Source organism: Lutra lutra, chromosome 1 (genome assembly GCF_902655055.1).
Source record: "Lutra lutra chromosome 1, mLutLut1.2, whole genome shotgun sequence".
Taxonomy (NCBI): Eukaryota; Metazoa; Chordata; class Mammalia; order Carnivora; family Mustelidae; genus Lutra; species Lutra lutra.
The window spans coordinates 56268333-56340421 of record NC_062278.1 but is presented as its reverse complement, the minus strand read 5'-3'; the positions used below and the strand labels follow the sequence as shown (position 1 = coordinate 56340421).

At 39.5% G+C, this 72089-nt stretch overlaps 1 protein-coding gene across 8 annotated transcripts; it reads left to right on the top strand.

Annotated features, from left to right (window-relative positions):
- Positions 1 to 22590: 22590 nt before the first annotated feature.
- CD47 (CD47 molecule) lies at positions 22591 to 68538 on the top strand. Of its 8 annotated transcripts, XR_007126400.1 has the most exons (12): positions 22591 to 22803; positions 34554 to 34901; positions 43942 to 44031; positions 54674 to 54781; positions 56151 to 56243; positions 57283 to 57375; positions 58392 to 58484; positions 60853 to 60899; positions 64332 to 64363; positions 65737 to 65761; positions 66376 to 66408; positions 68288 to 68538. XR_007126400.1 is itself a non-coding variant. In XM_047723724.1 (11 exons), the coding sequence occupies exons 1-11, from the start codon at positions 22761 to 22763 to the stop codon at positions 68290 to 68292; spliced, it is 963 nt and encodes a 320-aa protein (XP_047579680.1). In that variant the 5' UTR covers positions 22591 to 22760; the 3' UTR covers positions 68293 to 68538. The 8 variants fall into 8 exon arrangements, 5 of the variants coding, with proteins under 5 accessions (XP_047579680.1, XP_047579686.1, XP_047579703.1 ...); XR_007126398.1 differs by lacking the exon at positions 66376 to 66408; XM_047723724.1 differs by lacking the exon at positions 60853 to 60899.
- The last annotated feature ends 3551 nt before the right edge of the window (positions 68539 to 72089 follow it).

Here is a 72089-nt window from a genome sequence, read left to right as displayed (position 1 = left end):
GCCTCAGTAGGGACAGCCACGGATCTGCCCTGGCCTGCTGAGGGAGGGCCCTTGGCCTTGATAGCTTGCGATCAATCAGATGATGACCTCCCGGAGAAGGGGTCATGACCGTGATGTGGCAGCTGTGAACCTCCTCTCAGGTGTCCTCCCACAGATCCAAGTGCTGGGATCTGAAATCCAGCCCTGTGTTTATGTCTCTAGGGATGCTATGTCCCTTCCTCAGAGGTTGGGGATGGATCTGAGAGCTGATCTCATCTGCAGACACCCCCTCTCCCCCACAGCCTTGCTGAACCTTCTTTAGATTTTGTGGCCATCTAGGATGCTTCCACGCAGGCTTCTGTTTCTTTCACTTTTACTTAGGATCAGATTCCTTAATATTTGAGGTGAACACCGTGATGTGCTCTAACTTCCCTTCAGGAACAAATTTTAAAGTTTGCTTTTCCAATCTGCTTTATTTTATTTTTTGAATATGTAAAACTTTATGTGATTCAGAAGCCAAAACTCAAAATAGTAAACAAACACACAAAAATATTAAGAATATTCGGAGAAATCAGATGGCCACCCTGAAAGTCAAATACAGGATAGAGGACTTGTTCTAGGCTAAAAAAACTAAAAAAAACATAGTGACCTATGCAAAATATGGTTCAGGGGGAAAAAAATCTTATCAGCTATAGCTTGTTACAAAAAACCCAATATGCTAACAATTGTTGATCTGGATAAAGAACGCTGTACTATTCTTTGAGTCTTTCTGTGGATTTTAGAAGTTTTCAAAAATATAAGTTCTGGGGAAAGGAAGAAATCTCTCCTTGTTGAAATGTCTATTCCTTGGGTACTTATTTATTTGCAAACACATTAAAACAGAAAAGACAATCTACATGGCCTGAAAGGGAGCAAATAAGTCAGACACTAAACTATGCCCTAGTTTCTTATAAGTCAAGCAGGATTTATAAATAGAGGGAGATCTCTGGGTTTTAATACAAAACACTCTTTAATTCTCAATGAAATTCTGGAGAGAAATCCATAATCTGTGCGCACTCAGAAAGGAAAGCAATGATCACTAGAAGACAACATATGTTCATGAAGAATAGGTCATGCATAATACACGTTTCCTAGTGGGGAACATCAAAAGATATAATTTAATTACAACAAAATATTCAAAAAAGCCCATCAGACTGGCTGTGTGATTAAAATGGAGAAATGTAAGCTGGGTTGTTACCTGAGCTTTCCTTCCCATCCATCATTCCTTCACCCCTTCCCTCACTCATTTAGTATCAATCATGTGTCCAGCACTGGGCTAGACAACCACCCTATTGAAATTAACGAACAGATTACTGTCAACTTAGACTCAAAGGACATTTCTAAAAATGCTTCTAAAGTTGACCTGGGACCAAATTCATCAGGAGCACATGGGGTGCCCATTAGAAATGCACATTCCTGGAGTCTCATCCCACACTTACTAAATCAAAATTTCTGGAAATGAGACTTGGGAATCTGCATGTTACATAAATGTCCCAGATAATTCTCTTGTATACTAAAGTTTGAGAACCACACTACAGTTCTCTACCCTCTGTTCTGAAATCTTAAACATATTAATCAGCGAATTAGGTGAACTCCGATATAAATTTTGCCTATCTAATTTGTAGATGACACATAGTTGAGGGAAAATCTGATAGACCACATTAAATAATCAAACTTGAAAAAGACCTTGACAAAGGAGAAGGATGGGATGAAATTAACAATATACAACTTAATAGGGTTAAATGTTAAGTTGTGCATCTAAGTTCAAAGAATCAACTACTTAAATACAAGGTAGGAAAGCTCTGGACTGACAGCAATTCACTTGAAAAAGATTTAAAGTTCAATGAGAGTCAAAAATGTGATATTATTTTTAAAAACTTGTACAAATTTTAGGGTGCATTAATAGAAACTGAAATTAAGGAATGGAGAGGCAAGGTTGCACCCATCATATTTTGCATTAGTAGAGCACATCTATTTTTAAAGTATTTAAATTTTTAAAAAGACATTGTCAAACTACAGTGTGTCCAAGGGACGGTAACTAAAAGGTAGTCTAAAGAGAAGGTAGTAAATTGTTTTCGACTCATGTCCTGTGAAGAATTAAGAACAGGATATGTTTCACATAGTAAAATGAACATTCACAAGTCATGAGAGCTGACTTTATGAGACTGAAAAGCTACTGAGTTGTTGAGGAAGGAACTGATCATTCTGTGCAGTTCCCCAGGACTGACCTGAGAACACTGGGACAAAGTTATAGGAAAGTTCTTTTTAGTTTAATGCAAGAAAAAATTAATCTAAATATGGTATGGGCTGTTCCTTTTAGAGATGAATTCCAACAGTAAGTTAAAAGAGAGGATTCCAATTACTAAATCAATCAAGGGAGGTCTAGCATGGACCAGTGGTGCGGGTGGGCTAGGAAGTAAGGAGTATGTTTAACTCAACCCTCTGTAATTGAAATAAAAAAAAAGATTAAGTTAAAGGAAAGTAAATAAGAAAGGATACTTGCCTTACACAGGTGGCCCTTTCAAAGATTCCATTCTTTAAATTTCTATATAAGTTTGATTGTTTTGGAAAAGGCAGGAGTCAGAACGGCCATGTCACACTTCCACAGTCCCACAGAGAAAACCCAACCATGGTGAATCCTTAGGCTGACAAAATTTCACTCCTTAGACTGTGTCATTCCACTGACACAACAACAGCCAGCCTCGCCAGAAGTAGAAACTGAACTCCAGGGAAAACAACACGGAGGTTGGCTGGTGTTCTGGGAGGCAGCTTGTCCCAAAAATCTATGTCAAAATAGACATCATGGTCATTAATTGAAGGGATTGTATTCCCTCTCTGGGGGAGTTTTATATTTAATACACAAACCAGTTTGGGCATTTGGAAGATGGAGCAGAGGCAAACGATACACAGAATGTAAGCCGTATAGGCTATGAAAGACCACCGGATAGACCTAAATTATTAGTAGGCAAAAGCCATGAGGAAGTAGAAACCAAAAGATATGGCAAGGAAGGAGGAGCACAGTTGGCTGGTGGGAGTCGGAACTGCCGAAACAGACATACTGACCCTTTGCCAGAGTGATACCTAAGAGCAGAAGTGGAAGCATTCAGTTGTTGGGGTAGGTCAAGGTCATTCATTTGCCAGAGCTGTCTGGGATGTTTTCAGCTAACTCTATTCTTTGAACAACATTCCAATCTCGAACAACAACCATTGTGCAGCTCTTACTATTGCTCTTATTTCTATGTAAATCCTACACAATACCTCTCTGACTTTTCCATATAACAAAGAAACAGAAAAGAAAAGAATGTACTACTAGCAGTCTGGGACCCAGCCCAAGCAGTTTATCATCAGTTCAACATTCCTTTGCCGTCCCATGGTATTTTTATCTTTTAAAATTTCATGAGAAATTTGCATTCTCCTCCTTTAGAGATCTGTACTAGTTCCTACAGCAAAATAAAGTTTAACCCATTGGTTTAAATTAACAACTTAGGGAGATACACCACTTCTTATTTTCTCCGTTCCTTCCCATAACTCCTGGCCAATAACTCACATCATCCTCTGAGGTAGGACTACCTCAGTTTGAGAAACATGGTCTTATCATAGACTTATATTAGCTGAGGTTATCTGAATGTTCCCTGAGAGTCTAACTAATGCAGCAGTTTCAGGAGATATAAGTGTGTGTACACGCGCGCATATGTGTGTGTGTCCCATTCCAGAATCTCTACTTTAAAAAAAAAATCTTTATTTTTTTATTTAAATTCAATTGCCCATGATATCATACATCATTAGTTTTTTGATATAATGGTCAACGATTCATCAGTTGTATGTAAGACCCAGTGTTCATCACATCACGTGCCCTCCTTAATGCCCATTACCAAGTTACCTCTTCCCCCACCCACCTCCCCCTTCACAACCCTCAGTTTGTTTCTGGGGGTCAAGAGTCTCTCATGGTTTATCTCCCTCTCTGCTTGCTTCCCATTCAGTTTTCCCTCCCAACCCCTATGATCCTCTATGCTATTCCTTAGTCCACATGAGTGAAACCATATGATAATTGTCTTTTTCTGATTGACTTATTTCATTTAGCATAATACCCTCCAGAACCCCTTCTTAATCACAAAAGCTAGAACAGACAGCATTCTAGATGCTTTAAACATTGGTTAATTTATAATAAATGCATGCTACACAGAAATGGAATTTCATATTCAAACCCAAATATGTTTATTTGTAGATATTTTATATCTTTTTGTGTATTAAAAGTAACCATATTTTGCCTCTTTTCCTGAAGTCAATGATGATTTCCCTTGCCTTACTGTAGACCTTAAGAAAGTCCACCTTCTTTCATAGAAACCTCACTGAAGAAATAACAGGAAGAAAAAGAAGAAAATCTGAGGATATGAGCAGGACAAAGAAAATCAAGGATAAAGAATAGACCTAAAACCTGATGAAGGTGTAGAGTTGTAGGTAGAGTAATTTTTCCACCTCAGTTTATTTATAGATTTATTATGTTAAAAAGTGCTCTTACATGAAGTGCCATTGGTAGATACTAAATGCTATTATTTATTTAAAAACTCTAATAAAAATTAGATTTTATATTAAATATTGGATCCCAATAAACTAAATTCAAATTAAGCCTAATCTTTTTGAAGTTTATTTATTTATTTTTATAGTAATCTCTACACCCAATATGGGGCTTAAATTCAGGGACCCCAGATCAAGAGTGGCACACTCTTCCGACTGGACCAGCCAGGTACCCCTAAATAATTAAACCTAATGTTAATGGTGAGAGATTACAGGAGAGGAATAAGACCATTGGGAAACCCACTTTTCATAAAAACTTTTATACATAAATAATCTGTTAAGAGATTGTGATTTTCCGAGTCACCTTTTTGCCCATTGCTAGTGTCTACTTTCTTTAGAAACTGGTTTGTACTTCCCAGGTACTATAACCATCCCATAAAATTTACTGAGAACCCACTAATAACTATACATACCACTTCAGTTCAAAAGCCCTTCCTGGACTTGAGCAATGGGCACCACACAGAGAGGAGAGTGCTAAGATACAGGTCTGTCCTTCAGGAGTGCACAGCCTGCAGAGAGGGAGGGACGTATATACACATGATTGTAGTGCCACATGACACACGCACGAGGGGAAGTGTGTATGGGTCAACCAGTCAGGAGGCTCCGAAGAGTCTTCACAGATACAATGGGTAGAATTTTGACAGAAAACCAGGGAAGTCTTTGACAGCTAAGTATCCAAAAGGAAGGTTCCAAGCGGTACTACTCAGTGTGTGCAGAAGGGTGGTAGAGGGACAGCTGTTACTTCAGTGGGACTGGGAGAGGTTAAAGGAAATGAACTATAGCATGAATGAGAAAAGAAATGGGGGCATCAAGGCTAGATTTGTCATTTCTTCTCTCTGGGTGACCTTGGGCAAATTACTGGACCTCTATATGCTTCAGTTTTCCCATTTATAAAATTTCTTCCTAGGATTACTGTGAAAACAGAATGAGACAAATTGAAGACTGTACTCAAGGATGGGCCCCCAGTGCTCAATGAAAACTAGCTGTTCATAATGTTTACGGAGTTTGACACAATTAAATACAAGATGCCAGGCCCACGACCTCACAGGACCTCCTCAGACTCACTGCCATGCCAGTAAATATGAACTGTGGGGGGAGGGGATATATTAATCCTGGGAAGCAGGAAATTTATTCCACCTGTGTCTACTTCTCTCTGACACCCAGATGATTATAATATTTAAGTCACTTTCCATAATAAAATAAATATGTTCAAACTGCCCCCTTTCTTCTCATCCTGGTTTGGACAACCATGGAGCTTAGAGATATTGCCCAAGTTTCTTGTCTACCTCGCTCAGAAATCCACTGGAGTATGGCAAATGAGCATAGCTGTCCAACTTAGGGTGAAATACAATCCACTGTTTTCCAAACCATTTTATTGTGGTGTGACGGACACACAAAGAGGTGTCCATAATTAATGTGTACTTCATGATGACTTTGGAGATATGTATATATATCCATGAAACCATCTATGCCATAAACATACCCATTACCTCCAAAAGTTTTCTCCTGCCCTCTTATTATTATCTTTCTTTGTGATAAGAACAGTTAAGAGCTACCCTTTCAGCAAATTTTTAAATATACAATTCAGTATCATTGACAATAAGCCCTTGGCTGTTTTGTATTTCTCCAGGACTTAGTCATCTTGCATAACCAAAACTTTATGTCCCTTAACATTACCTCTCTGTTTCAGCCTCTCCCCAGCTGGCAACTAACATTCTGCTCTCTGTTTTATGAGTTTGACTCTATCAGATTCCTCATATAAATGGTATCATGGATTATTTGTCTTCCATATCTGGCTTACTTGGCTTGGTAAAATGCCCTCCAGGTTCATCCATGCTGTCGAAATGAAAGCATTCCTTCTTTTTTTTTTTTTTTTTTTTTTAATTTATTTGACAGACAGATCACAAGTAGGCAGAGAGGCAGGCAGAGAGAGAGACAGGAGGAGGAGGCAGGCTCCCTACTGAGCAGAGAGCCCTATGCGGGACTTGATCCCAGGACCCTGAGATCATGACCTGAGCCGAAGGCAGAGGCTTTAACCACTGAGCCACCCAGGCGCCCCAACATTCCTTCTTTTTTAAGGCTGAAAAATATTCTATTGTCTGTTTATACCACATTTTTTACAATGTAGTCATCCGTCAATGGACACTTAGTTTGCATCATGCCTTGACTATTGCAAATAATGCTGCAATGAGCATGACAGTGCTGACATCTCTTTGAGCTCCTTATCTTAGTTTCTTTGAGATTATACTCAGAAGTGTGATGCTGGATCATATGGTAGTTCTATTTTCAATTTTTTGTGGAAACTCCAAACTGTTTTCCACAGTGGCTGCACAAATTTACATTCCCTCAAACAGTACACAAGGATTCTCTTTTAGCCACAACAAAATACACTCTTAAAAAAAGTTCTCACGTCAAAGTCCAGTTGGCCATCTTTCTGTTTTTTAATAGGATAGGCACCCTCATTTCATTTATCCAAAAGCCAATTTCCCTTAATCTTGGTCCTACACTTGCATTGCCTCCTTTGCTCCCTGTGCTGGTCCATGGCATTCCATATCCAGCGTTCAGGCCAGGAACTTGCAAGTCTTCCTTGATCCCCCTGCTCCTTCGCTACCCACACTCAGCTACTAAGGCCCAGTAGACCTAACTCCAAAGAGCAAGCCCGTCTTCCTCCTTCCACTTCTCCCGTGGCTTCTTCAGTTCAGGTCCTCATTATTTCTATGTTCAGGCAACATAATTGCAAAAGCCTCCTCACGGACTCCCTGCAGCCAGCAGGGCCATCCCACATGGTGCCAGAGAGCTCTAACATTATGTACCTCTACTTACACTCCTTTCAAGGTGCTCTTTCATCTACAAAATGAAGTATGAACAGGATGGATAAGGTCTTAACTACTCTGACTGCCTTCCTCTCTAACCTCATCTCCTACCACATGACACTTTGCACTCTGTGCTTGACGATATCAAGTTACTGGTTGTTTCCCAGAAGAGCTCTTCCAAGGCTCCATACTGTTGTACCTACAAATCCCTGTGTTTAGAACTTTGTTACTCAAAGTGTGGTCCGTGGACCAACAACATCAGCATCACCTGGGAGCTTGTTAGACATGCAGGTTCTCAGGCTTCACCCAGACCTACTGACGCAGAATCCGCATTTTAACAAGATAGCAGATGATTCTTGTACACACTAAAGTTTTAGAGTACTGCATAGAAGCCTCTTTCTGCCTACTTTGTTCATCTCACTGGTTCTTGGGCTTAGAGACCCAATGCCCCCATTTTTTTTTTTAAAGATTTTATTTATTTGACAGAGAGAGATCACAAGTAAGCAGAGAGGCAGGCAGAGAGAGAGAGGAGGAAGCAGGCTCCCTGCTGAGCAGAAAGCCCGATGTGGGGCTCGAACCCAGGACCTGGGATCATGACCTGAGCCGAAGGCAGCGGCTTAACCCACTGAGCCACCCAGGCGCCCCTCCAATGCCCCCATTTTATGTATTGAAAAAAGTAACCTGCCCTTTTTAAATGTTGTGATAATGTATCTATGCTAATAATTTTAAAAATCCAATATAATACTTTAACAATAATGTAAAAAAAAAGACAAGTAATATGGAATAAAACATATAGTTTTGTATGTTAATGGTGGGGCACAATTATACTCAAAGACATAACAAAGTAAAGAAATGTTTGCCTAGAATCACTGGGGACTGACCCATATAAATGAAGACCAATTCAGGTGTATTGTGTTGGTATCACAAATACCATGAACAATGAGACAGTCAGTGATGTGACTTTTCAGGACGGCGAACAACTCTTGGCAAAGTTCCAAAGAGCCCAATCTTCCTTTGATGTACAAGGGAGTCATGTTTTTGGAAAATTCAGTTTTTATTAAAACCGTGTAAAACATACTTTGTGTTCACACATGACAAGAGTTAGGTTTTAGGCTTAGATAATTATAACCAGATTTTCATCTACATGACTGTCTGGTGGGACATTCAAATGTGATGTTGGATGCAGGCCAATTCTTTGTCATACAGGACTAACCCATGCACAGCAGGACATAGAGCATCTGTGGCCTCTATCCACTAGGCCCTCCTCCTATCAGTAACCATCAGTAACCCCCCCACCCCCACCCCTGAGATTTCCAAAGTTCCCGAGGGGACAACACCTCTCCTGCTGAGAGCTGCTGGTCTGCCAGATCCACTCCAAGCCTTCCTTCAAACCTCAGTTTACTCAGTCTTCCTCTCCATCACTGGCATTACCCTGGCTCTATCCTTAAACAGTGCTCTCTCAGCTCCCCTGAACATAGTTCTGGTCCAGTCCTTTGAAGTGCAGGAGGGCAGGTGTGTAGGGCAGAAATGTCTCTTAATCACCTTTTATGTCCTCCAGGGAATCACCCAATCTGAAACTGAGTAAATGCTCTGTAAAAGTTGTTAAATAAATAACAAAAAACAAAATTAAAAAATGGCTCTGGGAGCAGCAAGATTCGAGACACTCCCATCCATAATAACTGAATGTTTTCTAATATACCTATCTCACCCTGTAGACAATAGGATAAAAATGGACATTTGGTAATCTTTCTTTTTTCTTCTTTATAACTGCAACTATTTCTATAGTCTTTATTCTTTCATTCGATGTATTCAGTTCCAATTGTATGTCAGGCATTAAGCTGCACGTTCCTTTGAGTAATCTACGATGCGTCATGAGAAAGAGCTAAGTACAGAACTTGGTATATTTAAATGCGACATTATATCTCCCTGGTGGCACCAAAGGAAGGGGTGATTAATTCTTACCAGGTGATCTGGGACCCACATCTTCCATATATCATAGGGCAACAATGCACATTTTGGGACTCTCGTGTAAAGGCAATATGAAGAAATGTATGATTCATTCATTGATGACGCTTCTCAAAATCTCTCAAAAGAAACAAAACAAAACCCCACAAACCAAAAACTGAAGACTGGCATTTCCTCAAAGTTTCACTCTTAAGAGTATGCCTATCTGCCCCCTGTTGGGTTACTTGGGGCCCTTCTACAGCCTACTTGACATCCCCCATTAAAATTGGCCTCTCCAAATGGGCTGACTTCATCATGGTACTCTGCTCAAACGGGCGATTTGGAATTAATGTGATTTTTTTCTCCACTCACGTGCTGAATTTGGTACTTAGGCCCTGAGGAAATTTACCACTAAAAAATATACTTTTCCAGTACAAATAGTTAATAGAACAGGTCTTGCATATATTTGTATCTTTAAGGGTTGGTTGTAGGAATGGTGGTAAAAAATTAAGACTAAAATACTTTTGACAGTTCTAATAGTTAAGAATTACAACATATATATCTTCCTGGTTCTCCTCCGTCCCAGAATATTCCACGGCTCCTGGCATGTCTGAGGCATGTGACAAATGTTTGTAAAATGAATTAATCCATGTGAACATAAATGAATGGTCTCTCTTTCCATTTATTCTGAGCTTCAGAATTTTTTTTATTAAAATTACTCAGCTTTAGGGAAGTAACAAATGTCAGGGAAAGCAACTGCAAAGGTTTTTCCTTCCTATTCCAGACTGAATGCAGTCTTTGAGGCCCTGAAGATTCCTGGTCAGGGAAAGCCCTAACCTCTCAGCCCTAGCTCAAAGGTGGCCTTTCTTTGTTTTCCTCCTTCTCTTTGCTGGTTTCACGAGCTGGTGCCAGCTGAGTCTAGGAGGCACGCGCTTTACACTTGAATGAAACACTCCCTGCCCTCAGTTCTGGGAGCTCCACTCTGCTGCCTCCATCTGCTGCTTCTGATAAATGCTCATATTCTAAATATATTACTATCAGCTCACTCCCAAAGTGGTTTGCCGGCTCTCCACGCAGCAAACAACCCCACTGGCACAGAGCCACTTCTTGGGTAGAAAGAATTTGGGCAGACAGAAGACATATCTCCCAGTGAGGAGAGATGAGAAAGAAGAGGGAGGAAATGGCCCGGAGAAGCCAATAACAAAGACCTTGTCTGTGTCCTGCAGGTCTCCGGGGGACCCTCCAGAACGGGCCTGCACCGCCAGCTGGGGCTATCTAAACGTAGGGGGGCAATGAGCAGGTCTGAAGTGTAGTCATTCCGAGACAGCAGCAGAGGTGAAGTTGAAGACGATCCTTTGCTTTTTTTCCTGAAAATGAGCTGAACATTCTTAGCCTGGTGGGCTGACAACCCTCCATTATGAATAACCTCCAGGAAACTAAGATTCACAGGCATTTGCCTCCAGCCCTTTAACGCCTCCTCGGGCACATACACCATTTAAGCTGCTCTTCCAAGTCTCCCTGCTGGTTTCAGCTGCCAGTTGCCTCCCTTTCAGTGTTTCGTCCTTCCAGCAACTGATCTCTAGCCAGCATAATCACCAATTGCATTTGGGAAAGATGGAGTAATGCAGCGTGGAAGGTCTCCCTGAAGACCACGTTCACAGCAGAAGCCACTGGGGTAGATGTTAATTCCCTCACAGTCGTGGTATCATCGAACGTTAGAGCTGGAAGGACTGTTAGGGAACATCTAGTTCAATTCCTTTATCCTAAAGGCATCTTCAATTTTCATGTTCCAAGGACTCCTGATACCCCTCCCCCACACCCCTCTTCCTCTACCAAACCTCCCTGTCAGTTAGCCCACTGTAGTAGGGGCACCTACGTTTCTCTAGTTGCTCAGGCCCAAACCCCTGGAGTCATCTGGCCACACCCAACAACTGGCGCCAAGGCAAATCCCCTGGGCTCTACCTTCCAAACAGAGCGGCCATCTTCCTCAACACCTCCATTGCCACAGCCCTGGTCTGAGCCACCTTCGTCTCTCCAGTGGACTCCTGCAGGAGCCCAAGGATCGGCTTGTGCCAAACCTGGCCTGCCATCTGCTTTTGTAAATAAGGTTTTTACAGGGACACAGCCATATTCGTCGGGTTACCTTGTGCTCCAACAGTAGTATCAAGGAGTTATAACAGAGATCTCATGGCCTGCTGAAGGCTTTTACAGTGTCTGGAACAAGGCCTGAAATAGCCTACTAAAGCAAAAGGTGGATAATACCATTGCCCTGCTCGAAAGCCTCTCACTCAGACTCTGAGACTTAGCCCCATGTGAACCGCCCCTGCCGTGATGTTCTGCCCTCATTCCTTGCTGGTCTGCCCTGTGTTCACTCTCCCGTGGCCACACTCTCTGCTCCCCTGCTCCTATGCCTCTCTTCTTCCCCCAGCCCCCACTCTTCCTCAAATAAGCCAGGCGGGCTCCTACAGCAGGACCTCACACACACTGTCCCCTCTGCCAGAAAGGATATCCATGTAGACATTTGCCTGGCTTGCTCGCTCTTTACTCACTCTTTATTCAAATGTCACCTTCTAGTGAGCCTTCTCTGACCACCTTCTTTAAAATGGCACTGCCTCGGGGTGCCTGGGTGGCTCAATGGGTTAAGCCTCTGCCTTCAGCTCAGGTCATGATCTCAGGGTCGTGGGATCGAGCCCCGCATCGGGTTCTCTGCTCAGCAGGGAGCCTGCTTCCCTCTCTCTGTCTCTCTGCCTGCCTCTCTGCCTACTCGTGATCTCTCTCTGTCAAATAAATAAATTAAATCTTTAAAAAAAAAAAAATGGCACTGCCTCCCCAACCCTCCTCACCACTTAGTTTTCCCTCACAGCTTCTACCTCCACGTAACTCACCCCCGTCCCTTATTATTTTGCTTGTTGTCTCTCGATGCCCTCGCACTAAGATACAAGCTCTTTGAGGGCAGGGCTTTGTCTGGTTTGTTTTCCTGATACACCCGCAGTGCCTAGGCATGTATTAGGTGTTCAGCGGCTGTTTTTGAATAAATAAATAAATAAATCCTTAGAAGGAGTGATGCCACGGCAAACGTGAAATGTATCCGTTTCTCAGCCAGGGTTTCTATAAACATGCCTGCTTAGGAGAGACTCACTAGGGAGGTCAGGCAGAAATGACCTCTGCACTTGTGGAGGGCACTTTATTTTCCACTAGTCCACTTTCCTTTTTCCACCTTATTTCTCACAATGTAACTAGAGGACTTCCGCTATTCCTTGAGTCTCTGGTTATAGTTTCTGTAGTATTTCAGAGCTCACTTTTTTCTTTTCTGCCTATCATCATTAAAACATATCTTGCTGGCTTCTATTACCAAAAGGCTCTGGTCTGTTCTCTTCTAAGCTTATAAACTCATTAAAGCCCAAATATTAATGAATAATAATGTCTCTACCTCCTAGAAAATAATTTGCATTTAAACAACTTTCAGTGCCTCAATCCAAAGAGGCCAGTGATGTGGGAATTCCCAGCAGGCAAAAGGCCTGGGCCAGCTGGGGTAGTCATGGAAAGGTCCCTCCAGCAAAATCAAATCACAGCCCATCGGCAGCTGTCCACTTTGCCTCTATTGGAGGAATCCAGCCATGTATATCCCCTTCAGATTATGTGTGCACACAGATACACAGAGTGTCAATTAGAGGCAGTGAGAACATCTTAACTTGCATGGAAATGAGCCTGTCACTAGTGATATATGTACACACTTACATATATTACTATCGATTCCTTCCCTTAGTGCTTTGATAGCTTTTCATCTAGCTTGCAGTCCCACTGGCACAAAGCCACTGCTTGGGGAGGAAAAGGAAACTGGATAGGCCTAGTACTCAGTCCCCAAAGAGGCGAGACAGGGAAAGGAGATGACTGTTGGAGCACAGATTACAAGCATGCTCCATTGGTCTTCTGGGGCCATATTTTCAATGCTCCAAAATACAGTGAAGGTTCAGAGAGAAGGAAAAGGTTGAGAAGGGCAACCTTTGCACCAAAAAATAATACCAACGACAACAAATGTCTGATTCATAGGAATCTGTGCTATGCAAGGGAAGCAGTAGACATTCTTAGGCCATCCAGGACTACCAGAGACAATGAAGAGAATCTTCTCAACAACTCTTCCTTTAGCAAAGCTGACTGACTTGTCCATCAAGAGCCCTTCTTCCATCTCCAGAGGAAGGCGCGTTCATGCATACCCCATGGGTAAGAATGCTGCTTAGTTAACCTTTCTAGGATACAGTAGATTAAGGTGATTCCCTACCTCAGTGTGTCAGAATCAACTCCAGGTGGTCCAGCCCATATGGCTGTCAAAAATGAACAAATAATTTTCTTTTGAATGATGGTAGAGTAGGACTCATTTCTCCCCTGCTCCACATACTGCTACGTAGCTGTCTCTGAATTTGTCATCTGGTGAAATGGGTACTGATCTGTCATTCCTCCAGGGAATCCCCGACTTCATTTACTTCCTTCTCTAGACAAAGAGACACAATTATGTGACCACATGGAAGACTTCTATGTTTTACCAAAATGGCATCTCTTAAGTGGAAATTCACAAAGATTAGCCCAGATTTCAGATACTTAATACCCTGATGGACACACAAAAAGGCTTATAAACCTACCACGAAACCAGTTTCTTATGCTACTTGTAAACCCTCCAACTATAGAACTAAGGTGACCCACAAGCCACTATGAAGTTCATGTTGCCTTTGATCAGAATGGAGGTAGGATACGCTGTGAGATGTTAAGAGAAACCCTGCTTCCACGGGAGACGCGTCTCTTGAGGCTGTTGGGTTGTCTTCCGGGCACAGCCACAGCCAAGGCCAGACCAACATGTGTGACCTGCAGCTAATACAAAATCCCCCGTAGGCCAGGAGATGACTGGGGTTCCCAGGGATTGTCTACTGTACTATGGGCAAGTCTTTCCCACCAAATCCAAGGAGAGAGAGCAGCTGATGTAATGTTACCAAGATGGCTTACCTCCTAGGAGGACCACCTGACTTCCAAGGTCAGGCCCCGAGCCAGTGGCTCTCATTCTTTAGTATAAGCCAGAATGGCCTGGAAGACTCCTTGAAACGATGATTGCTAGACCCCACTCCAGAGTTTCGGGTTCAGTAGGTTTGGGATACAGCCTATGAACTTGCATTTCCAACAATTTCCCAGTGGCTGCAGCTGCAGCTGATCCAAATGCCACACTTTGAGAACTATTCCTATGAGCATAGTGTTTCTATAACTTTCTCCTTCCCTCCTCCTGTTTTGGTTCATGGCGCCTATGGTTGGGGAAGAGAGGGTAGAAGTCGCAGCTGCAACAGCAGTACTTGGCACGTGGGAGCCTTCAAGTCTAGGCTGCCATTCAAGACAGACAGATACGTGAGGTCACGGGTGCATGGAATCAGGCAACCTTTCTCAGGATTCCAAATATGTACATCTGTCTTGTCTGGCAGTTTGATCCTAGTTTATCCCACTCCACTTTTAAAGCCCATCTGATGATAGTTTGAGTCCGCTGGCCCACACCCATAGCAATTAGGCCAGTATTAGAGAAGAGCAGATTGGCAGATGTACCCAGAGAACTCATGTTGCATCAATAAGCAAACTTCATGAGGCACGGCGTCTTGAGTGATATTGCACAAGTGGCCATAGACAGGCAAGGGAGGGCACACGTGGAGAGCCCTGGTTTAGACAGAGAACAAAGCTTTCTCAGCAGGCCTTCCTGGCTACTGCAGGTGGGGAACCCTTCTGAAACTGGAGATGAGACTATCAGCTTGAAATGCAGACAGAGACTCTGCAGCTCATTTCAAAGGACATTCACAGACCCTAGCCTTCACTCTCCCCTCCCCTCCCCCCGCCCCGAAAACTTGTCCCTCTAAGGATACAAAAGACAGTGTTTGAAATCCATTTCTTTCTATACCTTGCCCACAGAGGAATAATAGTGCATAAAATGTTGCCAGTGGAGTTGGGACTTGGAGTGTTTTGGTTAATGCCAGTGTTCAACGATGTTTTTATACGTAAAAAAGGAAGTGGGGAGCTACCTTAGCTGCTGAAAATATTTCTAAAGAGCTTGACTGTGTCATTAAATACTGTAGATGGTATCTATCAGGAGACATGACACATTTATTTTTATTCTTGTGTATTCTTTGTAGGTCAGCTAGGGCTCTGCTTTGCCTCATCCTTACTCGAGGACCCAGGCTGAGGAAGCAGCCATTGTCTGGAGCATTGCTGATTGCCATAGAGGAGGGAAAGAAAGAATGGCAAATTACATGCTAGGTTTTATGCTTTTGTCTCGAAGTGACACACTACGGGCAACAATGGGTTGAACAGTATCCCCCCCCTAAAGTCACATCCACTCCTGGATCCTCAGACTGTGATCTTGCTTTGAAAGAGGATCTTTGCAGATGTATTTGTTTAGCTGTTTGGAAATGATAGCGCACGGGATTTAGAGTGGGCCCTGAATCAAATGACTGGTATCCTTATAAGAAGAAGAGGGCCACAGTGATAGAGAAGGCCATGGGAAGACGGAGGCAGAGATTAGAATGTCCCAGGTCAAGCCAAGGAACCCCAGGGATTAGGAGTGACAAACTGAGGGCAAAGCACAAACTGACACCCTACACATCCCTTCTCCCCCAGGTGGAATATGTGTGACATTCCTCAGGCCTTCCTAGCTGCTCTAAAACCAAGGGAAAGGTAAAAAGAAACCAAAGGGTTAACTGATAGAGATCACAGTGCTACAGGGGATTAGTCTCCATCAGTTTACAAATGTCTTTTTTTTTTTTAAGTTTATTTATTTATTTATTTATTTGACAGAGGGAGAGAGAGAGAGAGATCACAAGTAGGCAGAGAGGCAGGCAGAGAGAGGGGAGGAAGCAGGCTCCCTGATGAGCAGAAAGCCTGATGCAAGTCTCGATCCCAGGACCCTGAGATCATAACCTGAGCCAAACCCACTGAGCTACCCAGGCGCCACACCATCAGTTTACAAATGTCTTTGGGATTTATAAGGCAAAAGCATTTTTATCAATAGCCTAACTTTCAGAAACCCATAGACTCAATTTCTTGGAGCCCTAACATCACAATCCCCGCCAGAGTGGTGTGGAAAACAGAGACTGAAAGGAAGGTAAATAAAATTAAATTTCTTTATAACCTGCAGCCCATTGACAAATAGTTGAAATAGACAGAGAATATAATATTCCCCCAGAAGACTTCCAACTGCTTAAAGTTAATGCCTTACTAGTGGGGGGTGGGAGGGAACACTTTTGCTTGACAGTAGCCAGGCCTCCAGTATCTTCCAGAGTCTTCTTTAGCATATGAAAGTCCTTTTAGACACCTCCTTTTGTCCTTACCTCCCCCCAACTCTCAGGTATGTAATCAGCCACTCCTCACAAGCCACGTGCAGCAGTTGCTTCTGCCCCTGGGGCCCGTCCCCACGCTTTAATAAAACCATCCTTTTCCATGCCAAAGATGTCTTAAGAATTTTTTCTTGGCCGTCCGCTCTGGACCCCAACAACACTCCATAACCACATCACCGGGATCCACCAAAACCTAGAAAGAGGCAAGGAAGGATTCTTAGCTAAGCCTTCAGAGGAAACATGGCTCTGTTGACACCTTATTTTCAGACTTCTAGCCTCCAGAACTGCAAGAGAATAAATTTCCCCTGTTTTAAGTCCCCACGTTGTGTTTGTAGCCCGAGGATACTAGTACACTGGGCAAAGTAAGTGACATCCTCATACCCAACTGCAAGGGGATGGGGAGGGACAGTGTAGCAATGCTGGGTCCTCTCCCTCAGATCAGTTCTGCTCTGCTCTGCACCTGGAAAGCTAAGCTTTGAGAACCATACAAATGGTCTCCTTTCCCTCTGGTTTCTGGTTGAACTCCAGCAGGAGCTCAGAGGGTGGGAGGAGAGTAAAGTTGGAGCACTTAACTTTGTCCCCATTCCTCTCCGCAAGGCTGGTGGTAACTATGTTCCTCCACCAGGGGTGTCCTGCCAGGCAGCCCTCCTCCAAGTTCTCCTTCCTCTCAGGTAACCATTTCTTCCCCTTGCACCTCCAGACCAGGCACCTTGGGGGGCAGGGTACAGCTGTTGTTAGCTAATGGCATTTGGCCATTCCTTGAGCCCTGCCCACACTCTTATATATTAATCTACTCTAAATCACTGTATTTGAGGATGCCATCAGTTTTCTTGGAGACCCAGTGACTACATGTCTCATGTACCTGGGAGGAGAGCTGGAAATCTGGTGGACACCTTGGTGACACCGTAACTAGGCTGAGAAGCAGCACTCAATAGGGGGGAGTGCAGGGACAGCGACAGATCACACACCTGCTTTGCACCCTATACTCCCTCACTCCAGAGGAAGGAGCTTGAGCTCCGAAGAAAGATTCAAACCCCAGTCCACCATTTTTGCCTGTGATATCAATCTCTCCAAACTTCAGATTCTTCATGTACACAGTGGGTATGAACAATGCTTGTCTTACCGGGCTGTTAGGAAGATTTGGGGAATAAATAGGAAAAGAACCTAACTGCAGTACAGAGCAATGCTTCCCAAAGGTTGCCAAGCCCTAATTCCCGCGACTCTGTGAATATGTTGCTTTACACGGCACAAGAGAGTTTGTGGATGTGATTAAGGTCACAGGCCTTAAAATAGGCAGATTATCCTGGATTACCCCTGAAGGCCCAATCTAATCACTCGGACACTTAAAAGTAGAAGAGGAAGGGAGAAGAGTCAGTTACAGAAATGTGCACAAGAAGGGGAGGCAGAAGAGACATGACAGCATAAGAAGGATTTGACATACCGCTGCTTGCTCTGACCTGTTCAGAGACCACATGCGACTACACACAATGGCCCAAAAGAGGCCTCTAGATGCTAAGCAGCACCCCCAACCCCCAGCCAGCAGCCAGCAAGAAAATGGGGACTGCACTGAATTCTGCCAACCGCCTGAATAAACCTGGAAATGGATTCTCCCCTAGAGCCTCCAGAAGGGAAAGCAGCCCAGGCCACGCCTTGATTTTAGCCTTGTGAGACAAGAAGCAAAGAAACCCGCTGAGTCCGGTGGACTTCCGACCTACGGAACTGTAAGATAATAAATGGGTGTTGTTTTAAGCCCCTAAATTTGTGGTAATTTGCTCTGGTAGCAATAGAAAATAAATTCACTAGTACAGTGAGGTCTTGCTGCATAGTACGTGCCCACTATACGTATGTTATCGGCCCTCAAAGAGGAGAGTTAGGCAAGATATGGAGGGGCCTTCCCAGGACCCCAAACATTACGTGCTCTCAAAGAAATAAGCCTGCCGTGATTTTACAACCTAACCTAGAAGCTGGCTTTCTCTAGTGCTTTCCAGCTGTCATGAGTGTGGGCCCCCTACATGAGTAGCCTCCAGCAGCAACAGCAGGAGAAGGAGTAGGAGCAGGAAATGCTGTGTTTCCCCTGACTTAGGCAAAACAAGCCTGTGCACATCTGACATCCAGAAGGAAATTTACACTAGAGCCGACTGTCATCTCTCCGGTAGGATATTTCTTACCTAGAACCCTCAGTCCTGACGCCCTCCTACCTGGAAGCAGTTTCTATTTCTAATATTTGCTTCTAATTGAAGCACAGGCTAGGAAGAAGATCATTTCCTGCTGCTAAAGCCTTGCTTCTGTTTCTCTAAGCCAAATCCATCTCTCCAGCCACACGTCAGTATCTTCCAGTTGCCTAACCATCCAAACCTAGTCCTTAACCAGAGAACACGGACCCTCCTTGTTACACTACTTTATTTGATGACTGGAGCTCCTATGCTTTAATAACTAGGTCAAGTTGAAATAACACCCTAGGACACTGGGCCCGGAGCCAGGTGTCAGAGATGTGGGCCACTCAGCATTCAGTCACTAACAAAGTGTGCAGAAAAGCAAGAGGATTAAGGGCTACCCACTGGGCACAGACATGTGCCTCTAGCTTGAATCAAACTGTAGACACTTCGCCAAGTCCCAGTACTTCTTTAAGGCTCCAGACCAGCAACTGGTGATCCTTTTTTTTTTTTTTTAAGATTTTATTTATTTATTTGACAGAGAGAGATCACAAGCAGGCAGAGAGGCAGGCAGAGAGAGAGGAGGAAGCAGGCTCCCTGCTGAGCAGAGAGCCCGATGCGGGTCTCCATCCCAGGACTCTGAGATCATGACCTGAGCCGAAGGCAGCAGCTTAACCCACTGAGCCACCCAGGCGCCCCAAGTGATCCTTTTGACAATAATCTTCATTGCCGTTTCAGGAGAACCACCTCACTATAAAGAGATTGTAATAATAAGTGCTAATATTGTGCTCACTGTAGAGCAGACACTGCTCCATGTAACTGTAAAAGTGTTCACTTATACTCTCCAGGCAATTCAGAGTTAATTTCTATCATTTTTATCAGCTAGCTTTACAAAAGAGGGAACTAGGGCTTAGAAAGGTTAAATAACTTGTACAAGGTCACCTGGTAGTACATGGCTAGAGCTGTAATTCAAACTTAGGCTAAAATTTTTTATATGCTGCATACCACACTGATTTCTCTTGATTGAGCCAACGTACACAGAGCCTTTAGGTCTCAACCAGGAACTGTACCAGACCCTTGGAGATGCAAATACACCTAGGAAAAAATTCATTTTCTCCAAGCTGACATGATAGAAGAGGAGACAGTTTTGTAGAAAGAAATATGTATTGACACATTTTATTAGCAGCATGAACACAGTTTAATGGAAGAAGTAATTGGACCCTCTAAGTGGTGGAGAATTATAGGAAAGAGGAAAAGTAAGATTGAGAAAGGCTTCTTGGAGGATGTAAAAAAGAGGACAAGGAAGATAGATGTAAGTGAAAGTCGGAGAAGTATCACATTAAGTGTGGGCAAAAAGCTCATTAACCCTCTTTCCCTTTGTTTCCTCATTGCTAAAATGGAGATCATAATACCCATTCCAAGGCTGTTACAAAGATTTACTTAGGTGATAAATCCAATGTGTATCACCTCTGTTCAAAACATTCTAATATATATTACTCTCTTGCCTTCTACCCTCCCTTACCCCACCAAAAAATAAAAAACAAAAAAACCCTTACATAAAGATCAGATGAACTCAAAATCCAAATTAAAATGCTCGGGAGCATTAAAGGGGAAACATAAATGTAAGGTGGTTATTAGATACTGGAGATAGGAGCCCAAGGTTGTCTAAGACAGATCTGGATTCTCTCTCCTGGAATAGGCCTCCTCTTGCTCCACCATCAAAACACATCCCCAAGAGTAGAGATGTTCAACCAGGTGGCCTCTCATTCACCTGACTTAAGCCTACTGCATTTTCTGCACAGAGCTACATTAAGCACACAGCCTCAGCGGCTCCCAGTATGAAACAGAGCATCCCTCCGTCTCTACCTCTGAAGACTGGGGACAGTCCTTCCCAGTCACTCTTCAGCTTTAGGGGGGTCGGTTGGTCCCAGGGACAGCTGACAGCCTTATTTAGGCAACCAGCTGCTCTGTGATACACAATGTCCTGAATGCTCAACGTCTGGTGGATGATTCTTTTGTATCCATATAAGCAGCAGTTGGAGGAGAATCCATCAGTCCCTTTGGTAGCCTCAGGGTGTCAAGGCTGCCATTCAAATGATTACCACCATAATTATTAACCATTGTTTTAGTGAGATATCTGCTAGGCGATTGTTTTTCTTTCTTTTTCTAATCATTAAAAAACAATCAAATTTCACTGGAACAACGGTTGCCTCAAGTCATATCCACACATTTATTAAACCCCTTCTGTTTTCACAGCTCAACAGGAAGTCTTAGAGGAGGGAATACTTAAAATGTCCTCTGATTTGAAAGAATTGAGGTTTACACAACAAAATAATTATAGGGAAAAGTCACACAAGTATACAACATACCAATACAGTGTCAGAGGGGGCAATTTTATTTTCTGGATTTTATTACACGGGGATGGGGTGCAATGGAGCAGTCACCACGGGTAGAGGATTTGGAGACGTGGGATATTGTGGTGGGACACTGCTTTCTTTTCCACCACGTAAGAGAAAAACAACCAAGGGAGCAGACAGATACGCACTCCATTAGAGTAGCCGCCGGAGCCTGACTTTTTGACAAGAGAGTTCATCATTTAGGGTAAGTGTTAAAGGTAGAGCCTTTGCTTCAGGAAGAATGATGTGTCCTGTGTGATTCAGGGAGACAAAGTCCCTGTCCACATTTCGAACCCATTTTTTCAAGCGTGCTAACCCCACACTGTAGAGGGCTGTGCGAGCTGCTGTCACTCACTAGGCTCCAAGAGGGTCCTGGAAGGGATGTCCTGAGTGTGTCCGTGTGTCGGCCAAGGTGTACAATCATGCCTGATGGCCCCCGGGGGCTCGGGAGCTCGGGGTTAACCACACCCAAAAATGTTTACCTCCACGGCCGAGCTGTTTGAGGAACCCGGTTCAAAAGAGGAAACTACTAACCGACAAGGCGAGAAAGAGCGCCGGGAGCCCACTACCGCTGCGGAAACAACATCCCAGGGGGCGGCAGGAGCTCGCTGAACGGCGGACGGCAGGGCTCCCCGCCCCCCGCACCCCGAGGCCGAGCGGGAGCTCGCTGCGGACAGGCCCCGCCGCCGCCCGGCCCTCAGCGAAGCCCCCGGGGCTCCCCGACCGCTGGGAGGCGTAGCGACACCCCACGCGACACGCGCCCGGGGTCGAGGGACGGTGTTTAGGGGGCGCGGCCAGAGGTGGGGGCTCGGGCGCGGCAGGGTTGACGCGCGGGCGGACGTCGGACCCGGGAGGGGAGAGAGCGCGGGGGCTCGCGCAGGCCGAGGCGCCCAGGTCGGAGGGAGCAGCACCGGGTGGCGCTCCTGAAGCGTGAGGGTGGGAGTGAAAGCGGGAGAGGACCGGCGCACGGAGGATACGGGGCCCGGGACCGTGTGAGGGGCGGGAGGGATCCGCGGACAGGGCGGGTGCAAGGAAGTCCCCGGTGAGCGTTCGCACACACGCTCAGCCCTCAGCCTCCAGTGGCGGGCTGGCACACAGAGCGCAGGCCTGGGGGCTTGGGGGGGATGACGGGACGCGACCGGCGAGTCCGGCGCGTGCCACTGGGTGGGACTCGGATCCAGGCCTCGTCGGAGCGGACTGGAGCGGAGACTGGAGCCCGCAAGGCAGGAGGGCGTCGCGTCAACAGTCCCGGCGGCGGGGCGGGGGCGCGTGCGCGTGCGCGTGCGCGGCTCGCGCGGCGGGAGAAGCGGGGGGAGCGGGCGTGGGGTGGCAGGAGCGCGCGTGCGCGCGGCCAGGCAGCCTGGGCGGCGGGTCCTTCTTGTGACGGACGGCGGCGTCCGGTCCTGCCCGTGACGGCGGTGGCGGCCGATCCTGCCTGTAACAGCTGCGGCGGCTGCTCGAGACACCTGCGGCGGCGCCGGCGGCGACCCCGCGGCGGCCGCTGAGATGTTGCCCCTGGTGGTGCTGCTGCTGGGCTCGGCGAGCTGCGGTGAGTGGCCCCTCTCTCCTGGCTCGGAGGCTCCTGTTTCGCCGTCCCCGAGGCGCCCCCGCGGGTGTGTGGGCTGCGCCCCCGCTGGCCCGGCGGCGCTCTGGAGAGGGTCGTCAGAGCGCGGGACGCGCGGGCCCTGCTTGCTCCGGGTGCGAACGTAGGAGGGCCCGAGGGTAATCCTGCGCCCCCTTCCTTCCTTTCCCTCCTCTTCCTCTTCCCCCGGGGTGCGAGCGGGGTTTATCTCCTTCCCCCGTACTCCACCTCCAGATGCACACCGAGGAAGATTCTGAGCCGTGCTTCTCACGCAGAAATTAACTGTAGAGAGAAAGGGCGCGATCAGAGGCGAGGGTTGGCAACTGTTAGGGGCCCCCCTCTTTTGCACCCCTCTTCCTCCTCGGTGCTCAAACGCATTTGGGGATGAAGGAGGGAGAGTGGGAGGGCCCGGGCCTCTTGCGATAGAAGTGCGCATTTTGGAGAAGTCTGCAAGACGGGATTTCTCCTGTTTGCCCTCCTACATGAATATAGAGTTAAAGAAACGTAAAGGAACAATTAAGTTGCAATTCCAACCAAGCATTTAATCAGAAGAATCTTCTGGCCGTTTTTTTTTTTTAAACCCTAGAAATAAGCTACCTGGAAACTCAACTACCCCCACGCCCTATCAACCACTTTAATATAGTCCAAATTGTACGTTCAAATGTTTCCACTTTATTTGGGTGAACCGTTTTAATAGTAATCCAGATTTCGCTTGAAATATGAAGACTATAACCTCCAGTCAAAACGTATTTGCAACAGAGTGGGATTTGGTGTCTTTCAATACCAAAGGCGGTTGGCCCCCCCCATTTGGAATCCATTATGCTTCCCCCCCACCAACGTGTGCTTCGTCTGTAAAAAGTAAGGAATAGGAATTTTCGTGGTTCTACAGTGCTTGTCATGCTTTACATCTATACAGTCCTATGTGAACTTTTTGTAAGATTCAGTATTGAATTTGAGTAGCAGACGCAATTGTTACATTTAATTCTAGAATGCTTAATTAATTAGATTTTAAACTGATTATTAGCCTCACTGTGCCATTTATAAATGCTTGTGACTTCAAGCCATTTCCATTATGCCCTTAAATCTTTGCTTACCACTTTCTACAATCTCTGAAACATCCTGGGTTGTTGGAGTTGTTGATGCTATCTTTATTATAAAGAGCTGATCATTAGATAAGGTACTATTTCTTGTCATCATCATTAATGGCTTGTTGCCATTACTATTACTATAGCGAAAATACTGCTTTCAGAAACCTGTTGTATGATCAGAAAGTCTATGTATTGGACCAAATTACAAATTTGTAATAAAATATCACGAATTCAGACTGTTGGCATCAAAGCTGGTCTGAAGAATAAAGAATGTAAATTATACATTAAAAAACAGTGGTCCTGTTTTCAAGCAGATGGGAAAGAACTGCTCTAATGGTACTTTTGGGGCTAGGCCTTCTTTAATAATAGTTAAGTCACATATAATTGGTACTCATTTACATGCAGTATTAATGTGCTCAGTTCCCTACATAGTCACAGAATTCACAATTTATAGTATTTCATTGTACTTAATAATAACCTGAAAAAAGCAAAATAGAAGCATTATACATTTGAGTTCTGTGAAGTGTTGACTATAAAACAGAAAATGATTGCATTTGTTATAAGATACAGTGGATTTTGTGTGTTTAATATGTAGTTTTTAAAAAGGTAGGTATGAAAATACCATAACCGTCTCAGAACACAAGTCATTATCAACCAGGGTATTTGAGAGACTGAATTTAGAATTCAAAATGAGTAGAACAGTCACAGATGTGTGTTTATTTGTCCTGAAGTTTGATTTTGCTTTCAGTTTCATTTATAGATGATTGGTAATCAAAGGCATTTTTTGGAAGCCACTCAGTTTCAGTTGACCTTTGTGGCAAAAGAAGTTACCTGAAATGCTCCTTCCGTCTACTTACAGGCAAACTGCAACCCCCCCCCCCCTATTGGTTTATAAGCTGCAGAATGAATTACTACGTTCCTTTCCTCTCCCATCCCCTATAAGTCCAATTATACTTTGTTTAAAAGCACATTGGTAGTTTCAGTAGTTTTTAGTAACTGGCAAATAAAACTTGACTTAAATAATGATGGTGACATGGACTGTTTTTTCACTGGTTGAATAATTTTTCTTTGTTGGAAGTGAGTTTTTAAAATCAAGAGTACACATAATTAGAAAATAGTTTTATTATATAAGCCCGGCAGTTATTTGTCTTGCTTAAACGAAAATGTTTTCTTTCCTCTTAAGGAATATATTACTCTTAAACACAAGTTGCCATTTTTTTTTTTTAAGATTTTATTTATTTGACAGAGAGAGATCACAAGCAGGCAGAGAGGCAGGCAGAGAAAGAGAGAGGGGAGGAAGCAGGCTCCCTGCGGAGCAGTGAGCCCGATGCGGGGCTCGATCCCAGGACCCTGGGATCATGACCTGAACCGAAGGCAGAGGCTTTAACCCACTGAGCCACCCAGGCGCCCCCACAAGTTGCCATTTAAGGAAGTGAATGCCTATTTAAAAGTATTTATTTATGGGGCCACCCCAGCAGTCTAGAGGCAGTGTGTTAAAGCATTACACTAAATGCCTACCATTAGGACACTTGCTCATGCTGTCATCTGTATTTTGGCAGATGTTTTATCTTTGCCACTGAGTTGTTAATGGAGATTTGAAAGGCCAGGTTCTAAAGAAGAAAAATAGGTGTTTTTCCTAAGTTTGATAAATATTCAAGTCCACAGTAATCACTCTTATTATTAAACCAGTTTGCATTTCCTATAGCCAAATAAACATTGCTTTTAATACTCTAATGTTCTTTTTGTGATACAGTTTTCATATAATCATTTTAGCCATCTTTAAGGTTTTTGCTGTCAGCCTTTGTATAAAAAAGATATAAATTTTATATAAAAAAAGATTAAAATCTCCATATTTTGACACCTTGTGTCTCAGCCTAATATAATGTACTCTTTCTTGCGTAGTCATAAAGTAACTTTTACATTGTGTCCTAGTGCAGGTAGTTCTTCCATGATAAAAGAACAAGAATAATAGTGTAGAATCAATTTTGTTAAACTTATTGTAGTACTAAAGTAAAAAAATATGGAGCACCCAAGAAATTTGATCTTTATATTCCTAGACTGAGGCAAGAGAACCTGGATTTTTCTCCTTCGTAGTTACATAGAGTTGAAACAGAAATTATTGTTATACCTTCCTCTGAATATTGCATTTGTTATCTATGGGACAATTAGGTAAGACTCAGAATCTGATTAGCCCCAGGTTTTGAGATACAAATTAAGAGAATAAATGTGCATATTTGAATACATGTCACTCTTACCGGTTAAAGGCAAGGCAAGGCATTTGGCAAGTGCAGGGTCTGTCGAAACTGCTTTTTCCGTTGCAAACTAGTATGAGCCCATGCTATGTTCTAAGCAGCGTGCAAGGCCCTCCTGGGCATAACAGATAAATTTCAGACCATATGCCTCTCAGTAACTTAAAATGTAGTTTACAAAGAGTAAGGATTTTTGTTTGTTTGTTTTTATCTCTTGGACATCTAGTATATCTAGATCTAGTATATTTTAAATGCATGGTAAGCCCATAATTCTGGATGTTACTGACTTGAAACTGCTGTCTCCCCTGTAATTCTAGGTTTATCACTTCTGTTCTTACAAGGCCACTTTAAATCTAGTAGGGAATTTGAGTCAGAACTAAACACCTTGTGGACATGCCTGCTTTACCCTAGACCTTATTTGGTCTCTATTGAGGAGAGAGCTGTCTGAATCTCCCTTTTTGACCCTCATTGTAACCCGATTCAGTTTAAGACTCTAGTTCTTCATAACAGGGGCTTAATCTGATGGCAAAAAGTGGTAAGATTCTCTTTCAGCAGGTATCTTTGTTCATGAGCTTTGCTTCATTTACCTCAGTGACTGTTGGGCTTCTTCCCCATTCCTGAACATCCATTTCAAGCAGCTAATTAACTTCCTACTCTACTGCAAAAAATAGTGATGTGTGGTGTGGACTCTCTCAGCTTCCCTCCCACCATTACTAAACTTATCTACAATTTCTTAAGCAACCTTCTCATTCTCTTTCCTCCCTCAGTTTCAGAAGTGTACCTATTCACCTTTCCAACAAAAGGTTCACCTGTCTACAGCTCTTTCACTTTCACCATTTTGGAGACCTGCCCAACTCAGCTTAATTCTTCATTCTTTCATCTTAGATCTTTCCCTCTCCATGGACTCCTTTACTTTAGCTTGCACGCAGCTCAAGTCTTACACCATATTACAAAACAAACTAGAAGAACTGAAAAACCTTGCCCTGGTGCCTATATTTTTGCTGCTGCCTTCTCCTCTGCTTTCTTACACTGCAAAATAAAAGAGAATGCCTCTTCATTCTTTCCTCCTATTCACTTCCCAAATGCAATCTGACATTTGATCCCACCAGTCTGTTGACATTGTTGTAGGTAAAAAAAGATAATGATGTAGTTTTCAATCTAGAGGCTCTTTTTACTCATACTATTTAACATCTGTTTTGTCCACATGAAGACCCTTCTTTGATGTCCACAGTGGTATTTTTTGCTGCTCTCACTTCTTTTTCTCATTTCCGTGGTTTATTCCTCTTTAACTGTTCTCCCATAAATATTGGTGCTCCTCAACATTTTATCTCTGGTTCCTGCTGTGTTTGCTTTGTAGGGACTCTCTGGGCAATCTTGTTTATGCTCACAGTTTCACCTGCCAGCTGTGATCTTGGTGATGCCCAAGTCTTCATAGCTCTGACCTTTCTTCTTAAATTCAGATCCGTATGTCCTGGGGTCTACTGGACATCCTTATTTCATCTTACTACAGGTAGTTTAATACTCAGCCTATTAAATATTGAAAGATTATTCCCCTGTAGATCTCCAAAAATCTCTTTTCTCTATAAAATCCACAATCTAACCAGTTACTCATACTTTAATAAACAACTTTAATTCTTTCCTCCTCTTCTCCCTTACTTCCCACACATCCAACTTATGTTGATGTTCTTTGTTTTTTACTGTAATATTTTGGCCTTCACTCCAGGTGTCAATTACCTGGACTATTACAGTGATCTCTTGATGGGTCTCCCTTTCCCATCTCCCTTCGTGCCCTTAGTTCACCCTTCATGCTGCTGTTTATTTTGTTTTGTTTTTGTTTTTGTTTTTCTTAAATGCAAGTAAATCCACATATTTTGCTCTTGCTTATATTATCAAGTCCCAGTTCTTCCGAATGGCATTCAGGGAAGCCTTTACACTATTTCTTAACCATCCCTTTTTCCTAAAGTTCACTTGAAGAACCTTCTGCCTCCAGTTACTCACTTTTTCTCATTCCTCTGCACATGTTATGTACTCTGCCTAGAAAGCCTTTCCTTTCCTATATAATTCCTACTCATCCTTCAAGACCTAGTTTAAACATCATTCTCTAGGAAGATCATTCTTAAACACATTCATGTAATTTTTAAGAAACTCTTCCATGCAATCTGCAACTGACGTGATCGAGATTTTCTGTTAAAATATGTAGCTTCTCCATTCTATAATCAGGTCTATTGAAGTGAGAAGTAGTGGAGGATTTTCTTGGCATATGGAAGAAGAGTGAATCCTCTCTGATACAATTTTCCTTTCTTGGGATTCATACTTTAAATGTTTTACATTTATAAGGAATGTACTGGTTTGTGCTTGCTAGACCCTGGATCCATAGGATACCAAATGAAGACATTATCCTTGTTTCTTTACCTTTTGAGCCTAATGGTGAGATCAGTTAAGTAAAACAGTAATTTCAAGATTCAGTAGTAGGTGCAGTGACAACACTTGAAAAGGGGACAATAGGAGCAATAAGGAGGGAATGAATATAATTGAGCAGTGGTAGGGAAGAGGAATAGGATTGAACATCTCCCTTGCGTTCTAGCAGGAAGAACCAAAGTTAGTAAACTGTAGCTGCCATTTATTGAACATTTCCTATGTATGTGAAAATACTGCAATAAGAAGTTAATATTTATTATCTCATTAAGTCTTCAAAGAGTCTCTATGAGGTATACACTACTTCAGTTCACACTTTGTGGATGAGGAAACTGAGCTACAGAGGATAAATAACTTGTCAGTGGTTATACAAGGAGGAAGTGCAAGTCTTGAGCCAGGTCTGATTCCACAGTGTGTGCTCTTACCTGGACACTGCATGAACAAGTGTTTGCCAGCATGTCCAAAGGCATGGATGGAGATGAAGGGCATTTGCATATTCATAGAATTGCAGGAAGTCATTATGATGGGAGCTTAGTTTGGAAAAGAAGGAGTACAGGAGGTGGGGCTGGACAGGATCTTGAAGGACCTAGTTTGTATTGCATGCTAATGGACTTAGAATTTAGCTTGAAACAGGGAGAGGGGTGTTGTTAAAAGTATATTAGGCAGAAGAGTTCACATTTGCATTTAGAACAGTTATTTTGAGAACTGTGGAAAATACATTGGGGCTGAGATGGGAAAACACTGAGGCTGGAGGTAGGGAGCTAGTTAAGAGGTTATGGCAATATCTCAAAAGAGAGATGATAAATGGCTAATACATACAGCAGGCATTGGATTGAGGAATCATTAAATAGGTTGGGCCTACTACAAATTCTTTATAACTAAGGAGATGGAAGAATCTAGCGTGATTCTTATTAGGTCCAGGTCTGGCTGACTGATAGATAATAGAAAATACTTTGGATGGTGAGGTTTGGGGAGGAGGCTAAGAAGAGGGTAAATAGGTTTTTGGACATGTTGACTTTGAATTAACTGTAGTACATCCAAGTGGAAGTACACAGCAGACAGTTGACTTTCCAGGTCTGCAGTTAAGGAGAAAGTGGGGCCTGGTTAAACAAAAAGTGTGTAGGTAGTTTAACTGTGGAGTAAGAGAGAATGCTGGGCACTAGGGGTTGGGAAGAGGGCACTGCTGTATATGGAGTTTTGAGGAACACTAATATTTATTGTGAGTCAAGGACTAGATTTCAATGAAGAAAGAAAGCTGTTATGGGGTGGACAAAGCAGTAAGAGGAAATTCAGAATCAAGAGCTATCAGAGGCCAAGAGATAAGAGCAAGAAAGGAGCTGCCTATTGGCCCAGGAGCTATAGAATATTTGAGATAGAGAGTAAACCGTGCACATTCACTTTCTCACAAGGGATTATTGGCAGCTTTGGAAGGAACTGTTACAGCGAGGAAGAGGTAAAGGCCAGGTGGCAGAGACTTAAGAAGTGAATAGGAGGTGAAGAAATGCATTTAGATTATTGTTTTAGGATGCTCGGGAAGAGAGAGACAAGTACAAGTAATTTTTTAAAAGTTGACTAATATTTAAGCATTTTTTATATGTTAAAAAATAACCTATGAATGGCATGGGGGATGTTAAGAAGCTAATAATCAACTAGGGAAAGTCCTTGGGGTGACTAGTGGGTGTGGAGGCAGAAATGTAAACTAATGGATGAAGGAATACGATTGTGACAAGGAGGAAGGTGAAGAGGGTGTGGATAGTTGGGGTTGCAGGTAAATATATAGGTAGGAAGTATTGGAAGCTTCTGGCTTCTCATTTACAGGGCTCAAGAAATATGGCTTCTTTGGAGAGTATAGGATAAGCTTTTGCAAAAGGGGAATGATTTAAGGGTTACAAAGGAGAGAGAGAGGTTTTGCATGGAACATATACAAAGATAAATGATTGAAGGCCCAGATGGGTGGGAGCTGTGACAGTCTTCTGTTGTTCCCCTAGTAGCAATGCAAATTTCCTTAGAATTCTGTAAGACTGATTACTCTCCTGCCCATCTATAGCACTTTGTTCATACGGAAGGATAGCACTTAGGACTTCCTGTTACAAAAAGTATGTATCATAGTTCCAAATGAGAATTGAAAGCTTCCAAAAGATAATTGCCGCTTTTTTCCGTCATTGTATCTCCTCATCCTATCACAATGTTTCAGATCAGGTAATTCTCAATAAATCTTTTTTGCATTTGTGCATTTCAGAGCTAGGCTTGTGTGCTGTGACTACAATGTATTGAGCCTTCTCTGCAACATATAATAGCTGTTTTCAGTTCTGTGGTCGGAGATGGTTTCAGTTGGTGGTCTGTATTTACAGAGGTTGTGAAGTCCACTATTTTTGGCAGTTTATATAAAATAATTTCCCCATTTCATTTGTTAATTTATCTGTAGCTCTTGCATCACTGATGATTAGTTATATTTATCTATTCCTATCTGATTTAGACTGCTAGAGGCATATCTTGATTATTCAGAGTTTCCTTATTCATGTTAATTATCTATGTGCTTTTATTTGCTTTCTATATTTTAAATCTTTTTTTTTTTCACTTTGATGTTTCATCAGAAAGCATTAGGCAAAAGATAGAAAACCCAAATCAGATAATTTTACTGTTTAATAGTTTGGGTTTTTTTTTAAATAAATGTTTATAGAGGATGAAGCTGTCATTAACAGTTGGTGGATTGGCATTTTTGGACTACCCTTATTTATTAATTAGCACAAGGGTTATCAAGTTATGCCTTATCTAGGTCAGTTTTACTTTGAGTTTTATTGATAGTATTCTACTTAAATTGCTTCAGCTATGATTGTTCTATTGCAACAAAAAATGCAGTGCAATTAGTGCTTTCCGATTTTTTAGAAAATTCATTCTCTAAATGTAAGATGAAATTCTAGTTTTCACCAACCCTTTCTTACTTAGAGCCTTCTAAAAAAGTTTGCTAAGAAAACTGAGCTCTTCACTTGTATCTCTTTTATTAAAGGGTAATTTTTAGAAATAATTTTTTAAATCTTGACTCAAACAAATACAAAATGACCACATATCAAAGGTTTTATTTCACATGTTAATTAACAAGTAAACCAGCAAGATGGTAAAACCATCTCAGTTTTAAAATAAAATTGAGAGAACAGACATATTTATAGGCTATCAGGAATGATGAAATGAATTTTCAAATAGATGCAGTATTATCCTCAAGGCAATAAAACGTGATTTTTTGAAATCTCTTCTTCCACCAGGGAGAAGTGAATTGCAGAACAAAGTTTTTTTGTATCTCTATGGATATGATTCATTTGCATTGCCATCACTTTTGCCAAAATTATAAAATAGCTCAGACAAACACAGTGAAAGGCATAGGCCCCTACAGAATGAGATAGTCCCAAGGAATTTGTCACACAATTTCCAGTACTCCATTGAAAGGGCGCTCGGGAAACTTTCTGTCCATTTCAAAACCTTTCACTATATTTTCTCTTTTCTTTCTGATTCCAGCATTGTACTTTTTTCTTTCCTTTTTTAAAAAAAGATTTATTCATGGGCGCCCGGGTGGCTCAGTCATTAAGCATCTGCTTCAGCTCAGGTCAGGATCCCAGGGTCCTGGGATCGAGCCCTGCATCCGGCTCTCTGCTGAGCAGGAAGTCTGCTTCACTTTCTTGCTCTTCCCCTGCTGCTGCTCATGTGCGCTCGTGCACGCGTTCTGTCTCTCTCTCTTACTCAAATAAATAAATAAAATCTTTTTTTAAAAAAAGGATTTATTTACTTAAGAGAGAGGTGGAGGGTACAGAAGGAGAGAGAGAATCTCAAGCACACTTCCTCCTCGGTGCAGAGACCGCCATGGTGCTCGATCCCACAACTCTGAGCTCGTGACCTGAGCTGAAACCAAGAGTTAGGACACTCAACTGACTGAGCCACCCAGGTACCCAACTTCTCTCCTTTTCAAACACTATAGTTCCTCCCCTCTCCACCCCTAGTGCTTCTTGCTCAGGAACGACAACTCACAAGCCCAAGACTCTGAAGAAATAAAAGTTTGGACCTGCCAATCAGAGGAGGTCCAGATCATTACCTTAAAATGCTGTATCACCTAACTTGTATAGTATTGCCCCTCATGTTCATAGCATGCTATTGTTAGAGAGCCCTTGCCCAGGTCTTTTCTCCTTTGATGCTCACCACAATTCTGCGAAGTACCAGTGTTCGTTTTTGATCCTCTTACAGAGGGTAAACCAAGGCATATGAACTGCTTAATTTGTTCTCAGGCTTTCTGAACATTGTCCACTTCATATTCCACATCCTAGCATTCGACGCACGGGGCAGTTACTGAATAATAATTATGTTCCTAGGACAATAATATCTGATGCTCCTGATTTTTATTACCATTTTACAAATGTAGAAAGAAGAAATCTTAAGAATGAACTACGGAAGTTGAAGTTTAATTTGCATTTGTTAGTGCTTTGTTTTTTGAGGGAGAAGCCTTCTAATTACTGAGGTAAAAGAGTTGATAAGTGGCTGAACAGTATGGAAGACAGCTATAATTTCTCCATATTCTCATACATGTTAGATGAAAGGTAAGTGATTGTGTGTCCTTTTCCAATCCCTCTTTTGTGAGGCAATGATAGTTTATTCTCCAGAGAAGAATTGATAGAATACAGTAGTCCACATGATCTGTAGGAAATATGTTCCAAGACTGCCAGTGAATGCCTAAAGCCACAGAGAGTACCAATCCTACATAATTTTTTTCTGTATGTATCTATGATTAAATTTAATTTATAAATTAGGTACAGTAAGAGATTGACATTAATAGCTAATAATAAAACAACAGTTATAACAATGTGCTATAATAAAATTTATGTGAATATGGTCTCTCGCTCTCTTTTTCAAAATATCTTATTGTACTATACTTACCCTTCTTCTTACGATGTTGTGAGATGATAAAATGCCTACTTGATGAGATGAAGGCTGTAGGCAATGTGATGTGACCTAGAGTTAGGCTACTATAGATTGTCTGACCATGTGTTAGAAGGAAGATAATCTGCTTCTAGACTGTGGTTGACCAATGGTAACAGAAACCAAAGAAAGCATAGCCATGGATAAGAGAAGACTAGTATATACCCTTATTTATTAGCAGTATCTGCTCTTGGTATTAACTTGTTTCTTAGCTTTTTTTTTTTTTTTTTTTTTTTTTTTTAGTGGTTTATTGTTCCTAGGAGGAAAGAATACCTGTAATATATATTTGGAAATTGTTTTCCTTGATTTCAGTGAAATATAGGGGTAGGAAAATGCTTTTCTGTTGGATATAATACTTCCTAATACTTACATACAAAATGACTATTGCTGTCTGTATTTTGCAGTGGGAAAGTAGCCATGGAGAATGTTTTTCTCCTTAGCATTCTGACTTTCTATCCTTGTGGAGAGATGTGAGGTGATTCATCTGGCTTACTTTTTTGTATTAAAGTATAGTAGACCCCATCATCTATTTTGGAAATGCAAGACAAGCATAGAAATAAACTTTCTCTCAGTTTAGCAAGTTCTATTTGGAGGAAGTATATACCAAATATAATATTTAGTTTGATTTTATGTTAAAATTTTTTTCATGGTTCGGACAGTATTTTTCTACATATATCAGTAGGCAGTAATGATTACTTCAAAGCTTCCAAAGCTAGATACTACACCTGCATGTTCCAACAGGGTTGCTGAATTTATTCCCAAGATATATGGTAATGTATACTTTGTATTACTGAGATTGAGTAAAGAAAAGTTACAATGTTGTCTGCCAGCTGTGCACATTAATATTAAAATAATTTGGATTTTTTTCACCTTGCCTGTCTTCTCTGTAGTTGCACTGTTTGCTTAAATGAACAAGTGAAACATTGCTCTTTATCTTAAAGATTTGTAACAACTTGAAGTATAGAATTCTATAATGAAATGAAACAATTTTCTTTTTCTTTTTCAGGTTCAGCTCAGCTAATATTTAACATAACCAAATCTGTAGAATACACTGCTTGCAATGAAAGTGTTATCATCCCATGCTTTGTTAATAACGTGGAGGCAACAAACATTAATGAGATGTATGTAAAGTGGAAATTAAAAGGAAAAGACATTTTCACCTTTAATGGAGCTCTGCAGAAGACCACTCATGGTGATAAGTTTAAGAGTACAAAAATCATACCACAAAAATTACTAACTGGCATTGCATCTTTGGAGATGGATAAGGAAGAAGCTGTTGTAGGAAACTATACTTGTGAAGTAACCGAATTAAGCAGAGAAGGCGAAACCATCGTAGAACTAAAATACAGAATTGGTAAGATTTCTACAAAAGCTTCCCATTTATTTGTCTTGTAGTATCCTGGTCCTGTAAGAAAGGGGGCAAAAGGGCCTAGATACTCCTTTGAATCAAAAAGCTGGCTATTAATAATAAATGCTGATGTAATGTTTAATAGCTTTAAGATCATACGTTTTGTATTACTTCCTTTTCTACTTTTTAGAGTGAACCTCCTTTGTGGTTGGTTAATTTGTATATTGTGTGGTTCTCAAACTTTTGGTCCAAGGACTATTCTGTTGGCGTGCAGTCCTGAGGTCATCTACTCTGCATTTTTGTTTGCTGCCATCAAGAGTACTTTCTTGCATGTGATTAATTTTCCAGTCTCTTTCCAACTATTTGGCCTTTTTTTTTTTAACCTTACACTTTGATCAGAGGTTGACAAGTCTCAGCCATGTCCCGTTTGCAGAGAATAGGTTAGAAGGAGAATCAGGAGATTAAAAAATCAGGTTATCATGGATGAGTCCTTGAGGTTTCCTATGCTTAGCTTTGCTTTGGTGTTTTTTTCACTGGCCAAGATTTAGAAAAACTAGAGATCCAATTCAGTGTATTTGAATTCAGCCTTGATTATAGCACCATGATTCTGCTCTTTCTTCACAAACGTGGTTTGGTGAGTTGTAAAAGCAGTCATTAGCTGAAGTAAACAGACTGCTTTCTTTTCTATTCTTTCTAGTGCCAGTTGATTTCTTCAACTACATACAAGTGCATTATGACTTTTTGTTTTGAAATATCTGTTTACAATCTCTAGACATATCACTGATTTTAGGATTAGGCCATACTTTGAGAACCTCTGCTTTAGATGGAACCAGAATAATTCAATTGGATCAGCTCTTTGCCTTCTGTTCTTCTAGTGTTCATGGTTATAAAATGTCTGTTACCAGATTGAGAGTGGGCTGTTTAATTTGATGGAATATTTTGACATGGTTTAGGATTAGGAATCAGAAAGTCTGCATTCTGCACCCTATTCTGTAACTTAATTATTTGCCTATGTGATCTTGAGAAGTTTATTATCTGGGTTCAGGTTACCTTATTTCTGGGATGGGGATGAAAATAGATCCCTGCTTTTATGTGTCCTGCAGTGTAATGAGCATCAACTAAGATCTCTTGCATGTAAGTTCTACGTCAGCCATAGTGCTTTGCAAATGTTGGTTGTGTTCCTGGGATGTTTATTTTGTGAAGTGAGATAACAAGTTGCTGGACCTGGCCTGGGGTACTGGGAGAGGGATTTCTGTACAGTGAGAAATAGGTAGGAGGTAGCTTAGAGCAGGTTGGCAGAATTTGAAAAACATTTCTGCTAGAAAAATCTCTTACACTGTAACTTTTATTTTATATTTATTTGGACTAAGGAGCTTTTTAAAAAAAAAATGCAAACCTTTCAGCAGGGTCTAATTATTCAAACACAGTGACTGGAATTATATAATCTGATACCTAGCTGAAATTTTTCTGAAGGAATGTGTACTTTTGTGGGAATGGATAAGTAAGACCAGGGAGAAGCAGTAATTTTGGAGTGCAGTGTCAGTCACTGAGAGGCAAACTGTTAAGCTCTAGATATGAAATTTGAAAGACTTGATGCTGGAATGAAGATGGTTGGGGAAGAAGTACCAATATCTGAGATGAAGATAAAATTTATAATTTTATAAAAGTGTGATTATTTATTTATTTATTTATTTATTTATTTATTTTGTTTTCAAAGTACCCTGTAAAAAAATGAGTTGTGCTTACCTTTCGGGCCATTAAAAAGAGAAGATACTGTTTTGTTGCTGATAATGTAGAAAACTCTTTCAGAGGTCTCAGACATTTGACTTTGCACTCAGTTTTATTTTTTGGAGTAATTAAAGGTTCATAGGAAATTACAAAGATAGAACAGAAAGGTGCTGTCTACTCTTTGCCCAGTTTCTGCCAGTGATTACTTCTTGTGTAACTATAGTAAAATATCAAAACCAGCAGGTTCACAGTGGTACAATGTGTGTATGTTTGTCATTTTATCACATGTGTATCTTTAAATAACCATCAACACAATCAAGATTCAGAATTACTGCTGCATTGACACAAAGATCTCCCTCATGCAGTCTCTTCATAGTCACCTCCCTGCCCCCTCCCCAGCTACCCCAGCCTGGCAAGCATTAACATGGTCTCTGTGGCTGTGATTTTGTCATTTTAAGTGGAATCATACAGTATTTTGAGACTGGCTTTTTCAGTCAGCACAGTGCCCTTGAGAACCATACAAGTTGTGTGTATCAGTAGTTTGTTCTCTTTCTCTCTCTCTCTCTTTCTCTGTGTGTGTGTGTCTCTCTCTGTCTCTGTCTCTCTTTTGGCTAAGTAGTAGTAGTCCATGGTGTGGGTATATCACCGCTTGTTTAACCATTCACCTATTGGAGGACATTTTGGTTGTTCCCAGCTTTTGGCTATTACAAATGAAGCTGCTGTGAATAATCGTGTACAGGTTTCTGTGTGGACACAGTCTTCTTCATTTCTCTGGATAGATGCCCAGAAGTACAATTACTGGGTTATACGTAAGTATACGCTAGGTTTTTAAAGAAACTGCCAACTGTTTTCCAGAATGATTTTTTCATTTTACATTCTTATCAGCAGCATATGAGCAATCTAGTTTCCCCACATCCATGCCAGCATCTGGTGGTGTCTCTGTTTCATACCCATTTTTGACTAGAGAAAGAAAGAAACCTCCTCTGCTCAAAAATGTTAATTTGGGGCAGGACTCTTACTGTGGAATACAAAGTTACTGTAGTAGAGATACTTACCCATCTTGTGGACTTTGGGGATTTAGGCAGTAGAAAACATTTTTTACTGTGTTGTGCTTTTTTGCAAATGTAGGCATAAAGGAGGAATAGAAATTACTTAATAGAGAATTCTGTTTAGTGGAATGTGGGTAATGGTGACCACTGTGTTCTTTTTTTGAGCACTAGGACGGAATATGTAGAAGTACTGTATATGAATTAGAGTTGTATATGCCTGTGGTGTCTGTGTATAGTATCATACCATGGAAGGAGCACAAGACTTGAATTTAGAAAGCTTTTTCTATACTTCACCATTTTCTAGTTTAAGATAACTTGTTTGAGAAACTCCACCTATGTGGACCTCAGTTTTATCTGTAAAATGGGGATACTATCTTCATGACAGAATTGTTTGACATGTGTATAAGTTAGTATCTCTCTCTCTTTTTTTTTTTTAAAGATTTATTTATTTATTTATTTGACAGACAGAGATCACAAGTAGGCAGAGAGGCAGGCAGAAAGAGAGGAAGGGAAGCAGGCTCCTTGCTAAGCAGGGAGCCCGATGTGGGGCTCGATCCCAGGACCCTGAGATCATGACCTGAGCTGAAGGCAGAGGCTTTAACCCACTGAGCCACCCAGGCGCCCCTAAGTTAGTATCTCTTAAAAAGATTTATTGAGTACCTACCATGTGTCAGGCACTGTGCTAGACATTACGGATCCGACGATGACTAAGACATGATCCCTACTTTCTAGAAAATGAAAGCAGTATAATAAGAACAGTAAAATAACCACATTTGAGAACATAGCAGATAATTCATATATGTTGTATCCTATGATCTTTTCAAGAACTCTAGCAGATAGACATAGGTCTTACCATTTAACAGATGAGAAAACAGGTGAGATTTAAACTATTTGTTAAATATTTAACCTAGATCTGTCTGTCTTCAAAACCCAAGATTTTTACCACCATGCTATATGGTTTCTTTGAAAACACCTTGAAAATAACCAAATACTAAATGTAAATAATAGTTACAAAATTTGTTATTAATATCTATATTGATACTAATAATACAAACACTTGGAGGCTTAAAATTTTACATTTCTCTAAGTTATTAGGTTTTTTTTAAAAAAGGTTATTTCAAATTCAGTAGAGTTGCCATTTCCGTCATTGTCAACATGATATACATTATGCTTATGATGTTGGCATGAGGATATTGGAAGATCTTGCAATAGGTCTCTAGTGCTGTGTAACAAATAACAAATGTAGTGGCTTAAAACAGCATCCATATATTAGCTCACAGTTTTGTAGGCCACAGTTCTGGTCATGGTATAACTACTTTCTCCACATGAAGTTTTACAAGGCCAAAATCAAGGTGTCTGCTAGGCTATGTTCTCATATGGAGTTCAGGGTCCTGTTCCAAGCTTACATGATTGTGGTAGAATTCAGTTCCTTGCAACTGTAGGATGGAGGTCCCTGCTCCTTTGCTGCATGTCCACTAGGGGCTTCTCTCATATCCCAGAGGTTGCCTCATTCCTTGCCACACAGCCTCTTCCATATGTAAAGCCGGCAAAGAAGATCCTTCCTCTGGTAGAATCCCTCTCACATATTGAATTCATTTCCAGGAAAAGCACAAATGTAATCATTTGATTACACCAGCCTTCTCTCTATCAAAGGCAATTTCTCCTTTGTGAAGCCAACAGGTTGGGCACCTTAATCACATCATCAAAATCCCTTTTGGCATATGACACAACATAATCACGGGGATGAAAGCCATCATATTCACTGTTCCATCCCTTCTTCAAGGGGGAGGGAATTACAAATGGCTGATTGCAGGGAGCAGGGATTTGGGGAGCTCCTTTAGAATTCTAGATTATGTAAGTAGCCTAAACAAGTCAACACATCAGAAGAGTCATCACAATCCTGAAACATCAAGTAAAAATTTGGCTTGAATTTTAGTTTTGTAAATTTTATTGTGATTTTCTTTTGTGGAAACTGGTGTTCATGAAGGTTTACCATGTATGTATTTGAAGGAAAAGCACACTTACGTTGATTAAAGTGATCTTTTCACTTTTTCCAGTTATATCCCATTTTGTACACAGTGATAAAAGAAATGAAGTACTTGGTTTTTATAACACTTAGGCTGGGAAGAAGAATTCAAACACTCATTCATAGACCACACCCTCATAATATCATTTCTTTGCTTTTCCACTAATGAGTTCATCTTCCTGAGAGCCTCACTACCTGAACAGGAATTGGGGAAGAGTAATGGGCAGAGTTGTCAGCCGTAGCATGAATGGAATGACATTGCCTTGGGTTATCTTTCTTAATCCTAAAGTGGAAAAATATCTGATATTGTTCTTAGTCCATTTTAAGCTTTTTTCTTAGTGCCAAAGACATTCAAAATTGAGAAGGACCTTGGAGAAGTATCTTGTCTCTTTTCTCCCACCGAGGAACAAGAGTTAAATTCATCTGACAGTAGTACCAAAACAAATCAATAGCTTAATGGGCATATAAGTGGTTTTATATAAAACATTGGCTTTTCCCCCCTAGTATCTCATTTGGTTCTTGAATGTCCAATTTGGTGATCCTCAGACTCTCCGCCTTGACAAATTAAAGAGAGAGAACACATTCATGCCAGTGAGAGGAGATAAATTATGGCAGAGGTGTACAGCAGTGATTTTGAACTGTGAGAATGACGGAACATCCCCTCCATGAATGTGCACGTGCACACGCGAGTGCGTATACGCACACACACTCTTACTGTGGAGAACATATTAAAATCTTGGGGTGGGGGCTGAGAGGGGAGAATGTGTGAAGTTTGAATAAACCTTCTGATAAGTTTCCATTAAGAATTGGGACGCCTGGGTGGCTCATTTGGTTAAGCCGCTGCCTTCGGCTCAGGTCATGATCCCAGCATCCTGGGATCGAGTCCCACATCGGGCTCCTTGTTCTGTGGGGAGCCTGCTTCTCCCTCTGCCTCTGCCTGCCACTCTGTCTGCCTGTGCTCTCTCTCTCTCTCTCTCTCTCTCTGACAAATAAATAAATAAAATCTTTAAAAAAAAAAAAAGAATCACTTAGACGATGGTATTCTTTCCACCTTCTGCATGTCACTGAAATGTCTCTTAACACTTCTTATTTCCACAGAGAGGCTTGGAATCTTCCAGGAGTCATTTAGTCTCTCGCTGTCTAATTCATGAATTACTTCTATCACACCCCAGGAAGTTAGCATTCAAACTTCTTACCTGAACCCTTGACATGAGGAAACTCTCACTTCCCAATGGATCTCAGTCTCTTAGTAGGCAGTTCCAGTTCTAACTTAAGTCAGGCCAGACTTTGCAGTCCTACAATTTCTTTCTCACAAGAAGGGTTATGGTATTTTCCCTCCCAAGCTTCTATTTTTCCCTAAGGTTGAAATATCCAGTTCTTCCAGCCATTGCTAATGGTTTCAGGATCCCTGTTCTAGTCACCTTCCTTTGGAACAATTTCCTGTGTGTCTTTAAGTGTTATGAGTGAAAATGTACTCGAGACTGTGTTTGTGGGTCACACAAGTTGCCTTCCTGCCACTACCTAGTTGCTGCTACAACTTTCTGATTGATCCTCCTTCTGTAATCCATTCTGCACATTGCTGGAGAAGGTTTTAAATGAATCATGGTCATTTTCCTCCCATTTGAAGCTTTCCAATCAGTTAGCATTACTCTTAAAATAAAATCCAAACTCTCATAACAAGCTGTTAAGACCCAACATGATCTTGTCCCAGCAAGATTCCCATCTCCTCTTGTATCACTAAATTCTAGCCACCATATATTTTCTTGAACTTGCTGTTCATTTGGTGTCTCTTCTTCCCTATCTTCATGTGGCTCAAATCCAGTTCCTCAAAAGTCTGATCTTCAATTCTTCCCTCTCCTTTAGCTCATGGTCCCACCTGCCATGTTCACTAGCAGACCTTACATTTCTAGAATACCCTATCCATGGTGTGATTTCAGTAAATATTCATGAAATGAAAAATGAGTGATCAGACCATGGTCAGACACACCTCATATTAATAGGTTTCTATCAATATATCCTGAGATTGTTTTGTTGCATAGGGAGAGAGGTCAGTGAAAGAACATTTCATTGTCAGCTCATGTTAAACACCTACTGATTATTTTGATCAGATACTGGCTGTATTTTGAATGTAGAGCCCATAAGATTTGCTGTGGGACTGGCTGTGGCATGTGAGAGAAACCAAGGAGTTACGGATGACTCTAAGATTTTTGGTCTGAATAATTGGGGAAGTCAGCACTACCAAAATGGGGAAACCCAAGAGGGGAGGTTTGGTGAAGTAGGCAGAGGGGCATCAGAAGTCCATTTGGGGCATGAAAACTTCAGTACTTATGATCCTTGGTTCATTATAGATCTTGGATACCAGCCCAGGGAGGGAGGTAGGGGGATGGGGTAACTGGGTGATGGTATTAAGGAGAGCATGTGTGGTGATGAGCACTGGATGTTATATGCAATTAATGACTCATTGAACACTACACGATAAACTCATGAGGTGCTATATACTGGCTAATTGAACATAATAAAAATATAAAATAAAAATTAAAAAAAATCCTTGGTTCACTGTGCCTCAGTTTCCTCAGCATTAAGGAGGGGTTAGTAATTCCTCATACAATAATTGTGAGGATTTGAGGAGTTCATATAGACAACTCAAAACAAAATAATAGAGAAAATGGCTAGGGAAAATAAATTGATTGGGAATAGTCCTCAGATCATAGAGCTTTTACCAAATCCTTTGGGCATTAGATTTGAAAACCTAAGCATAATTTAAAAAATTTTTTCCTCCTTAGATTTTAGGCCAAATTATAATAGATTTTCTTTGGTGTAGGAAGATACTCAGTAATACAGTTTGAAATTAAGGTATTGATTCAGAATATCTGAAAAATCTCTCTCTGGGTAGGGATCTGTGAAAAAATGAAACACAGTCCTCCATTCACTCACCAGCTTACCTCATGACTGTTAGAACCTTCAACAGCAAGCCTGTTGAGTCTCCGCTACGCACAGGGCGAAATGCTAGGTTCTGAAAAGCTAACAGCTTTAAGACAGAATTTATAATGTTGTTATATTCTGTATATTGGAAACATTTACCAGGTTTGAACATAAGGTTAATACAAGAAATATGTCTTTATGGTAGGAAAGTCCACCAGGTTCTTCATTCCGATACGGAATGGCAGAGCCCCGGAGGATTTGAATGAATAGGGTCGATTGCAGAGGAACACCAGTGCTTGCTTTGGGCAGTGTTGAGGAACGCTCTTCAAACAGCAAATCCCCCATATGCAGGCAAACTTCAAAATTTCTTTGACGCATTTATTTGGCTTTATTTTTAAAGAAGAAAGTTCATAGATAAAATCAGTGTTCTTAAGTGTTAAGATGAAATGAATCTTAATGTTTTAAAAGTTTCCAAGTTATTTGAAATCTTAAGGTTACAGTTTACTTCAGATAGACTGTGGCTCTGTTTTTACTGCCTAGGTAACATGTGACCCATGTAACAGAAACTTCCTTAATACCGAACGTTACAGTCATCGTAGTGAAGGTTGACTAAGTATTTGGTACATAGCCAAGCTTTGTTTTAAGCCCTTTTCTTTTTTCTTTCTCTCTCTCTTTTTCAAAGATTTTATTTTTTTATTTGATAGAGTGAGAGGGAAAGCACAAGTGGGGGGGAGGAGCAAAGGGAGAGGGCGAAGTGGACTCCCCGCTGAGCAGGGAAACAAGGGTGGGACTCCATCCCAGGGCCCCGAGATCCCAGGAACCTGAGCAGAAGGTAGGTGCTTAACTGACTGAAGCACCCAGGCGCCCCCGTTTTAAGTCCTTTTCATGTAGTAGCTTTGTTAATAGTTGCAACAGTCCTTCAATGGGTAGGTGCTATGTTGTACTGGTTTAACAGTTGAGATCTGTAACGAACAGAGAGGTGTTAAGACTTTGTCCAAACCTCCAAAGCTCGTAACGTAGAGTTACGTTTCAAGCCAGGCAGTATGGCTGCAGAGCCCTGTTCTCAGCTCCTAGGTTGTATTGTCTCTTTCCATAAATCATAGGTTAGGGAAAATTTGGAAAAAAACACTTAAACGAGCTTCTTGTTTCAGAAGTAAAATTTGCTGTATAAGTAAACTGTGTAATTTTAATTATTTTAAGGCCACAGCTTTAATAAGTTATTTTTGTTCTCTGTCTTCACAATAAATATATTGTTGACTATCAGTGTCAGGACTTAACATGATTATAGAAATATTAATTGTGATTTTTGTTTTCTTCCTAGTTTCATGGTTTTCTCCAAATGAAAATATCCTCATTGTTATTTTCCCAATTTTGGCTGTACTTCTGTCTTGGGGCCAGTTTGGTATTGTGAGTAAGTATTTATCTCTGTTTTTCATGTATGTTTTAATGATGAAAATGTTATTTCCGGGAGGTAATATTAGTGAAATATTTTATCTAAGTTGTATTAGGAAATGTGATAATGTGATAAATAATAATGTATAGTCTTAATATTCTTCTTGAAGTGTGTATTTTCCCCCCACAATTTACTACAGTTCACTTTTAATTCCTAAGGTTTTTCTTTTTTAAACTTTTTAAGAATGAATAGTGGAAATCCTAATAATAATACCTTTAACTCTCTCTACATAGGGTTTTCAGAGCCTTTACACACATTGTTTTGGTAGAGATGGTCACGGTCCTGCATTAGTGTCATGGCAGGATATTGTACTTTTGAGCATTAAGACTGCCCTCTCTTTGTTTTCCTAGTTTGCGTTCATCCATGTGCCTGTGTTCATCCTAGGAGAAGCCCCATCTGAACCATGTTTTTGTCATCCTTACCATGATTCTGCAGCCCCTAAGGAAGTAGCCATGGATGAATTGTGGTTTTTAATCATGTTTTGCTGTGATAATCATGTGACCAAACTTCTCAGAGTAAATCTTGTTGCTATTTCAGATTTAGCATCAACAATGTGGAATTGCCACTACTAGGTAAAAAGGTAATATGTATTCTGGTTGATACTAAGACTCAACCATATTTCCCTACCAGTTTGGTAAAAGAAATTTACTACAGTGATGAAGTTCTGAGGTGACAGTCTAAACAATTAAACTTCTAACATGTAAGATTTATTCCTTATCTCCCTATCGTGCAATGAAATGGTCAGTCATTGAAGGACAGTGGACATATATACAAGGCAAGGTGTGAATACTGCTGATCTCGTTTATTTCATTCTGCAACCTTTAAAAAAATGAAAGCTAGTAAAATGTTGTAGTGGATTGGCCTATTGTATATTTCATGAATTTTGCTTTTACTCAGAAATCTAAAGTGATGAAAATGGAGGAGAGAAGATTGATTATATATTCCGTGGGCTCTGCTCAATGTGTGGCACTCTGGAAAATGCTCTGTGATTTCAAAGCTGTTCTCAGCTTTTGTCTAAAACAAACGAAAGGGAAGAAAGGGCTAACAGTGACAACTGTCAAGATATTTCACAACTTTTATTTTCAAAAAAGTGTCTAGACTTCTTGTGGAAATTTTCTTAGAATTTTGGTAAGCCTTTTATATCACAAAAAAGACTGATAGAGCATCAAGACCTATTCAGTCTTTCCTGGTGTTGGAGAAAGCCTTTATCTCTATTGGCAGACCCAGGCCTTAAGCCCATGTCATATGATTGAGGTAGAGAATAGCTTTTTCTTAAGATTATGAAATTATTTCACAGTAGTGTGATTTGTTGCATTTAGATTGGTTGAAGTTTGCTGGCCATGGCATTATCATTAGTGACATTGTTTTTATTGTCTGAACCAGAAAATATCAGCCATATTTTTATAAAATAAGCTTTATAATTTTTCTGACTTGAAGAATAAATATCACTTTAGAACCCCTTATACAATATAAGAAATTATGGAGCAGAAACAAAAATCTGAAGTTCCCCAACGTGGAAATAAATTATTGGTGTATTCTAGTGTGTTTCCTCCTTCCCTTTCATTTTTTTTCCTATGCATTTTCGTTATGTTTCTTTAAAAAAGGAAACTGTAAACGGACATATAGAACTTATATATATATATATATATATATATATATATATATATATCCTGAATTTCCCCCTTGTTTTCAGAAATCTTTTTATAGCTGCCTATACTATAATTTACTTAACTCTCATCTTGATAGATATTAAGGATGTTTCCAAATTTTTTTGATATTATGGAAATAATTCTGCTAAAGATATGTAAGACTGGAAATGGCAGAGATATTTTAAGGCTCTTGATACATACTGCCAAAGTGTTTCTTGAAAGTTTGTATCAGTTACTGCAGATGAGAATATCTGTTTTTCACCTCATAATCCTGACATAATTCTAAAATCTTTGCTAATAATTTGATGGGTGAAAAAAAATCTTGTTTTAATTTTCAGTTTGTGTTAGGTTGAATGCTCTTTAATATTTATTCCACTGATCATATTTTAAAGAACATGCTTCTGAAGCCAAAAGAATATCTTGGTGGGAATTTTTTATTTCAGCTCTCCTTAGAACAAGTAAATGTGGGGAGGCAGGGTGGAGGCGGGCCTCTATGCTTGATTGGCTCAGTTTGGACTCCCACTGGAAGGTGTTAATGATAAGAGTACCTGCATAATTGTGGAACCCTTGCTCTGTATGATGGATCCTGGTAGCAGTGACCTCTCCAGTCACATTTACAGCTCATAGGAACTCAGTGGGAGTAGGTGCCATCATTATCATTCCTGTTTTGTAGATAAAAACCTGAGGTAGGTTTGACAGTTTGCCCACAGTCTCCCAGCTCTTCTCTGGTAGTACTGGGATTTGAACCAGTGCTGTTTACCACTACATTGTACTACCTCCCTAGTTTATTTTGAATTTATTTTGAGAACTTTTTTTCCCATGAAGAGCGAACCTATATCTGGGTACACATTCTCAGTAGATGAAACTTACTGACAGAGCAGAATGTAGACTTACTTTGTTTAATTTACTCAACAAGTATCTATTGACAGGGTGCCTGTGATTGTTAAGCATGGGCTTAGAGCCTCAAGATGTGGAAGTGAAATGCATATTGTCCCTGGCTTTGTAGCACTCGCATTTCAGTTGAGAAAACATGTAAGTGTGCATGTTCTGTGGCCTCTGTCCCATTTGGAGGATAGTCATGGATCTAAGTCTACCTTTTTGGGGGTACCCTTTCTAAGAGACCTCCTGTTTATGGCCTGGGATTCCACCAAACAGGAGAGCCCTTCTCTTTTCTACTTGTCATTCAGTGATGTGTTTTTTAGAGTATAATTATCATAAAGCCCCTGAGTTATTAATAGTAACTTATACCCATGACTTTCACTTTCTGGATTTCTAGTTCTTCTTAACTGTTTCAGGTTACCAGATTACCATTTATGGTCTGTATTTGACCACAGGAGGCTTTTCTAGTTCTAGTTCTAATGTCAGTCTTTTGGTGGTTCAGGATTCAACTTGGACTTTCCATAGGCTAACCGTATAATAAAGAACAGGCTATGCCTTTGTTTTTAGGAGAATGAGTTACTTTCTACCAGAAATATATTTTCAACTATATCTCAGGATGCCATTGATCCTACTGAAGCCCAAGAAGATTTTTAAACTCCTGAAGCCAAGGCAGGACTTGGTGAGCCCTAGACCATGTTTTGAAGACAAAGGTTTCTTACAGGGAAATGTTCCTAAACATCTTTGCCTTTATCTTCAACTTACAAATTTTTAAGCAGAATCTTAATGCTTAACAAACAACTCAGAGAGAACTTAGAACCAAACACTGAGTCTTAACCAAAGTCACAGATCTCTAGTAGTATTACATTTTGGGCACTTTCTTTTTGTTCTTAAAACTATACCAACTCACAGTTTCCCACATCAATGACAATTAAGTTACTGGCAGATTTCCAGGGTTCTTCTTCCTCAATCTTTGGTAGTACCCCAGGTAATTTCTGTCATTAAGATGTTTGATAAGTGATTTCACGTGTTGCCCACCAACATCTCTAGTTCTTATAGTTTTAAGGGACTACAACATTCTGAAATTCTTTGAGTCAGGCATATCTATTTTACTTTTCTTCCTTTGAACTTGTCTTTACACAAAACTGTGAGACCATAAACATGACCGAGTAAGCGGAAATTCTGCAAAGCAATCTAAAATAAATGCAAAAAAATTACTATTGCTCCATGACCTTTAAAATTTTGGTCAAAACATTAAAAACCCTCTTATTGTCAGTAATAACACTATTAGGAAATGGGGGGAAAAAAGTAAAACTATTTAGTACATGGTAAATTAAAACATTAGAAACACTGAGAATTAAAGTGTTCCATCAAGAGTAGTTTGAATGGTGCTTGCCTCCTTCTTGTTACATAACTTGGAATACAGAGCAAGCATCTTTTTTTATGCCTCAGTGAATTGTCATACTCCTTTTTAGGTTTGGATCAGCTTCCAACATTTTATCCTTTGCATTTATAGTGTTATACAATATCTCCAAGAATTTCTTTAAGGGAAGTTTTTTGCCAGAGTCACCACTTCTGGGACATCTGCATTCCTTTTGTCACAACCTACTCACTGTCCTCATTTATGCCAATAAGTTCACTTTTACTGAGTTTCTCTGACTGTATATCTAGAATCTCTTGAATGGCAGTGTGTTGACATTCCCACAGTCAGCTATTTTGTGATGTCATTTACATTTTATTTGAATCTCACTTCCAAAATTATTACTTTATATTTCGTCATTCTTTAATCTTTGCTGACCCCGTTTCCTCCTTTGATAATCCATCATAAATGTCACATTGATTTATTACTGGGAGACCTGAAGGTCACACCACATGTGCTCTGCTGTCTGCACATGAACTGAGTAAGAGATGCTCAGTGAGTAGTAGTCACCAGCAGTCTTTGAAAGAAGTGACATGATTGGTCACTGATCATGTTGCACATCTGATATTAACAGGGTGATTTGTGGACTGAAGAGAGAGCAGTGAAGTTTGTGTCTCATGCAAGTACTCATGTAATTCATTGTGGCATCGTGGTAGCTGAAATTTGTACTGTGATTTGGGGGCATCTGTGTTATTTAGCTAAACCATGGTAACTGAAATTCAGAAATACTGGAAGTGGACCAAGCGAGGACTGCTGTAATTTATTTCAAATTCATGCATTCTAGGCATCCTTCCTGTCCTTTTCTAACTTTTGTAATCCTTTCTCAAGGTTATTCCACAAAGATTTTGGTTACTGCTCAGAGGCATTTGGTTTGTATGTTCATGTAGAAATCATTGTTGGGAAATTCAAGGGAAAAATTCCTCACAACAGCCTTGAGATCCTACTAGGTCCTTGAATCCAATTTTTAGGACTAGCTTTTAAGTACTGAAAGTAATTAGATCATGAGCACACATAAAGAGAATGTAAAGGGACAGGGAGTGTCTTTGTAGATTAGAAAAATCATTCTGAAGAAGTGAGGATGTATACTGACTTGCACCAGGAAAGTTCTAGCCAGGAAGGTAAAATATCGTCACAATAAATAATATTACAAAGAGTCATTCTGTGGCCTGGTTGATGGATTCTATTAATAGGACTTTGTTATTAAGTTTACTCTGAATTCTGTTCAGTAATCTTGAACTTCCAGTGCTTTCCCTTGGTCCTCACCACATAATTATCACACTTATGTTATTAAATGTTGTTACGCCCTGGTGTTATTGTAGGAGGAACTGAACAAAACTAGAGCTTGGCAATGTACTCTTGTAGGAATGCAGTTGTTATTCCTTTGGGCTTTTCCAAATGCAAACGTACCAACTTCCTGCATACATTCTGAACTGATGGCACCATCCACAAGACCAAGTGTATATTTGGAACCAAGAAAAGGAAGTTAGCGTGTTGGACATCTTCTCCTTTAACCTTCTGTATTCAAAGTACTTACTGCATGGTGCCTGGGCTTTTTTTTTATTTCTGGGTCCTTTGACCAGGCATGTGTCATGATTCATGTTTACACAATTGTTTCATCAAAGCCAGTTGGGTAGTGTATGGAGTTTATTGTAAGATTCTTTTACTTGTCTTTTGGCAAGTAATCAGCATTAATGTTCCTTTTTCTCCAGCACCAGATTCGCAAAGCCTTCATTGTTTTGTTTTGTTTTTTTTAATGAGCATGTTAAATTTTATAAAACAGTAATATAAATTAAATCTTAATTAAATTTAATTTGAAATTAAATCTAAATTTAAAACTTTGAAATTGTAATTTCACTTTGAAAGTGATCAGATGAGATTTACTGATTGAAAAACAACATTGATTTGCAACTTAACAGATACCAAAGAGATCCTACAATTACTCTCCTAGAGTTGTCAGAAAATAGCACTATAATAATGAAATCAAACACATCTCCCTTTATGATTTATTCTTAATCTGGTATAAATAGACTGAGGTCTGTGTAGACCTATATGGGCATATTGAATCTCATCTTTAGGGATGAAAGGGCATGAAAATTAAGGTGGTAGATTTTATTTGATTTCCAGGTTGATCTGGTAATTTCACTAGATTTTGTCACCCACAAACCTACATTTTATTTTATATGTCTTTTATATCAGTTACAAGGAGACAAGAAAACTTAATGGAGTATCTATTTATAACATTAGCTGTTACTTCAGGTAGTAGACAGACTGTCATTTTTTTATTCACATGAATTTGAAGATTAAATACATAAAGGGGCTTTTTTAGGCTAGGTTAGACACATACTTTTTATTTATTGAATTGGGAAAGAACATCAGGGAGTGTCATTCCATCCTCACTCCTGCTCCTTGCCAAAACACACACACACACACACACACGAATGTAAGGGCCTTGAGGCAGGAGTATTTGGATTTGGTTATTTTGTTCAATGCCAGGATTTAGAATAGTGATTATCACATAGTAGGTGCATAATGAATTATTGTTACATAATCCTCTGCTTGTGCCTTGATTTAGTTGGTATGATTTGGGCTAATAAAGTGGTCTACTACATTGTAGGTGCGTAGTAAGTATTTCTAAAACGAATGAATTAATCAACCTAGCTCATTTCTGAGAAGTAGCTTGCTATACTTAATTATTTTATAGAAGGTGTAAAAGGGGAAAATTTTAGAATTCCTAATTTGTTGTAAAAACTATGATTGTTTCCTTACATATTTGCTATTCCTTTCTGGCAGCATTAGGGTTATAAGTTTGTGTTAAAAATATACATGCTGCCAACACCAAATGCTGACGAGGACGTGGAGCAGCAGGAAGTCTCACTCACCACTGATGCGAATGCAGAGTGGTGCGGCCACTTTGGAAGACAGTTTGGCAGCTTATTACAAAACTAAACATATTCTTTCTGTATGACCTGGCATTGTGCTCCTTGGTGTTTATCCACATGGAGTTGAAAACTTATGTCCATACAGAAACCTGCACACAGATATTTATAGCAGCTCTTCTGTTGGGCAGTAGGTGAATGGATAAATAAACTGCGGTACACCCATGCAGGGGACTGTTAGCAGTAAAAAGAAATGAGCTGTCAAGGCATGAAAAGGCATGGAGGAGACTTAAATACATATTAAAAGAAGTCAGTCTGAAAAGGCTACATGGGTGTCCTTATACACTTATCCAAACCCAAGAGCATACAACACCAAGGCTGAACCCTAAGGGAAACCAGGGATGTTGGATGATTATGATGTGTCAGTGTAGGCTCATGCTTGGTAGAAAATGTACCGTTCTGGTGAGTGATGGTAATAATAGGGAAAGCTATGTATGTGTGGGGGTAGGGGATGTAGCAGATTCCCTGTACCTTCCTCTCAGTTTTGTCAGAAACCTAAAACTACACTAAAAAAAATAAAGTCTTAAAAAAGTGTAAATAGTGTTATTGCTCATATTTTATTTGCATATTGATTTAAGTACTTTTGGCTGAAGAGAAATCTTTTAAAGCGTTGCTGATTTTATTTATTTATTTATTTATTTATTTTTACTAACTATCTATCTATTTATTTATTTAAAAATTCTTTTTAGAGTGAGTGCAAGCAGGGGGTGGGGGCAGAATGAGAGGGAGAGAATCTTTAGCAGACTCCACACTGAGCATGGAGCCCAACGCCAGGCTTAATCTCACGAACCTGAGTTCAGTACCTGAGCCAAAATCAAGAGTTGATGCTTAATCGACTGAAGCATCCAGGCACCCTAAAGCATACTTTTTTTTAAAATTACATAGATTGTCTTGCCAAACAGCGAGAGGGTTTGATAAGAGCCAGCAGTGAAGGGCATGTTATATTATCTTTATCTTAATGCTAAGTGTTTAAGAAATTACTTGAATTTATTTTCTTTGTTACATTTAAAGTTTTGATAGATTTGATAAATAAGGGTAGGTCTACTTAATAATGGACTAGGAAAAAATCACCAATAACAGATTCTTCAGATTATTAAACACTGTCTAGGATGAAATTCCAAGTATAGGTCACAAAAGGCACATCTCTGGCATCTGTATCAGATTTCTGACCCTTTAGCTATACTGAAAAATTGACGGCTGACTTAGCAACATGGTATCTTATCCACACTTACTGGGGGACCTACATAAGCAAGAAAATGAGTTTGAAGAAACTCTTTTTAAAGGTTCACTAAAGAAAACGTGAAGATACTCTTTGATTGCCTATGGTTGCATAAGTTAGACCCCACTGATATATCTGATAGAAATGGCTGCTTAATTTAAGGAAGAGGAAGGTAGCCTTGAGAAGAAATAGTAGTTGAACCAATGAACAAGAACAGCTACCTCCAACATGGAGTGTATTTATATGCCAGCGTTTGGTAAAACACTGCCAATAGTAGCATTTGCTGGTGGTTTATTTTTGTGGCTATTGTTGTTTATTTTGTGGCATTGTTTTTCTCCTACAGCTCTTCTAAGTCTGAAAAGGCAGAATTTTATATGAAGTTCACACTCTGATTTTTAAGAACGATATGTCTGCCTTTTTGCGTGAATGTCTACTATACTCCAAGGTGGAATTTTTGCTGCTTGATTTTAGTGGTTTTTCTGTGTGTTGAATTAAACCTGGAAGAGTCTCATAAATGTTTTATTGATTGTGAAGTACATTTGAAGCACAGCTTCCATTTTACAACCCCTTTGCAGAACTTTCAAATTCTATTTAGGTAATAGTATGCGTAGGTGTAAATGGAAAGCCTGACCTATGTCTAGAGAAAGTTTTTTGGTTTTTTTTTTAACCGTATTTGTGCCTTTTGTGACCTATACTTGGAATTTCATCCTAGACAGTGTTTGAGCTTAGAAAATAGGAAAGATGTGACAATCTGTGCCATATAATAAGTCAGGAACATGACTGAGTCATAGTCATATAAGTTTCAAGGCCGGATGGATCAAATGAAAGCTTGGGGAACTTGCCAAATTGATTCTCACTCTTTTCTGATGAATGTGGATTCAGTTACTCCACTTCAGGGAGGATTATTGCTTAGTCCTCCATCTCCCCCTAAAGAGACTAAAGTTGAGGTTAGAATCTAAAGGATGATTGCCACCTAAAATAGGTGGAGATGTAAAAAATCTGCATCTTACCTTAACATCTTTAACCATAGATTACAGTGGAACCTGAGGTTTTAATACCTTATATGTAGATTTTGTTAGGGTCATTTAGGGCTTTATTTATTCTTTTTAGTATTTTTGACCTATTTGTCATTTTAATGGAAACAAGTTAAATGCTAAATACAACAGTTAAAAATTCTTCCCCTCAGGACACTCATTGACTCCTGGTGCAGAAAATATTGTGTATATGAAACAGCAGAATTTCAGTCATACACTCTGCTACTCAGTCTGCTTTTAGGTTGCTTTTATCAGCTTTCTTGGTGAAAGATTAATTTTAATATTAACTAAAACAAAACCTAAAAGGTGAATATATAGGAAAAGGAATACAGTTAACTCTTGAACATGATTTTGAACTCTGTGGGTCCACTTATATGTGGATTTTTTATGGTTCAATACTATAGATGTATTTTCCCTTCTTTATGATTTTCTTAATAACATTATCCTTTCTCTAGCTTACTTTATTATAAGAATACAGTATTTAGAGTATTTTCCTTTCTCTAGCTTACTTTATTATAAGAATACAGTATCTAATACATATACAAAATATGTGTTACTTTATGTTATTGGTAAAGCTTCTGGTCAACAGTGGCTGTTAGTTGTGAAGTTTTGAGGGAGTCAAAAGTTATACTCAGATTTTAAGGGGCAACTATAATGTAATATTTTTAAGCTTATCTATTATATTGTTTCAGGGAAGGTACCAGATACTTGACAGTAGAGCTAGCATCAGAAATAGTAACATGTATGACTAGTGCTATTATTTGTGGTTTATTTTCAAGAAATTATTTTAATTGAACAATTAAGCATCTTTTGCCATCAGGATATCAAGAGGGTATGATTTGTCCAGTGTTTATTCTGCTTTTTCAAAACAAAATTATCTAGAATTCCAAATGCTTTCCTAATTTTATAAAGGTGAAATAAAGTTCCCTTTTTCTCAGTATTATTAAATAGCCAGTTATTTCTCATCAGTGTTATGTATATCAGTTGTAAACCTGAGACAGTTTTCCTCCTCAGGGAACATTTAATAATGTCTGGAGATTTTTTTGATTGACAGCACTGGGGCGCTGTTGATGGCATATAGTGAGTAGAAGCCAGCGATGTTACTAAACATTGTATAATACACAGAACGGCCCCCCTCCCCCTCATGCCCAAGGAGTTATCTGGCCCAAAATGTTAATAATACCTTAATTGAGAAAGCCTGATATATATAACTTCATTCCTTAAAGTATAGGAGAATAAAGTGTCACCTTTAAAATCAGTTTCCATATGTATACTACCATGACGATATTTAGACATTGACTTATTATGAAAAGGATTTGAGGTGGCTTGACATGATATGAAGGAGTTGTTCCTGAAAGATTATTCAGTTATAGTAAGTTATCATCTTGTTGCTGCACTTTATAAGTTACAGAAGTGGCTTTACTTTTTGTGATTTGGTTCATGTAATTCTTTGTTTTCTTTTTAAGCAATTAAATATAAATCCAGTCTTGTGAAGGAGAAAACCATTCTTTTATTTGTTGGTGGACTAGTGCTCACTATAGTTGTCATTGTCGGAGCCATTCTTTTTGTCCCAGGTAAGAAACGCGGTTATCTGAGGGAGACGGGATTAATGGAGATGGCCAGGTTGGGGGCGGGGAGGTGTTCGTTTCCTAGGGCTGCTGTAACACATAACCACAAAGTGAGTGTCCTAAAACAGTAGAAATTTTCTCACAGTTCTGGAGTCCATAAATCTGAAATAAAGATGTCATCAGTGCCATAATCCCTCCTGAGGCTCTAGGGGAGAATCCATTTTTTGTCTCTTCTAGCTTCTGGTGTTTGCTGGCAGTCTGCAACTCCTTGGCTTGTGGTGCCATAATTCCAGTTTCTGCCTCCATGGTGTCTTTGTCAAATCTCCCTCCGCCTCTGTCTTACAAAGACACTTGCCATTGCATTAGGGCCAACCTGGATAAACCAGGGTAAACAACTCCTTTCGGGATCCATAACTTAATCATCCTTTGCTCTGTAATGTAATATTACTCTTTTGCCACATGAGTTAATATTCACAGATTCTGGGGATTTGGAGGTAGACATATCTTTAGGGCCATCATTCAACCCACTGTAGAGGCAGGACTTCATTTGCCAAGACATGGAAGTGGGAATGAATGTGGGAAGTCTGTCCAAAACCACTTGTGTTCAGAGGATGGGAATGGGAGTGGAAAGAAAGGGTATGTTGCACATGGAGAGGTGGCAAAGATAGAGTGGGACCCACAATGTAGACTGAAGATAGCCATTGTCATTTTTTAAAAAAATATTTTATTTACTTATTTGACAGAGAGATCACAAGTAGGCAGAGAGGCAGGCAGAGAGAGAGGAGGAAGCAGGCTCCCCGCAGAGCAGAGAGCCCGACGTGGGGCTCGATCCCAGGACCCTGAGATCATAACCTGAGCCAAAGGCAAGAGACTTTAACCCACTGAGCCACCCAGGCGCCCCGCCATTGTCATTTTTGAGCTAAATAAAGTATAGATATAAGGTTTAGGCACATAAGTTTGGCAGCTCTGTTTGCCTCTGCAGTTAAAACACAGGGAGGAAGGAGATGAATTCAGAAGATCACTTGAGAGAACAACTGTTTTGACTTTGGGACAGATTGAGCCCAGAAAGTGAAGGGAGTGGCAAGAGGTGACTCGAGAGTTTCTCCCTGGAATTCTGTAAGGTAGTTGAAGAGGCAGAGCCAATTCAAGATTTTGACATGTTGAGACTTAGATGTTGGTGTTCACATGTTTTAAGTTTGGTCTTAATCTGAAAATAGTGATTTTGTGTGAAGTTTTGGGAGAAATATATTTTTAAAACTTTTTAGTTTGTAAGAGAAGTATTGGGACTAATACATTTAGTAAGTTTAAGTAATTTAACTTCCTGCAGAGTAGGAAGTATGTAGGATAATATTTTAAATATTATTTTTATTAACAGGTGAATATTCAACAAAGAATTCTTGTGGACTTGGTTTAATTGTAATTCCTACAGTGATATTAATATTACTTCAGTACTGTGTGTTTATAATAGGTGAGTATTTGTTATAGCATGATTTTGTCTGCCTTTTTCATTTTAAAATACTTCGGTTGAAATAGTTCTTGTAATTTTTTTTTTTTACAACTCAATTAAAAATTGGCTTATTAAAACATTTTCCAAGCTATTCTTAGTGACATTTTCCCTGTATGGATTAAATTTAAGGTTAGCTTAGGTTTTCAGAGCATTCTGTTATTTTGTAAAAAGTAATTTTCATGTATCTTTGATGCTAGGCAGTGGATTTATCAAATTATGTTATATAATTTCTTAATGATTATCTTCATATTTTTATTTCAGCTTTTTCAAATTATAAGTAGATATTCAACATATTTTTTCTTTTTTGCTAAGCCTCTCTGTTAAAAAAAAATTAGTTCTATAAAATAAGGCTATTAATTGAAAATAGTAGAAATACATTTCTTTTTTAGTTATTGGCAAATCTTAACATTGTAGTTTTAAAAGATGATACAGATATCCAACCTATAGTTGATGAGAATCTTCATTGCTTTTTTGGAGTCAATCACTAACATATTTTTGTCATTATTACAGTCCGTTTTTTTCTATTTGTACATTTAACTCTTGGTCTTAGAGTTTATCCCTGGCTTGATTAAAATTTATTAATTTGTTACAAAATTGAAGATCTAGCACAAAGACAGAGGTTGTGATGTCTACAATGGCCTGTTTGCAGAACGGTTCTCTCCAGCAGAGCAATTTATGTGCATGTGGCAAAGTCATCCATAATAGCCATTCATACTGTAAAATGCCCAAACGTGGTAAAAGCAGCACTGTTCTAAGATTTTGGGTAAAAAGTACCAATCCAGCTGAGCTCAGTGTGAAAATAAAAGACTGCTGAACATATGAATCTGTAACTAACTACTTGTGTGAAAAGGTGAAGTTTAGATCGTTGGGAAAGAAGCTACCATCTGACAAGGAAATCCAGAGTCAGTCTTTGGTCACTGGATGTTATTTCTGACTGTCCAGAATGCAAAGAAGTGTGATTGCTTCTTACATGCTCTCAACCCATTCTTTTCTCCTCCAGGTGTTTGTATGTCTCCCTTCACCATTGCCATACTAATACTCCAGGTACTGGGCTATGTGCTTTCTGTGGTTGGACTAAGCCTCTGTGTCTCAGGTAAGGGTTACGTTCTTCTCTAGTCCCAGTTTGTCTTACTAGGAATTTCTCTTGGACAGCGCTCTTCTTCCTCTTCTTCTTTATCCATTCACCTGCTGAAGGACATCCTGGCTGCTTTTCTCTTTTTGATTATTAAGAATAAAGCTATTTATAAACATGTGGGCATGTTTCAGTGTGGACATAACTTTTCAACTTCATTTAAGTAAATACCAAGGAGTGTGATTGCTGGATTGTTAAGAGTATAGTTTTGTAACAAATTCCCAAACTGTCTTCCAAAGTGGCTGTGCCATTTCGCATTCCCACCAGCAGTGAATGAGAGTTCCTGTTGCTCCACATACTTGCCAGCATTTGGTGTTGTAAGCTTTTCTTTTTTTAACTCTCATTTTTCCCCCGCTGAGAATATAGTGTTTTCCATATTGCCGTGAGAATACTGGCTGTATATGGCTTGTGGGCTGATTATCCTAGCAGCCAAACTGCTATGCCTATATTTGTGGGAGAATTTTTTTTAAATGACCAAGCTCCAGTTGGTTAGAACATCTAAGTTTTACACACTATTTTCCATTAGTCTTGGTACGATAAGGTACATGTTAGGCAAATGAAAATTTTTTTCAATAATTTGGAGTCATTTCACTGACTGAATTAATAATGAATTTATAGAGATAATTTTTGTTTCTTAATAATTAGAAAAAGAATTATTCTCCTTAAAACTTGATATATTACTGTTATTGCTGGGTCTCTTTAAAAGTCCACTTATTGGGGTGCCTGGATGGCTCAGTGGGTTAAGCCTCTGCCTTTGGCTTGGGTCATGATCCCAGCGTCCTGAGATTGAGCCCCACATTGAAATCTCTGCTCAGCAGGGAGCCTGCTTCCCCCTCTCTCTCTCTCTCTCTCTGCCTGCCTCTCTGCCTACTTGTGATCTCTGTCAAATAAATAAAATCTTTTAAAAACATTAGAAAAAATAAAAGTTCACTTATTTCATGTAGGTTTCTAACATGAAATTTCACTTATTTTTACAGAGTGCACCCCAGTGCATGGCCCTCTTCTGATTGCAGGTTTGGGTATTATAGCTCTAGCAGAATTACTTGGATTAGTTTATATGAAACTTGTTGGTAAGTCAATCTTATTTTTGTTCACCTATGCCAAGAATTTCAAATATATAATTTGGAAAATTCTTTTGATTGGATCTTATAATTTATGACTAAGGAAATTCATCAGTGTTTCCAAAAATGACAAAATACCATGAATGCAGCTGTACTTTTTAAATAATAAAATTGGAATGATGTGCGGGTGAGGAAAGAGGATAGAAGTAATAAGAATTAATGAAAAGTTTAGATTATAAACTAGTTTAAAAGAAAATGGCTTTTGTTTAGAATGTATAGGCTTTTTTTATACCAACTAAAAAGAGAGAATGTTGAGGATTCAGTAGGAAAGAAATTTTAGTTGACCCATTGTTTTTGTGAAAGCTAGCTCTTTCACAGACACCCGTTTGTTACTTGCCATTCTTGCACACTCTTTACAGACCTTGACACCCCTAAGGAGACAGGTTGAAATTCAAAATCTGTCACTTTTGTTAAAGAACAGTGTCTTCTGACTTTACTTGACTTTAAAACATTTTTAGTTAAAACTAATATAATAAATGAGGCGCCTGGGTGGCTCAGTGGGTTAAAGCCTCTGCCTTCAGCTCAGGTCATGATCCCAGGGTTCTGGGATCGAGCCCCATATGGGGCTCTCTGCTCCGCGGGGAGCCTGCTTCCTCCTCTCTCTCTGCCTGCCTCTCTGCCTACTTGTGATTTCTATCTGTCAAATAAATAAATAAAATCTTAAAAAAAAAAAACTAATATAATAAAGATATGGAGTTATAAAATTTAGGGGCTTACTACCTGTTTAAAAATTTATTTATTTAATTGTTTTTAAAATCCAGTATAATTAACATGCAGTGTTATGTTAGTTTCAGGTGTACAATATAGTGATCCAGCAGTTCTATACATTGTGCTCATCATGATGTGTGTCCTTTTTAACTTCCATCCCCATCACCTGTTTTACCCATCCCCCCACCCACCTCCCCTCTGGCAACCACCAGTTTGTTTTCTATAGTTAAGAATATTATTTTTTGTCTCTTTTTCCTTTGTTTGTTTTATTACTTAAGTTCTGCATATGAGTGAAATCATATGGTATTTGTCTTTCTTAGACTAACTGACTTCGTTTAGCATTATACCCCCTAGATCCATCCATGTTGCTTTTACTACTTTTAAAATCAGTTATTAAGAAGTGGGGAATTAGCATATTGTCTCTGAACTTTATATTTAATCTGTCAGTTTTCAAATAACAGATTTCTATATAAATTCTTATTTTATATATATAGAGGCAGGTGCTAGTATGTTTTCTTCTTTAAGCTAAAAATGTTTCCTATAGTTGGTTTACATTAGTATCCCTTTAAAAACTTGTTTTTGTATTTAACAAGTAAAGCAAACTCTTAAGCATTTGTCAAAATAATCTAAAGTTGCCAAATAATGGAGTAAAAAAAATCAGTGTTTCTGCTTTAGGTGGACTTTACTGTGTTTCCAAAAATTAATATAAACCTTGAATTGTTTTGGTCAAATAATTTTCCATATGACTTACGTAATACTCTCAAAGAAATTTTACCTTTGTTTCTGAACTTTAGCTTTTGCTGATTGATAATATGTAATTTTGTTACATATTCTTTGTCCCTATTTAGTTAGTGCTTACTAGATAAAAAATTAAAATACTTAACTAAAATCTCCCTATCTTTGGTTCATGTGTTTCATAAGTCAGAGTTGTTAGTTACTTCAATGAAATTTTCTTAGTTCTTAACTCCTAAGTCCATAAATCACAGTGAAGACTTCTCAGCAGAATGGTGTTCATTTGGAGCTGTCAGAAGCATCACATTATGAATGTTGATACATACTCTCTTTTTGTTGAGTATTCAGATCACTGTTTGTGTGGTTCTTAAAGATGACGCTCTGGTTATGTTGCTTCTTAAGAATGAGTGCTTGAGAACAGTATGTGTCCTGGAGCGTTATGTCATATTAACTGTCTTTGACTGATAGCTCATTGTTCTTTTTATTCCTCATTATGTGGATCGAACTCCCTTACTCCCACGCTGCCCCCAAGCCTTCCATGTCTAAAGAATGATGCTCAGTAGAGTTGCCAACAGGTGTGGAATGCTGACTCAGGTGGAAATAGGCATCATCTAAGTGCCACCTCCTTGGCCCTGCTCTCTCCCTTCTCCATTGTTTATATCCCAAAGAAGTCTGTGAAACCACTGTAGTTATACACATACTGTTCTCACCTTAAAAACCAAACTGAAAGTGAAATCTTGAAAAGTTCCCAAGATTACTTTTTCTTTACCATAGTTTAGCATATAAATATATCACATGTAAGTTAAGTTAGTCCAATTTTATTGACATTTTGAGAATATTCTAAGTTAACTTTCCAAATCAACTTGTCTGATGCCAGAATTCAGAGGCACACCTTCGGTCAGTTGAAGGGCAAGAAGAGAAAAGGTACAGAAAACTTGCTCTTTAGATAATGTGGTAGAATGGGAAAATTGATGTGTTTTTCTTAAAATAATCTTAATGTATAAGTGTGAGTATCTGTAACATTAAGGTTGCAAATTTTAGCATTTTTATCAGGAGGTAAAAATTGTAAATGTTTCCAAAATAAATTTTACTCATTGCTGATGTTCTGATTTGGAAAAGCTTAATGAATGTGTCTTGACTTAAATGCAGTAAAATCCTCAGGGTTTTTTTTGTTGTTGTTGTTGTCTTTGTTAAAATCCAAGCTAACTTTAAGAGTGAGTTAATGACCCTATGAGAAATTTAACTTTTCTGGTTTTTATGATTTCCAAGCTTAAATTTGTAGCCTTAATGATTGCTCTAGAAGTAAGATTTCTAAATTTCATTTCCTGTGGTCTTTTTAAACCATGTTGCATTTCATTTTGTTTCTGGAAGCATCTAAGTTTTGCAAAATGAAATTCAGGCTAGAAACAATAACAGTGTGAGATCATACAGAAAATTAAGTAGAACTTACTAAACTCACTAGCGCTAGGCTTGTTGTTTGTATGTGACATCAGTATTCATTATTTATAAGTCAGTGCTTGCTCATTTTTTTAAAGCCATTACCACTTAGTTCAATAGAAGTGCATCTAAATATGTTTTGATACAAATCAACTTAGTAGTATACAGAAGCCACATGTACCACAACATCATAGTTGTTTTAGAATGTCATGGAATATATATATATGTATATATACATATATATATATTCATATATATAATCCAGTGATAGTTTATAGCCCATTGTTAAGGAAAGATGAGTCTGATATCAGTAGGAAAAATATTCCTGAAAATTCAAAAACCTAGAAATACATTTATACTGTGTGGTCAGGTGTTTCAGGAAGAGAAGAATAAATCAAGAAGAAACTTTGCAAGGGAGCTTATATGGAATCTGGTTTAAAAATAAATATGGTTTAAAATATAAATATATGGTTTAAAAATAAATAATATAAATATAAAGATATATTATATATAATAAACAACTTATATATAATACATGTATTTATATTTAATAAATATATTGTGTAAATATATATTATATAAATATACATTATGTAAAGTATGTTATATAATGTGTATTCATAAATATGTATAAAATAGATAGTTTACATATGTATTATATATATTTAGTATATGTTTAACTACATACATATGTGTAGCTGTCAGTGCCTTAGAACCATGATAGTAGCAAGTAAACCACAGTAATTTTATCACAATGATCATATGTCTATGGAAGAAGATTAACTCAAATGAAATGAACTTCTGCACTTTTGGATCTTACAGTATTAGAGGAAGCACAGCTGACTCTTTTCCCTCTTCATCACTGTTCTTTAGGGAGGTCTTTTTCAGAATGGTCTAGACAAACTGATATTCCTTAGACCTGAGAATTGGGACTCAAAAACTATTCTTTACATATTATTAGGACAGAAAAGGAGTTACTTGGAAGTTCTTAATAATAATTCTGATAAATAAATTTATGATCTCAAAAATGTAGATCTAAAATCTTAACCTCTGACCCTTCACACGACCAGTCAGAAATTTTCGCAGCTGTTTTCTTTTCCTTGATAGAGCATAGAGGGCATGGTTTAGTTGAAGTAAGTTGTATATACACATAGCTACAATGATGATCCTTAACGAAGTTCTGTCATTCTTCCTGGCTTCTTCGGGAGGATGCTAAATGTGACTCACCCACATTCCCAACCCATTTCACTCCCTACTACTATTTTTTTTTTTAAAGATTTTATTTCTTAAGTAATCTCTATACCCATCGTGGGGCTCGAACTCAGAACCCTGAGATCAGGAGTCACATGCTCTACTGACTGAGCCAGTCAGGCATCCCACTCCATACTACTTTAAAAAGTGGTTTTCTTGTTTGGCTGCCAGGATCATACCACTCCCCAGGGGCATCTAGCAAGGGAGCTTTATTTTAAGGCAACACATGATACTAACAGAGAAGGGAATCTCCTGAGAGCTGGGACACAAGCAGGCTTCACCGGGACTAGAACAGTAAGCAGTTTAGGAATTGGAAGGATCGAATGCAGTTCTAAGAACTGAGCCATCATGTCGCCCTCTAAGTAACAGGAGTTAGTCAGTGCCCATCTGTCGGTTTTATTATCAAGTTCCTCTGATTCTTTCCCTACAAGCTTATCCTCCTCTTTATGGCCTTATCTTGTATTTTATTCTTGTCTTCTCACTGATAGTTTCTGTTACCTTTGTCTTTAAGCCTTGAGCTCCTCTCCTGGCTTGCTGTCTCCTTGTCACCTTTCTTTCCATCTCCAACTTTCTGGTATTCTTTCTGTTTCTTCTCTTCGGGCTCCAGTGGGAGAGAGAAGGTTTTCAGGCTAGTCAGTTTCTGTGGTCTCTGAGAGAGTGTCTCAGCTTCTGGCTAGTTTGTACCCTGGCTGCCCTTGGGTAGGGTCTCACTTCCATTGCCCATCAGTTTTGGAAGCTTGGTAGGGGTGGGCATGGAGGAGGAGGAGGAGCCATAAGTAGGGAGCACAGAACCCTGGAGCAATCCCTGGGGCTTGCCTGAGTCTGCTCACAATCAAATCCAGGCTTCCCTCCAACCCCCAGGACAGTATAATTGACTTCCCGTAGCCCTCACCCTCCTACCAACTGGCTCACAGGATGTTGCTGGTTGATGCTTTTGATTACCTAGGACTCATTCTGTATTTAAGACTGGCTTGAGCTGCTCTGGGACCTTCTCACTTGGCTTTTGTAAGGAAGTTCTTTTCCCCTATTCATCTAGAGTAATATTTTTTTCTGTTTGTCACTTTCTTCATGCCCTGTACTCCTTCATCTCGATTAACCAGTCTGTTCAGAAGCAGTGCCAAGGGGAACTTGGAAAGCTGAGTAGGAATACATAGAGAAGAAGTTGATTGTGGCTAAAACTAGCTGCTTAGAATAATTCATTAAAATCAGAAGGATCTGAATATTTCCTTTAGTTTGTTAGCTATTTGGAGCTTTGAAAATGGAAAGCTGGAAGCAGAAGAAAAGACTGGTCTACAAGGAACAAGAACAGTGAGCTAAGGGCAGGCAATGAAGTAGCCGGTGGAGATTGGTCATTGCCACGTTCTGTCTACTTTCTGGCTGGGCTGAGTAGGGAAAGGTGTAGAGTCCACAGTGGGGGCGAACAGATGATAGCATTTTTCAACAAGAAGCGTAACAAGTGGCTGATTTGGGGGAAAGACAACATGTACAAATGAAAGAAGGTAGATAGATGTTCATTATTTGATGTAGATGAATCATTTGATCATTTTATTCTATCAATGCATATAATCATTTGAAATTAATCATTATATGGTCATTGAAATGAAACATTATATTGCCTTCATTTGTATAATTTATTCAGTTTATTTTCTCGATTTTTAATTACATCAGCTTCCAATCAGAAGACTATACAACCTCCTAGGGTAAGTTAAACTTTCTTAAGTGAATTGGGAATGATCACTTGATGGTTTTGACTGAGGAATGGTCATAGAGATGTTGAAGACTTCTGCTCTCTGTTTAGTAGTATAACATCGGAATAAGAGAATATAGAAGTCATTTCATGACTTTGCATGAATAGATCCAACTCTTTTAAAACGTGTTTGGTCACGATAGTTACAATAGACTAGAATCAGTGATTTCTTGAGACTGTGCTGACTATTCAAGTGACTTCTCACTTCTCAGAACTGGAAAGTTCATGTGTAAGAATAATGGTTATTATCTCTGCTGAAGGAAGCTGACTGCAGTATCCTGCTCACCCATTGGCTCCATTTGATGTGCATATACAACATGATATTTCAGGCTTTAACATGAGGGAGAGAGATTTGTGTGAAATTGATTTCATTAAAAATAATCTATAAAATAAATGTAGATATTTCTGGAACAAATCTGTTCTGAATTGTAATTTATTTCCCTTCTTCCCTCATTTTGTAAGTATTTTTTTCTTCCTCTGTACTGTACTGTAATTTTCACTATGTCTTGGATACCTTTAAAGCTATCTAAGAAAATTCCAAGAAAAGGAGCAAATTTAAGAGATAAACTGAAATAGATAAATGAGCATGTGAAAACAAACAAACAACAAGAACAACAACCTGTAGAGACTGGTCATAGGACAGGCCCAAGAACTATTTTCTTGAAAGAAGGTCTGGAGAGGTCACCTTCTAGAAAGGAGTAATAGCTCTATCTGGAAGGCCAAAATCAAGACTCCTGTCTGTGGCAGGAAGTGGAGATTACATATACTCTTTAGGCCTGATGAGCCTCAAAAGTCATGCCTGAGAGGCAAGGGGGCCTAGAGGTGAATCTTAACCACAGGTGTTTCTGCTAAAAAGATGGGTGCTGTGGCTACATTGGTCACCAACAGCCAGCAGTATTTAAAGTGCCTCTGTTGGAGATAATCCAACCATTGGACCCTTAAATCTTAACACATTTTCTTTCCTCGTTACTGAATTCAGTTTGCATGATTTGAAAATGATTTTGTTTTGGTCTCACCTCTTATTTAACTCTTTCATTTATTTTTGTATTGCTATTTATGTTTGCACTTTTTGGGAAGTTAGAATTTCTTAAACTAAAAGAAGCAGAATGGGTGGGAAATTCTGCATAAGATTAATACAGTTATTATTAAACTATTAGATAAACTTGGCAAGCTTTGTTTTTTTAACTTTTATTGCCTTATTCTGTTTTTAGACTGTAAGATTCACTCTTTACTATATAGTTTAAATGTTAGCATATATAAATTTTAGTATAAAAGGACATGAAATAAATTCCATTTTTACGTAAATATATTTTAAATATTTTCCAGAAAGCTGTAGAGGAGCCCCTTAATGGTATGTGGTTATTACAAACTTGTATATTTTTCTTGATCTATTACCCGATCATAATTTGATTAGCCTCCCAAAGCAGTTAGAATGCTCCATCTATGCCTTGGGAGAAATCCAGGTTTGTTTTGTTTTGTTTTGTTTTTGCCTTGACCCCTCTTTTCTTGATTATTCAGAGTACCGCTATTGTACTTCTGAGAAAAATGCACTGTTCATTATCTCTCCAGAGTTGCTTGCTCTGGGCAAGCAATATTTGGGCGAGGGGACATTCGTCTTGTATTAGCCAAGATGAAGCATAACACAACAGAGAAGAATCTCAATTAATTTCACTTTCGGATTTATAAGTTTCAGATTCAGGCTGTTACCAGGGAATGAGACCAAGCATCTCACTTTCTTTCTCCCTAAATCTAGATCTGTGTTCCCAACTGACTTTGTTTCCTTTGTGGAGTCTGTGGGTATGATCCACAGAAAGGCTTTTGTAATAAAGTGATAAACTTAAAATTAATTTGAATTTATAGCTGTGGAATAGTTAGCATGATATTACTGCATATTTACTTATTTAGAAATGATTTCTAATTGTGGAATCTTACTAACTGCCTGCTTGGCTTGTTACTAATTCTTAGCATTTAAAGAATCAAAAGGAATGATGAATGATGGTAAGTATAAAATGCACCTACAATTATAGATTGGTTAAAATAAGAACACTGAAAAGAAATAAAGTGGCTTCTTGAAAGTATGCTCTTTCTTACATGTAAAAGGGACACTGTCAAATCATAAAGGTCTGCATGTCTTGATTTGTAAAACTTAAATCTCTTCAAAGTTGTAAGACAAGTGCAGGAAAAGCTGTCGGGTGTCACTCATCCGACCCTCCAGTCATACTGTTCAGACATAGCAAAGATGAATTACTGCTTTTTCAAAAAACATTTTTCACCGGCAGTATCTGGTGCCTGTAACTTTTAAATGCTTTTTAGAAGACGCATAGATAATCTGGCACAAATCTTTATCATCTTGACAGAGTTTCTTTTGTGCTTGGGTCGGCGACCTGTTGCATTTAAGTCATGGGGACTTAGCATCTCTGCTTTTGTAGGCAGGACTCAGTTCTGTCCTTTCGGGAGAGGATTTAGGAGAGAAATGTTGGGTCACTCGAGCTTTTGCTTCTTGTTTTGGAACTCTGGGCTAATAAAGTCTAATTTTTGTTGACTATTTCGAGGGCATATTTGTTAGTTTTTAAAAATAATAATTAAGTCTGAGCTATTGAGTGCTAGAAGTATTCATTTTGATTGTCCCTTAAGATTCTGTGATACTTCAGTTCTGTTAACATTTTAATAACTTTATGTTTTTACCTTATCAAAAATGTCTTCATACCTTTGATATTTGTCAATCATGTAAATAGTTTGCTATTTTACTGCTGTAACATCCATGACCTACCTCTTCACCTCTGGGGCAAAGTGCAGCCTTTAACATGAGGGGCTGCGTTCCCCTGAGAGCAGTTAGTTTTTGCATAAGATTAAAAACATGCGGATTGTGTGTTGGTGGACAGAGTTTAAAACAAGGCTTAGGCGGTGTCCAACAGGGAATCACAGAGTGATTCCACTTTTGTAAGTTTGTGTCACAGCCGTAGCCTTTATTAACAAAGATGTATGTTTTGTTTGCCGATCACCACCCTCTGAAAAAAAACAAAAAATTGGAGTTGGTAAGAATAAACTAAGTGATATTTTAAAAAAGAACTGGTCCCTGGAATTATGGCATGGTTTATCCATGTTTACATTCCCGTGGTTTATTTTTTAATTTCCTTGCTCTCTTCCTGCTGTGGTGTCACCCTTCTGCAGCTGTATGAGGAAATGAAACTCCTCTTCTCTGTTTTCAGAAAACTAGTACAAGAGCCTCAAGTATCTCTTCCTTTCTTTAGAACCACTGTAGCATAGAGTAGTTCTTTTGTGTTCATAGCACACAAAATCTGTGATGGCCTTTGAAACTCCCTTAATTTTGCTAATATTTAGCTGTTTAGAATTTGTTGGTTTAAAAAAACAAACAAACAAACAAACAAATCTGTGTTTCTGGTGGGCTTGAAGCTCACAGTGTGTCTGCCTGGTCAGTAAGTGAGTTTCAAACTAACCTTCTATTGACCACAGTACCACACTCTCTTCCTCCTGGCCCAAATCAACATTTTATTTCACTTAAATGATATAGGTCTGAAATGAATGGGATAGAACATTACTCTGTGATCAATATATTTTGCTTTGAAAAATCAACATCTCTTGGCTTTTCAGCTAACCCAGCAAACTGAGATTACCAGACTTTGTTGATTTTTATTTTCATTTGGCATTGACTGGCCTTTTACTTACTACAACTAAAAAGGCTGATGATTTGCCAGGTTTACGTTTGTGACCTTTGCAAATCTAAGATTAAATATTTTTCCTTTATTTTTAGATATCGTATATGTGACAATTCCAGTTTTTTAAAAATAATTCAACTTGTTAATGCATAGAAAATAGACATGAGTCGTGATTACATGTTCATTTTTCAATTTTCCAGAGTAACTGAAATGAAGTGATGGACTCTGATTTGGAAAGTAGTAAGACGTGAAAGGAATACAATTGTGTTTGAGCACCATGGCCTTGATTCACTGATCAGGAGAAGAAAACAAGAAAAATAACTGGTTCTCATCTGTGGAAAAAAATTAATCATTGACCCTTAAATGATTATTGTTACAGTTACGTTTTTATTCAAAGCATTTGTAATGTAGTTAATAAAAGAATTATTATCTGTGTTGTGTGCCCAATTGAGATCCAGTTTTTTGTTGTTATTTTTACTCAATTAGGGGCAAGAGTAGAGTGGCCAACTTCCAAGAATGATGCCTTTCAGATCCTCGGGCCTCTTGACTTTAGGTCACCAGTTTAAATTGGTTCAAGGTGAGAATTACCTGGCGTGACCCTCGTGGTTTCCCAGAGAGGCTTATGAAGAACAGTGGCTTCCATAGAACCTTAGCAATCCCAGATTCACAGCCGGGTTGGCAGTTATGGCTGGTGTTAGCCGGATACCATTTGTACCACTTCTGGGTCAAGGGAATAGCGAATTGAAGCACAGATAGGAGCTTGCTTGGGAATGTCTTGAATGCCGCCTCTGTGTGCCGCGATCCGGCAGGAGATCACGGTCTTCATTCTTGGGGGTTGCCATTCACACATTCTTCTCCGACATACAGTGTAATGAATCCTTTCCAGGTTTAGGGTAATTTTATTGATGGATGTGTTTTTCTTTGATTCACACAACCCTTTAAATCCTCTCTTGTCCTCCTGGTATTTGCTTCTGCTGTGCAAGATGTGGCACTTTTTCTCCTCTTTGAACATGGTCCAGTGACAGGGTAGCATCATTGCAGAAAGGAGCCAGACTTACTCTCAGAGAACTATGTTCACACTTTTCAGCAAAAATAGCGATGGTTGTAACATATGTATTTCCTTCCTCGGATTTGAAGGCACAATCTACAGTGTTTCTTCACTTCTTTTCTGATCTGGGGCATGAAAAACCAAGATTGAGATTTGAACTATGAGTCTCCTGCATGGCAACATAATGTGTGTCCCCATCAGGCTGACAAGCCCACCCGATACAGGGTGGTTTTGTTACTGTTGTATCTGTGTTGCATGATAAACACTCATCATCTTCCTTGTGTAGTCCTGCCTCCGAAAGCCCCTCACTCTGAGATCAGAAAGTAAGGCAAACCCTCCACATTTCCTGCCCCCGTTCGAAGATTAACGTTCTGACAGTCGTGATCGCCTGGAGTACTTTTAGCTTCTTAGCACTTGTTTTCTTCCTTTGTGTGTGTGTGTGTGTGTGTGCGCGCGCGCGCGCGCACATGTATAAGATAGGCACATGCATCTTCTGTACGGACAACAGTGGGGTACCTACAGGAGAGCACATGTTAATTTCATGCTTTTAGTAACAACATTAAAAAAGATCTTTATTGGGTGGGATTATATTGGATGCGACTCTGTGATCACTTAAAACTTCAAAAACTTCTAGGTAATTTGCCAAGCTTTTTGACTGCTCACAATACCCTCTAAAAATACTAGTAATTCTTCCTGTCTGTATAATAATAAGACATTCATATCTGTAGTTACATAACTAATAGTTATTTCTTAGTCCACTGAATGTTCCCATGTGCCTCTTTTATGCCAAATTGTCATATTTCATGTTGGGACCAAGTGGTTTGCCTCTGGCAAACCTTCTGACCTGCTGATGCTTCTCAGAAAACTGAGCGGACTATGAAGACAGCTCTTCTTGGAAAAAAAAAAAAAAAGTATTTTCTTCCCTAATTGTGTTGCTGTCCAAAATATTATCATATGTAGAGGGAGCTGTATTCCTTTATATAAATCTGATGGCTCTTGCTGCTCTTTTTTCCTCTGAAAATATATTTTACTAATATTGTTACTTTAGAAATCAATTTTGATGAAAGGAGGAGAAAAGCAGATGGACTTGAAAAAAATCCAGATACCTATTCTCTGTTAAGAAAAAGTAGGGCATGAAAATCTTTATAGCAAACTTTTTTATAAACTCAAAGTTGTACCTTTTAATATGCAGTAAGGTCTCATTTATTTGGGGTTCATCCTTGGGACCATCCACCACCCTTTGTGTTCTCTTAAACACTGCCTGTCTTTGGAGGCACTCACTGCCCTAGACAACGCACAGGGGAAGCAGGAGAGAGATGCCAGGTGACATCAACTCTTGCTCGTACTAGTTGTCAGCTTCTCTGGAAAAGGGACCACAACAGCAGGAACCCTCTTGCTTGGGCATCATTGGGCCAGTTCATTCCCTTTAAATCGGACTTGTAGTGGCTCCCAATTTTTTGTCACACCAAAGGAGAATTGGTAACAATGTTTTGAGCATCATGTATCCGTCCCCCACCCCGACAACCTGCTTTTTACTCAGTGATCCCAATTTGTGCCATTGACTCTTTCTCTCGATTTTATTTAGTGTGCACCCTCTGGTGCCACTTGTCATTTTTGCAACAATTTTTCCAACATTGTTGGTCAAATCCAATTTTCTGTCTCCTTTAAAACATTGTCTTCCACCCCTCCCTCCCCTCCTGGCTCTCATCTGTAGCTTAGCCCCATCCGTGTCACTGCCTCTTTCATACCTTTCTTAGTACTTCATGTGTGTCTGCTGAGTTCTGTCCGGTTTTTTGTCTTGCTTCTCTCAATTTTGAAACTCTATTATGGCGAGAGCCTCCCCTTTCTCTTCCTGCAGTGTTTTGCATACATTAGGTGTTCAGTGCATAAGTTGGATGATTGGAAGTTGGCTATATGCAGATTCCCCACTATTTTCAGTAGGGTGATCTAGATAGTTCTCTTTTTTTGACAAATTTCACGTGCCCTGAAAACCTTAAAAGAGGATGACTTTTCTCCTAGAAATTCCAGGTCTGTTTTGTTTAAATTTCTGAGAATGTCAAAATGAAAAAATGGGGCCATCCCAAGAAGTGACAATATTGCTCATGCCAGGATGCTATAGTCAATTTAGTAAATGGCCAAACAAATTGTGATTTGAGTTAATAAAGCTCAAAAAGTGATAAGTTTACTCCTCCATCTCATTAAGAATCAAGCTCTATATCACCTTCTAGATATTTTTTGTCCTAAAAGAGATATTCAAAAACAGATCTGTGGGATGTGTATGGAAATACATACTCCTTTACTTACCTGCCATTGGAAACCGGAGAAATGATTGTTGGACGACCCTTTCTCTTTTTATTACATTTCATTTAATGGAGAGTTTGTTTAGAAACCTTAGTTTCACATGTGTCACATTTTCAAAATCACTAACTGCCATCACCCACTGGGGTTCTTTGTTAAGTCATTTTCTGTAGCTAATAGGGATAATCCAGGTAACTTTTAAGAGATAAGCAGTGAACAGGAAGTTTTCCTGCCTTTGGCTTTTGACAGCTCTTACTTATCATTTAAGACCAGCTTTCCCATAAATTTAGCCTTTTTGAAAAGAGAGAGTATTTGTAATAAGCTTCTCTGTAAGGCAACATCAGTGGAATCTTAAAAGTGTTGTCATCAGGGTTGGTGAGAGAAGGAAACATTTCTGTTTTATTAAATGGAGCATTATTTACAAAAAGCCATTGTTAAGATTTAGATCCTACATCATATAAATATCCATTAACCATTCTAAATAAAACTCCAGTGTTGCTATGTGCAAGATCCTCTCTTGGGGCCTTTTTCCATAGCAATTAAAGGTGTGCTATTTGTCAGTAGCCATTTTTTGCAGTGATTTAAAGACCAAAGTTGTTTTACAGCTGTGTTACCGTTAAAGGTTTTTTTTATATGTATTAAATCAATTTATCACT

Bases quoted from the DNA above. Each gene is read 5' to 3' on its own strand.
- CD47 (XM_047723724.1), top strand. From the start codon at position 22,761: ATGTTGCCCCTGGTGGTGCTGCTGCTGGGCTCGGCGAGCTGCG. The intron at 22,804-34,553 runs GTGAGTGGCCCC...TTTCTTTTTCAG, and splicing joins GCTGGGCTCGGCGAGCTGCG to GTTCAGCTCAGCTAATATTT. The intron at 58,485-64,331 runs GTAAGTCAATCT...TAATTACATCAG, and splicing joins AGTTTATATGAAACTTGTTG to CTTCCAATCAGAAGACTATA.